The following is a 72,089-nucleotide window of genomic DNA, read 5'->3' as shown; positions in this document are numbered from 1 at the left end:
GGCGAGGAAATCAACAATTTATCATCATGTGGGTGTCTGAAACATGCTGTTCCCAACTCTGGACTGTGCAGCTTGTGTGTTTTAACTCCACTTTGGGGATCAAATGCTCATGTTACAGCTGGCAAAAACGTAAATGACAAATTAAATCACGATAAACAATTCTAATAGATAAGGAAATAGAAACTATGAAGATAGAGGAATTATTCTGCAGCATGCATGCGGTAAAAAGAAAAAACGTTTCAGTTTCTAACCATAGAAGAAGGGTTTTAAGGTGATAAACACCATAAGTGTCTGAGACTTCATACTGGCAACATTCAATCAGAATTTGCTGGAACCATGCCCATAATCTGATGCAGTCGGGAGGAAAAGAGGTGTGGCCAACAGTGTCGCAGCACAGACCGCCTCGTCCACACCTGTCAGATCACATCCAGAGTGTATGTAGACGACACAGACCACTGTCAGACTGCCATAAAAGGCACTGAAGACTGCCCGATCTCCAAACGTCTGGATGGCAAACACAGACTGGAGCGCTGTGTTCCTCACGCACATGTGCAGTGCGCGTGTGTGTGGCGCACGTGCATGTGGCGCATGTGCACTCCGCACACATGCGTGGGGCTGCGATTATCACTCAGCTGTGTGTGTGTGTGTGTGTGTATGTATAACGCTGCATGGGCCACTAAGCGCGTGCGCAGGGTGCACATGTGTGAGTCTACAACTGGACAGCTTCGCTCAAAGTTTGCTGGCATTGGGCCATGCAGTCCCTCAGACAGAGCATTTCCAGAGAACTTTCTTTTTTCTTGTTTGCCCACTTCAGGAGCACAATGCAACTCTGGACACTGTGATGGTTTGATTATCACATGGGATTAATATTTTGGGTGAGAGGATTCTAACCGCAGGTGGCTGTCCCACCTTCACATCCATGTTCGCGCTGCGAAACACTCCTGGACCGCTGTTGGAGGTGAGATTCATGTTTATTAATGCTGTCACAGCCTGGCACAAGTTCCATGTTATATCTCCTACAGAGTTAGAAGGTGAACGTTTATTACAGCATGAGATCCGTTCAGCTCTGAGCCTCACACATGCAATTACGTGTTACTGCACACCACAGAGAGGCAGCTGCCTGTGTTATGATCTAGGCAAAAGTTCACATTATTTACCTTGCCCAGGGGAAGGAATTGACAAATATCTGTACTGTAAGGTCTATTGTGGATATAACAACCTGTTTAGATTTACGACGGCGTGCGCACAGTAGCGCACGGAGCTTTCGGTTTGATAGTCGCTGTTCACATTCACTGTACATGATAATGATTCATAATTATTATCATGATTATGCATGCCATATACAGTACATGTCAACAGTTCCTTAGCGCTCGAGGGGTGGACATTATTATACGTGGCACAGCTCATACCGGCAGGCTTTGTGGCACCAGATCTAAAGGTTCCCTCATATGCACTCATTCGTTTCAGATCCCGTTTTGCTACCATCGGAATATGTAAATTGCAACAGGTGGTCCTCAGATAACACATGAACTGCCGTCGGATAGGTATTCCATCTTGACCGAGCCCGGGGAGTTTTGAACATGTGTATCACACTCGGGACTGCCGGCTGATTTTGAACGGCTGTGTGGACTCTCACAGATGGCTGTCAGAATGTTTTGGAACTGAAACCCTACACTTTTCGGATGCACGTTCATTCATAAGTCCGACGCCACTCTGCTATGTGTGAGGGGGGTATTAGGGTCTTCCTTTCTTCTTTGCAAAACAGTAGCTTAACTTCTCCCAGCACCTTATTGGATCACGGCACCAGGGGTGGTCGGTGTAAACCCTGAACAATCAGAAATTTCTGACCTGTTAAAGGCTGTGCACATAGGTCATAGGTCAGATATTTTGCAAGCAATGGGGAAGTAGGGTGGCCAAGTGGTTAGTGTGCTTAGTTTCAGTGAGGAAGGTTCCCGGTTCAAACCCCACCCCTGCCACACTTCTCCATGTAATATAGAGTTGCATAAAACGTCTGGCATCCAGCGTAAATTTTGTGCCAAATCAACATGCAGACCCATCTTGGATCTGATGTGGGGAGCCTGAGTGATAACAAGGGAACATCCGAATTGGAAGGTAGAGTTAGGGTTAGAAAGCTGGCTCTCTTCCCCGTGGCCCACTGTGTGCACACACCCAGTTGCCCTCGTATGACAGTCAGTTAGCTACGCAACCAAGCCAGGTATTTTGCAGACAATGACCTGTCCCTCACCACCTGGGCTTACACATGTGTGTGATCAGATATTTCAAAGCAGTCAGAAATTTGGCTTGGGACTGGCACACCGAATGCACTCGCTTTTGTTGCTGAGACGTGACAAAGTTTACCGTGTTACACTCTTTTGCCTTCTACCTTCGTTACTGACCCAGGTTTGTGACCAGCACTGGCTGTGCACCCCATGTGGTTGAGTTACTGGATGCTATTGACTAAATTTCAGACTTCATTTTGGCCACATAGTCCTGCTTCCAAAATGAAAAATATATATAATAACTGAATGTCACAGCGCAGAATGGTTGGTTTACTTCAGTCAGTCTTGCAAAAGGCAACCGACACGATGTAGTGCACCTCAGGTCAGTGGTGATAACAAGCAGCAGTCAGGTGTGTCTGTGAGCAGCCACAAAATATTATCTAGGGTCTCAGGGCAAACAGAAAACTCTCAACGTACAATAGCAAGGGCAGACTCAAACACATGCACACATACATGCACGCACAGGTACATTTATTTTATTAAGGCCAATTACAGATTATTATTCTTCAGAAAAACAAAGCTGCATACTGACTCACTGATGCTGTTTTAACTATTTTATGCTGCATTTACACATAACAACGGCACGTCACAAATGCCATGAAGTATACATTCTTGGCCGCTGATCACGAATGTGATGATTTGAGGCAGAGGCATCAGGTGTTCTCAGGAACTGCTGCAACCAGTTACCATGCATTACGATTAATGGCACATGTTGCTGGTGAATTATCAGGAACCATTACGCACAATCAAGAATAATGCACCCTTAAGTTCTGTCATGCTGTGAATGAGGCGAATTGTCTCCACACACACCCCAATATTCATCCAATCGTCAGATGCTGAACAATTCAGATGGCTCCAGTTTGCTCCTCAAAATCCACAGCAGAAGAACTTTGTGACTACACACTTAGTTGGGCTCTGTGCCACTCCATGGCACAGAGAGGAGGAGCAGGAGACGGAGAGAGCCAGATGTGTGGCTCCACGTGGCTTTTGTCTCGTGCATTTTCCAAACATCAGGTGCAGCAGCAGCAGGTGGGGCACCTGCAGGAGCGCGCTGATGAGCATTGAAATGAGACTTTTTGTTGTGTGGGCCGCCAGAAGAGGAGGTACTGCTGGCCCACCACCAGAGGGTGCCCTGCCTGAAGTGCGGGCTTCAGGCATGAGAGGGCGCTGTTGCCACGGACACAGCCGGGGGTGACAGCTGTCACTCATTATCTCATGACAGCTGTCACCCATCTACACTTCATCACACTACTCCATAAAACCCGGACGTCATCTCCACCTCATTGCCGAGATATCATCTACCTGTGAAGGTAATATTCTCTGCTGTGTCTGAACTTAACACTGACTTTATAGCCTGAACTTCTTTGCAGCCGTTTTCCTGTGGGTGTTGCCTTATCTGTGGGATTGGCATTTTGGTGTGATCAGTGACGGCTTCGCTTCACACCGCAACCAGATAAGTGGTCAGACAGGAGCTGCACGAGTGTGTGATTAGAGGTGGAGGTGACTTTCCACCTTCTGACTGTTTTTGTTACTGGGTGTGCACACACCCACATCTCACTGTTTTTTGCTCCTCGCCAGCAGTACCAGATCCGACAGTCGGGGACGGTGATCACCTGGGAATTTGGGACTTGGCAGCTCCAGTATTCACCAGGTTCGGTGGCGGCGGAAATCGTGTGGTTCCGGCTCTTCTCAGGACAGACGTCTTCTATCCTCGAGCCTGCCCACACATCACCTTTGTGTATTGACTGCTATCAGATTCTGAGATTGTCTGTACACTTTCCCCAACACTTTTAGCCGGCTTGGCGACACTGTCTTTCTTCAGCATACTGCAGCAATGAAACTGAATGCAGTGCAGCAGGGTTTAATTGTGCACACGTCAGAGAAGAATGCTGTCACGCTCTATTAAGGATCACCACTAATCAAGACGAATCAACACGATCAGTTGCGGCCTCCATGACATGAGGTGAAATGAGGGTGGTGCATGACATTTGTGGAAGATTTTTTGACAGCCAAAAACATGCTCCACGAAAATCACGAATATCATGCACCAACACGCACTTATTAATAAGAAACCTATTCAGACATGTTGTCACGTTAAGAATGTCAGGAATGTGCCAAGAATGACGCAAATATGACATTCATAACGCACCCTGCCTATGTGTAAACGTACCATTACACACAGAGGAGAATGCCTACACATTCCTATAGAAAGTTACATTATTGCAATAATGTTCCTGGGAGTATGTACAACCTCTGGCAATAATTATGGAATCACCGGCCTCGGAGGATGTTCATTCAGTTGTTTAATTTTGTAGAAAAAAAAGCAGATCACAGTCATGACACAAAACTAAAGTCATTTCAAATGGCAACTTTCTGGCTTTAAGAAACACTATAAGAAATCAGGAAAAAAAATTGTGGCAGTCAGTAACGGTTACTTTTTTAGACCAAGCAGAGGGAAAAAAATAAGGACTCACTCAATTCTGAGGAATAAATTGTGGAATCACCCTGTAAATTTTCATCCCAAAAACTAACACATCTGCTCAGATCTGCTCATTAGTCTGCATCTAAAAAGGAGTGATCACACCTTGGAGAGCTGTTGCACCAAGTGGACTGACATGAATCATGGCTCCAACACGAGAGATGTCAATTGAAACAAAGGAGAGGATTATCAAACTCTTAAAAGGGTAAATCATCACGCAATGTTGCAAAAGATGTTGGTTGTTCATAGTCAGCTGTGTCTAAACTCTGGACCAAATCCAAACAACATGGGAAGGTTGTTAAAGGCAAACATACTGGTAGACCAAGGAAGACATCAAAGCGTCAAGACAGAAAACTTAAAGCAATATGTCTCGAAAATCGAAAATGCACAACAAAACAAATGAGGAATGAATGGGAGGAAACTGGAGTCAACGTCTGTGACCGAACTGTAAGAAATCGCCTAAAGGAAATGGGATTTACATACAGAAAAGCTCAATGAAAGCCATCATTAACACCTAAACAGAAAAAAACAAGGTTACAATGGGCTAAGGAAAAACCATCGTGGACTGTGGATGACTGGATGAAAGTCATATTCAGTGATGAATCTCGAATCTGCATTGGGCAAGGTGATGATGCTGGAACTTTTGTTTGGTGCCGTTCCAATGAGATTTATAAATATGACTGCCTGAAGAGAACATGTAAATTTCCACAGTCATTGATGATATGGGGCTGCATGTCAGGTAAAGGCACTGGGGAGATGGCTGTCATTACATGATCAATAAATGACACTTTTCTTATCCCATCAATTGAAAGGATGTTTGGGGATGATGAAATCATTTTTCAAGATGATAATGCATCTTGCCATAGAGCAAAAACTGTGAAAACATTCCTTGCAAAAAGCCACATAGGGTCAATGTCATGGCCTGCAAATAGTCCGGATCTTAATCCAATTGAAAATCTTTGGTCGAAGTTGAACAAAATGGTCCATGACAAGGCTCCAACCAGAGGTGGTGCAACAAAATACTAGTGATGTGTTGGAGCGTTCTTTTTTTTTCATGATTCCATAATTTTTTCCTCAGAATTGAGTGATTCCATATTTTTTCCCTCTGCTTGGTCTAAAAAAGTAACTGTTACTGACTGCCACAATTTTTTTTCCTGATTTCTTATAGTGTTTCTTAAAGCTAGAAAGTTGCCATTTGAAATGACTTTAGTTTTGTGTCATGTCTGTGATCTGCTTTTTTTCTACAAAATTAAACAATTGAATGAACATCCTCCGAGGCTGGTGATTCCATAATTTTTGCCAGGGGTTGTATCTTAATTTCATAAGCTCTAAAATATTATTTGCATCTCCTACCACACAGGGCTGGAATTCACTGTATATTTCTGTGAAAACATCTGTTTTACAAAGGAATTTAGGTTGTATCAGTGATGTTTTAATTTTCTGATTTTGGTTTCATGCAATTATTTGCTCTTTGCTTTTTATTATTTATTCGCTTTGCTTTTTAACACTCACAAAGCAATTAAGCAATTAGCATTAAGTGGTAAAAAACACAGAACTGACTGATCATAACTTCTAAGAGTAGTGACATAAATTATAGAATCACAGTGTAATTTGAGGGGATTTGTTTTGGCAAGGGTCAACATTATTGGGGTTAAAGTTCAAAATATTGGTTTATCTGTCTGTTTTTTTCCATAACTCCTCCCAGGTCCTTTGGTCAATTTCCACCAACAGTTAATCACAGAATTGGCCTTAAAGGATGTATGTTTTTACAAAGGTTGAGGCCACTGGAGCAAAGATCAAAAATGGTGATTTTCACTCTGACGTCCACCAACCCTGGCACACATATGTAGATGGGTGGTGGAAATGCCCAGGCGACATTCAATTTCTGAAAAATCAAAGAGTAGAGAGTAAATAAGTAAGGTACAACTTTTTTTTAAAAGTAACATGTAATCCATAACTTGTCTGAGTGATGATGCATCACTGTATACCACACAGTGATACAACACACGACAGGTGTGTGAGCATGCGCTGGTGCTGTACTTTGCATCATCCACACCACGGAACTGCCTTGGGTCCTGGATAGTAACCACCCAGGCATACTACCAACTACCCATTCCAACTTCTCTAAAATAACCGTCTATCTGCCACAACCAGGTGAAACATGGGCATCCCCTTAACCTTCTCCTGCTGCTGGAGTCCTCAACGCTCAGGCACCGGTGTGCTGGATCACGCACAGACAAACATGGTCTAAATGCTGAAGCTGATACTCCCTCACAACACAAGTGATGCTCCTCATCCTACACTCTCCTAGTAACTGTTCTTTATATATGAAATCATTACAGCGGTACCCTTCAAATACACCCAGTACCAAAGACATCCATCACCTTAGGTCACTGGTTAGTGTCCAGTATTACAACCATAGATCAAGACAGGCAGCATCACGACCCGAAAGATTTGGAGCTTTGTTCTCCTGCAAAGATATCAGCATCGCCAAACACCTCTGTCCAGCGGCCTCATGACTCCACAAGCTTTTCCATACAATCAGCGATACAATGTGTTTGTGCCTTATTCATGTGATGCAGTACTATAACAAAAAAAACACAACAAAAAAAAAAACCCAGAGGTTTGTTTTAGATGAACCACTGAGCACAGCACACACATTATGGTGTGCACTTCTGCTTGGTAAATGTGGAACAGGAGTTGCCCAGTGCTGAGCAGGTAGCCTCATCAGTATCTGATGCAGAGATGAAGTGAGAGAAATAAATATCCTAATGAGGCCATATTTTATAGAACACTAAAAATTCTATTACGTGCACACAAGAGATATAAGATTATTTCCCTCATTTCATTGCTGCACACATTTCTCCCAATGGTGCTGGTGCTTAAGCCTTGGATACTAACAGAGATCCAAAGTGTGCATATATTCTGTACAGAAACGGTATAATGGTAAATATAATAAATAATAATAATAAATATAAATAATAAATAAATATAAATATAATAAATATAATATAAATATAATAAATAAATATAAAAATGGTATATTTCTGCGTGTTGACTGTGGAACACGGTACAGATAATATACCATGGATAAAGGGTAAACATGATATTTTTTCAAATCTCCCGCTGCCTCAGCACAGACAGGTCACCTGATACGCACACCTGATGTGACACAAACACACAGATGCCTGCTGCTAACAATAAGCAGCCACGCAGCTTCACAAAGCGCAGCAGACACCAGAGGAGTGTGTCCGTTTGAACCGCCATGACCCCTGTTGTTTACAAGACAATGAGTCATCAGAGGAAGAAAGGATTCCTGTAAGGAATCCAGCCACGCCTGCAAGAAAAAAATATAAATCTGTTACAGATGGGAGACAAGGGGTTAACGGAAAAGACTGCCTCAGCAGGGCAACAAGAAAAGCCCAGTAACAACCGAAAAACAGAAAGTGAAACTTAATATTTCAAAATACTGTACATTTAAAAAAATACAGATAGGTAAATCCACTTTTTTTAAAGTTCATATCATTGTTTTCATTTTTCATTATGATTCCTTAACACATGCAAAGTACACATTTTTAATGTTTTCCTGTAAGTTCATATAAATTCATGGCTTTTTCTGTGTCTTTTCTCCTATTAAGATATTGAGGTGATAATTTGACATGCTTTGACCTTTTGTTCTTGCCCATAACCCCTGTCAGGGGATTTTATTCTGGAGCCCAACCAATATACCGATTGTCTGATAATGTCGATCGATATGAGCCTTTCACCAACATAATATTTTGGTGTTATTTTTGCCATAATTAAAAAAATGAAAACTTTTATTTTACTGAATAAACATTGCTGACAACACTTTGGCTGTTGGAAATAATGTCATTATGTAGGTTTTTAAGCAGGGTCCAGTACAGTCCAGCATGGCTGGGACCCCCATCAACCCTTGGTCACATTAGCTGCAAGAGAGAGACAAAAAAGCAACCAACTGCCATTTATTACAATTAGAGTGGGCATTTAACAATGACAAGAGACAAATTGTTGCTATCCCAGAAGCTAGGCAGTGCCAGAAAAAACATTCTATTCTAAACAAACACTGAGTGAAGTTGGCATGGTGATTTCCAATTCAAGCGAAGGTAGTGTGACCAAAAGGTGACATACGTTGTTTGGTGGTTGGTTATAAATATATTCGTAGTAATTTATAATAATGTTCATGTTTTAACTGTAAAACATTAAACCTCAGTTATATTTCTTTGTCATAAGAGTTTGATAACAAAATGTTTGAAATCATTGCCATTTTTTAAGTTCCGTACACTCCCAGTCAAAAATTTGGACACAGTTTCCCATTCAAATTGTGTCCAAACTTTTGGCTATATCAGGAGATATATCGGTATCATAAACTTTTTGCTCCCTGGTGATACTGTATTAGCCTACAAATTATCCATACCAGTCAGGCTCTATTGTATGCCAACTGAATAATTTAAAACAAATTTACTAAATGAATAATGTATCTAGATGTTTACTTACACTCCTCGTTGAGAATGAATGCTATTGGGTATTCAATTATTTAGGAATTTGGTGGACAAATGTTATTTTTGTAATTTTTTTTAAATCAACATGGTTAAAAACATATAAACATCCACTTATATTATTAAGTGAGTGGTGCTGAAAGTTCCAAAATGCTCTTTGTACATGCCATGGCCCCCAAAGTTTGTATTAGTGATGATAGTTGACAAACACTGGTAAGGTTTGTTTGAGATAATACTTTATTAATGTTCAAAGGGAATTAGGTGTTCCAGCAGCTTACAGGCAAAATTAAAAACAAGGCAAAATACACATCAGGAAAACAACAACTTGATTAATAGCCACTTGTAATAAAAAATCAAATAAATGAAGCAGAATAAAATACATTAAGTAAAAATCTGTTGAGGGGTATATGCAAATATAAACAGAGAGACTGAACAACATAACAGATAAATAAATTACAATGCAGTTTTATACAGTCAGATGGCTGCAGGAAGGAAAGATCTATGGTAGCATTCCATCCTGCAGCAGGGCAAGAGTAGCGTGCTGCTCAGGGCACTCCCCTGCCTCAGGTGTGATTTATGGAGTTGGTGGGAGAGGTTCTTTATGGTTCCTGACACCTTTCCCAGTGTTGGTGTCCTTGGCTGTGATAAGACTGTCCCAGTACACCATGGCATAAAAGACAGCACTAGACACCACAGAGTCATATACTCAACAAAAATATAAACGCAACACTTTTGGTTTTGCTCCCATTTTGTATGAGATGAACTCAAAGATCTAAAACTTTTTCCACATACACAATATCACCATTTCCCTCAAATATTGTTCACAAACCAGTCTAAATCTGTGATAGTGAGCACTTCTCCTTTGCTGAGATAATCCATCCCACCTCACAGGTGTGCCATATCAAGATGCTGATTAGACACCATGATTAGTGCACAGGTGTGCCTTAGACTGTCCACAATAAAAGGCCACTCTGAAAGGTGCAGTTTTGTTTTATTGGGGGAGGATACCAGTCAGTATCTGGTGTGACCACCATTTGCCTCATGCAGTGCAACACATCTCCTTTGCATCATCCGTGAAGAGTGCACCTCTCCAACGTGCCAAACGCCAGCGAATGTGAGCATTTGCCCACTCAAGTCGGTTACGACGACGAACTGGAGTCAGGTCGAGACCCTGATGAGGACGACGAGCATGCAGATGAGCTTCCCTGAGATGGTTTCTGACAGTTTGTGCAGAAATTCTTTGGTTATGCAAACCGATTGTTTCAGCAGCTGTCCGAGTGGCTGGTCTCATACGATCTTGGAGGTGAACATGCTGGATGCGGAGGTCCTGGGCTGGTGTGGTTACACGTGGTCTGCGGTTGTGAGGCTGGTTGGATGTACTGCCAAATTCTCTGAAACGCCTTTGGAGACGGCTTGTGGTAGAGAAATGAACATTCAATACACGAGCAACAGCTCTGGTTGACATTCCTGCTGTCAGCATGCCAACTGCACGCTCCCTCAAATCTTGCGACATCTGTGACATTGTGCTGTGTGATAAAACTGCACCTTTCAGAGTGGACTTTTATTGTGGGCAGTCTAAGGCACACCTGTGCACTAATCATGGTGTCTAATCAGCATCTTGATATGGCACACCTGTGAGGTGGGATGGATTATCTCAGCCAAGGAGAAGTGCTCACTATCACAGATTTAGACTGGTTTGTGAACATTATTTGAGGGAAATGGTGATATTGTGTATGTGGAAAAAGTTTTAGATCTTTGAGTTCATCTCATACAAAATGGGAGCAAAACCAAAAGTGTTGCGTTTATATTTTTGTTGAGTATCAGAACAAACTAAGACTCAAATGACTAAAGTAAAGACAAAGACAGAGGATCAAAGTGCGAAGCGGACGCAGACAGGGGTCAGAATGTGACAAAGACCTAACCAGGAGAGGACAAGGGACCAGACAGGGACAGACCTGAAAACAATTAGCAACATAAGATTAACTGCAAAGGACAAAGGCTTATCATTACATAATAATCTTGCAATGATATCCTCCAAACCAACTACGATGGTATGTCCAGTTCTCTCATAGATATACTTTTTAAAGATCTCCCCAAAACGTAGATGACACAGGGCAAATACAAAATAAATGTAAAACTGTCTCTGATTCAATTCCACAAAAGGTGCATTTATCATCCAAGTCAGTGAACCTGGAAATTGTGTTATTACAAAGATAAATGATTCCCCGGACAATAAGTCATGTGTCATAAGTGAGATAACTTCAGTTGTACTCTGTACAACCCCTGGCAAAAATTATGGAATCACCGGCCTCGGAGGATGTTCATTCAGTTGTTTAATTTTGTAGAAAAAAAGCAGATCACAGACATGACACAAAACTAAAGTCATTTCAAATGGCAACTCAGGAAAAAAAATTGTGGCAGTCAGTAACGGTTACTTTTTTAGACCAAGCAGAGGGAAAAAAATATGGACTCACTCAATTCTGAGGAATAAATTATGGAATCACCCTGTAAATTTTCATCCCCAAAACTAACACCTGCATCAAATCAGATCTGCTCATTAGTCTGCATCTAAAAAGGAGTGATCACACCTTGGAGAGCTGTTGCACCAAGTGGACTGACATGAATCATGGCTCCAACACGAGAGATGTCAATTGAAACAAAGGAGAGGATTATCAAACTCTTAAAATAGGGTAAATCATCACGCAGTGTTGCAAAAGATGTTGGTTGTTCACAGTCAGCTGTGTATAAACTCTGGACCAAATACAAACAACATGGGAAGGTTGTTAAAGGCAAACATACTGGTAGACCAAGGAAGACATCAAAGCATCAAGACAGAAAACTTAAAGCAATATGTCTCAAAAATCGAAAATGCACAACAAAACAAATGAGGAACGAATGGGAGGAAACTGGAGTCAACGTCTGTGACCGAACTGTAAGAAACCACCTAAAGGAAATGGGATTTACATACAGAAAAGCTAAACGAAAGCCATCATTAACACCTAAACAGAAAAAAACAAGGTTACAATGGGCTAAGGAAAAGCCATCGTGGACTGTGGATGACTGGATGAAAGTCATATTCAGTGATGAATCTCGAATCTGCATTGGGCAAGGTGATGATGCTGGAACTTTTGTTTGGTGCCATTCCAATGAGATTTATAAAGATGACTGTCTGAAGAGAACATGTAAATTTCCACAGTCATTGATGATATGGGGCTGCATGTCAGGTAAAGGCACTGGGGAGATGGCTGTCATTACATCATCAATAAATGCACAAGTTTACGTTGATACTTTGGACACTTTTTTATCCCATCAATTGAAAGGATGTTTGGGGATGATGAAATCATTTTTTCAAGATGGTAATGCATCTTGCCATAGAGCAAAAACTGTGAAAACATTCCTTGCAAAAAGACACATAGGGTCAATGTCATGGCCTGCAAATAGTCTGGATCTTAATCCAATTGAAAATCTTTGGTGGAAGTTGAAGAAAATGGTCCATGACAAGGCTCCAACCGGCAAAGCTGATCTGGCAACAGCAATCAGAGAAAGTTGGAGCCAGATTGATGAAGAGTACTGTTTGTCACTCAGTAAGTCCATGCCTCAGAGACTGCAAGCTGTTATTAAAGCCAGAGGTGGTGCAACAAAATACTAGTGATGTGTTGGAGTGTTCTTTTGTTTTTCATGATTCCATAATTTTTTCCTCAGAATTGAGTGATTCCATATTTTTTTTCCCTCTGCTTGGTCTAAAAAAAGTAACCGTTACTGAATGCCACATTTTTTTTCCCTGATTTCTTATAGTGTTTCTTAAAGCCAGAAAGTTGCCATTTGAAATGACTTTAGTTTTGTGTCATGTCTGTGATCTGCTTTTTTTCTACAAAATTAAACAACTGAATGAACATCCTCAGAGGCCGGTGATTCCATAATTTTTGCCAGGGGTTGTATATGCAGTAGAAGTGTGTGTGAGCATGTGCAAAAAAACAAACATCTCAGATACTCTTTTTTATATATATATATATATATATATAATTTTATTTTATACAGTCTACAGTTTTCTTACTCAGTCTTGGATTTTTGCTTAACATGTTACAAATTTTGCTGTCAAGAAACCAATGACAGCACAGGCTCCCCCAGCAACGTAAATCCAAGAGCGTCGTGTTTTGGATTCCATCTCTTTTTTAAAGCTGGCTTCCTGGGCTTCCAGCTTTTGTCGGAATTGGATTTCTTGATCTTTCAATTCCTTTCTGGCCTCGATCTTCTGAGCTTCCAGCTGCTGTTGGAAGTACGCCTCCTTTTCTTGGAGGTCTTTCTTGTGGGCTTCCTTTATTACATCCAGCTCTTTTTGGGCATAAAGTAAAAGACCGTCCATTGACCGTTGATATTGAGCTGCTTGTTCTTTCAGCTCTTTTCCAGCGCTGTTCTTCTGCTCTTCCAGCTTCTTCAAATATTTCTCCTCCTGAGCTTGCAGCTGTGTTAAGTGTTTTTCTTTCTGGGCTGCCAGCTCTTGCTTGAAATGAGCTTTCAGACTTTCCAGTTCCTTCATCAGACATTGCTTGTCTTCCTTCATTTTCATTAACTCCTTCTGATGAGCATCTGGCAGGTTTTGAGTGGTCGTCATCACTGTGCTGACCTGGATCTTTGCAGGTTTCACATGCTGCACAGGTCGACGTTGCTCATCCAGATGCTCCTTTCGTGGTGTTTCTGCCACCAGTCTCCTCCTGCTGTGCGTCACTTCATATTGCTGTGCAGAAGAAAGAAAGAAAAACATCACAAAGTGTTTTCTTTTCATCTGACTTGTCAGTTGCACTGAAATAAATACAAATAATTGGGGTGATTGCCCTTCTCAAGCACTTTGCAGTGATTTTTGTTGTGATTTGGCCCTAAGTAAATAAATTAAATTGTATATTTTGAAGATGCCGTGTCGAACCTGAGGTCCACTGGAACTTAGAACTGCAGAGTCAAAGTTCTACACACAGTCATATAGCTGCTGTCAGAATTCTTATCTAATCAGAATGTTGCAGTGACAACCGAGTGGAAAATGTCAGCAGTTAAGCCTTGTGAGCCAGAAATATCCAGGTGGTTAAACTTGTCAATAAATATAACTCCATGTGTGTGCACCCGTCTCTCAAACAGGTGCACAAACTAACTGAGGGACTACGAGGGCCCAAAATATAAACCCACCTCCCAGTGTTTAAATGGACAATAATATCTTGATTAAGATGTTGAGGCTCAAAACATGTAAAGTCATTTGACTCACCCTGTCCCCACAGGCAGGAAGATTGAATTTTGCTTGAGCGTCTTTATCAATGTAATCTTGGAGAATCAAATTCCTCTTCTGTCTGACCGGTGCCTCTGAATCACAACCATGCAGCCTTGAAGCACCGTTCCTCCTCTTCTTTGTCTCCATAGAGGGTTGAACTGGCTTCACCTGCAGGATGAAGGTGGGCTCTTCATCATCCGACCATGTCTCCTGTGAAGTAGGAAGAAGGAAGAAGAGCTTTTGTTGTCATTGCACATACATTGATACATAAATCAAAAATCCTAATCACAGTCCCAAACCCACCACTGGGGGCAGTGGACAGCCATGGTCTCAGTGCCTTGGGACCAACTCCAGATGATCAAAGGAAGAGAAAGAAGTATGACCCTAATGTACATGTTTTTGTTGGTGGGAGGAAACCCACTCAGACACGGGGAGAACATCCAGACTCCACAAAGAAAGGAACCTGGCATGGGTGGACTCAATCTGTAGACTTTCTTGCCGTGAGACCACAGTGCTAACCACTGAGCCACAGTGATTTATTTGTTTAAATAGAAATACAGCAGGTTAGAATCGAACCAGGAATCAGATGGTGAAATTCGGAAAAAATTTACCTTTGTTGGTGCTGTGTGAGACATTCTGGCTGTCTGATAATCAGCTTCCATAAAAAAATTACTGTTGTGTAATAGCTGGCTGGTAATGATCTACTTCTACTAAAATTAGTGATGTTAACAGCACACTGGTTATGATCAACTATGAAAATTTCTCTTGTTAATAACTGCTAAAGAAGGATTAAAGATTAAAGCATAATCAACAACATGATTTACTCATTACCATGGTAATGCCCCACATCACGCTTCACAAAGCATCATCAAAGAATTCCATACTGTGACATAACACTATGACACCACAAAGACATTGGTAATGAAAACATAATCATAACACAGCGTTGCTAAGCATGAATAATAATCATCATCATCATCATAATAGTAATAGTAATAATAATAATTATAGTAATAATAATAATCAATTGTTTTAACATATCACTTTTCTAAGCAGTTAGAGGTGAAGTTGGTGGCCAAGCGGTTAATTGTGCTTGTTTTTAGTGTGGAAGATTCCTGGTTCAAGACCAATCCTGCCCATTTGCCATATAATGTGGAAATGCATCAGGAAGCACATCCTGTGCCAAATTAACATGCGGAGATCCACCATGGATCTGATGTGGTGAAGCCAAAGGGGACTGACTTCCTTTTATTTTTCTTAATAACCTGATTTACAAAGTAAAGATAAAAAAAAAAAAACACAGCCATCTGTGGCCCTGGATGCCCAGGATTTATTTGTAAGCATCCCCAAAATATGGACAGTTGAAAAAAAAAAAAAAAAAAAAACCAGGTTGAAATCAAACGGAATCAAATGATGAATTTAGAGAAGCTTACCTTTGTTGGTTCTGTATGAGACATTCTGGCTGTCTGATAATCGGCTTCTATTAAAGTTAGTGTTGTTTAATAGGTTGCTGGTTATGATCAACTATGAAAATTAGTGCTGTTTAATAGCTCACTGGTAATGATCAGCTTCTATTAAAATTAGTGTTGTTAACAGCTCACTGGTTGTGATCAACTATGACAGTTTGTCTTGTTAGTGGCAGCTAAAGAAGAGCTGAAGATGTCTTTAGTCATGTCTTTAGTCTTTACTCACATGCATCATAAAGCGATTCTGTGCTCTTTGTGACATATCATTGTTATGACATCATAAAGAGATTATTATTCAGACACGTTGTAGTTCAGAGCAACACCACTGGGTGTCACTGCAAAAAACAAATAGATCCATAAACCGGAACAGAAGAAGAGTGAACTTTCTCTTTTTGTTTTGTAGCAACGATGTCTTCAGCAAAACCGGGTGCTGGCAGAACAGGTGGAAACATTCTGTCGAATTTGGGAAAGTGACAAACACTGGGAGGCCAAGAGGGAGTTTATTCTGCAGAACATTAGCCAGTTTGACGACCTGCACCGAGACCATCTGCTTTCTTTCTCCATGGTTTGGGCCAACCACGTGTTCATTCGCCCTATTGACGTATCCCATAATCCCTTGCATGACCGAGAGTCGCTGCAGTCAAACAACATAGAGAATCCACATGATGATAATTGTAAATGAATATGTAATGAATGTAAAATCAATATTTTGTACTACAAAAATGTAATTTTTTTATGCTTTTCATCACGTTAATAAGAGACTGCTGCATGATACCCTGAAAACTTGCTAAAACAATTATAATCAATCAATCAATCAATCAATTTTTTTATATAGCGCCAAATCACAACAAACACTTGCCCCAAGGCGCTTTATATTGTAAGGCAAGGCCATACAATAATTATGTAAAACCCCAACGGTCAAAACGACCCCCTGTGAGCAAGCACTTGGCTACAGTGGGAAGGAAAAACTCCCTTTTAACAGGAAGAAACCTCCAGCAGAACCAGGCTCAGGGAGGGGCAGTCTTCTGCTGGGACTGGTTGGGGCTGAGGGAGAGAACCAGGAAAAAGACATGCTGTGGAGGGGAGCAGAGATCGATCACTAATGATTAAATGCAGAGTGGTGCATACAGAGCAAAAAGAGAAAGAAACAGTGCATCATGGGAACCCCCCAGCAGTCTACGTCTATAGCAGCATAACTAAGGGATGGTTCAGGGATTATAACAAATAATCCGTGTCTGCTACATTTAATCTGCGTGGAATTTAATAAACGCAAACTGAATTTCAGACATATTATATACAGGGTGGTCTAAAAAAAAAAAAAGCGCCCTATTTTCTTTTTGATCTCATATTTTACTCAATTGAGATATTTTGAAAATTCTTTCACCAAACATTAGCAGAATGATGGGAGATTATGTCCTTCAAATCTGATAGAAATTGAAACATTTTTGGTGGTCTGTCCTTAATAGTTGATAATATGTTCTATCCAGGCTCCTCTTTGATGAATAACTGCAGCAACACGATCGTTGAAATTTTCGATGACTCGTCCAATCATGTCAACATAAGAGGGGAAATCAGGCACATATCAGCTGACATGATTGGACGAGTCACTGAAAATTTCAACGTGAAAATGAGATCAAAAAGAAAATAGGGCGTTTTTTTGGACCACCCTGTATATTAGTCTGGATCAAAGAGGACGGACAGTGTTGTAAAGAATGTTGTGTGGGCCGCCAGAAGAGGAGGTACTGCTGGCCCACCACCAAAGGGCGCCCTGCCTGAAGTGCGGGCTTCAGGCACGAGAGGGCGCTGCCGCCACGGACACAGCCGGGAGTGACAGCTGTCACTCATTAATTCCTGACAGCTGTCACACATTCTACATCATCGCACTCCATAAAACCCAGACGTCATCTCCACCTCATTGCTGAGATATCGTACTTAATTAGAGGTAATATCCTCAGCCTTTTTGTGGTATTTTGTAAATCAGTTTATTGTGAGTGTTTGCAGGAGTACCGGTCCTTTTTGTGGAGGCTGTGCAAGACGGCACTCTTTTTCCTCTGAGGGATCGCTGCAACGTATTGAGTGAGAGGTGGAGGTGGCATTCCCACCGTTGTTGTTACTGGGTGTACACACACCCACACTTGACTGTCTTTGTTCTCGCCAGCAGTACCAGATCCGACAGTCGGGGACGGTGATCACCTGGGAATTCGGGACTTGGCGGCTCCAGTATTCACCAGGTTCTGTGGCGGCGGAAATCGTGTGGTTCCGGCTCTTCTCAGGACAGACGTCTTCTATCCTTGAGCCTGCCCACACGTCACCTTTGTGGATTGACTGTAATTATATTCTGAGATTGTCTGTATGTTCGTTGTGCACATTTCACAACATTAAATTGTTACTTTTTGGCTCATCTATTGGCAGTTCATTTGCGCCCCCTGTTGTGGGTCCGTGTCACTACACTTTCACAACAAAGAACAATAATCAAGATGTTAAAGAGCAAACTTCACTTTCCCCCAGAACGGACCCGGTGCCACAAGGGGGCATTTGGGGGTGACGCCTCGCCACCTCAGATGTTAGAGTTATCAAAAAATAAAAATAAAAAAGAAAGAAAAAGAAATACTGGAAAATATAGCAAAATATTAGTTATTCAATAATATCACGTATTTAACAAATAAACCAAATTAATTAACTAAAGTAATTAATTTTAAAACAAACGGATATGGCGTGTGTCTGTGTTCAAGCGATTTGATAGGTTGAGGGTTGCGCTTGTCAGTGCAGCAGAGCAGTGTCAAGGGCCTTTCACACTGCAAGCTTCAGTGCGACGCTTTAACGCTTCGTAATGCCAGGCCGGTGCGTTTCAAATGCGTTGTGACGTCAGACGCATCGCTTCGGAAGCGGCAAGGGGGCAGAGATTGCGGCCACGTCACACTCTGGCTGTTTCCACAACCTGAAAAAGGTTCAGCGATCGCCTTCTTGAATTTGCATCACCTGAACCACAAAAAAGCTTTAAAAAACAGCAGTAGAACGATTCTCCCATCACCCTGCTGGCAGAAGCTTTTTTCAGCTACTTTTCTGAGTGACGCTGGCCGAGAGAGGACTGATGACTTGGTGGGATATCGATCGAACCACGACTGCGGGCCGACCCGCACAGAGAAGCCGGCCTTCAGGCATCATTCCTGGGCAGACCGAGGCAGGCAGCCGGGTGATGGAGCAAACCCACTCAGTCCGAAATCTCCCACTTTTTGGATATATGCGAAGTCCCAGTTTGGCCAACGGAGTTTAGTTCTGCAGCTTTATCGAGGTGAGAATAAAATAAAAGTAAAACGTGACATTTCTGCACTGCTGTGAAGGTTTATTGATCGGCTAACGTTAGCTTAGCTTTTTAGCACAGTTGATCTGAGTGAACACTTTAATTTGTAAATGGTTCAGTCTTTCTTATTTTTACCAAATAAAGCTACAGCTTTTTTCAGACACCACAAAAGCTCAACTTTAAATAACTTATTTTTTCGGGTGTTTTTTTCCATCGTTTATTCCCCCTTTTTTTATATATATAAACTGTTTAGTGTTTCTTTATATTTAAAGAAATACTTTTTATTTGTCCCAATCAGGAACATTTGCTGTGCAGCAACCAAACTTCCATTGATGAGATGAACACCATGAAGTCCAGTCGAAAGAAAACATCTCTGCTCTTCAAAATAGGACAAAAGTGTCTTCAGCAACACCAGCAGAGTTCAAAGCTGCAGAAGAGACCTTCATCTGGTCCTGAGAATCCAGCAGAACATCACCTGCTTCTAAATAAAAGGCTCTTCGAACAGCAACTATTTTATTATTTTTTAAAAAGCTGTTTCATTTTATATTTTAACAATAAATGAATGGATCATTAAAAATGTCCACGAATGAAAGTCCAAAGACATTTGCACAGGTAGAAGTTCTCCACTTATTGTGCTCAAATTCATATTTTACAAATGACTCTGTCCCGATAACAACATTAAAGGCAATTACATATTTTGATGAAATTACAAGTTTAAATGACTATATATAAAAAAACATCATCAGGTTTATGTCACACAAATCCTACTTTACAATCACACTGCAGTCATTGTTAAATTATTTCCTGTTGCATTTATAATAAACATTTGTATTTATTTAGTGTTTGTTTTTCTGGTTGAAATGAGATATACGTAAATAATCTACCAGACTTAAAAAAATGTACAAGTTTCCATGTTATTTTATTTGTCTAAAAATAAATGTCCAAGGTTCCTTATGTTAAACAAGAAATTATCTAATCTGAAATAACAGGTTGTTTTAATTTACAGATGAAGGTTTCTAAAGAACCATTCATTGATTTATTTAGCTCTTTTAATTACAAGTGTTCTAAACTTTTTTTTTAACAGTAATCAGAAATTTTGAGGTAACAAACAACAAAAAAAAAACCATTTCCAATGATTTTTCAATTCATTACGCACGCTCAGAGGCACGTCCCCTCTGGTGTGCACTTTTTTTGGCCGGGGGGGGGCGACCCTGCCCCCTGTGATAAACTCATCGACCCTTAATATTTTTTTTCTGGCGCCGGGTCTGCCCCAGAATGACATGATCAGGAAGCGAGTGCAGCTCACAGCAGCTCCCCTTGAAAATCATGGAGAGACAGCCTGTGATTCTCGCATGTTTACATAAAAAAACGCAATAACAACGTCTATAAACCCAGAGAATATATTCATAACAGTTTTAGGGACAATAGAAAAATACACTCAACAAAAATATAAACGCAACGCTTTTGGTTTTGCTCCCATTTTGTATAAGATGAACTCAAAGATCTAAAACTTTTTCCACATACGCAATATCACCATTTCCCTCAAATATTGTTCACAAACCAGTCTAAATCTGTGATAGTGAGCACTTCTCCTTGGCTGAGATAATCCATCCCACCTCACAGGTGTGCCATATCAAGATGCTGATTAGACACCATGATTAGTGCACAGGTGTGCCTTAGACTGCCCACAATAAAAGTCCACTCTGAAAGGTGCAGTTTTATCACACAGCACAATGTCACAGATGTCGCAAGATTTGAGGGAGCATGCAGTTGGCATGCTGACAGCAGGAATGTCAACCAGAGCTGTTGCTTGTGTATTGAATGTTCATTTCTCTACCATAAGCCGTCTGAGACCAGCCACTCGAACAGCTGCTGAAACAATCGGTTTGCATAACCAAAGAATTTCTGCACAAACTGTCAGAAACCGTCTCAGGGAAGCTCATCTGCATGCTCGTCGTCCTCATCGGGGTCTCGACCTGACTCCAGTTCGTCATTGTAACCGACTTCAGTGGGCAAATGCTCACATTCGCTGGCGTTTGGCACGTCGGAGAGGTGTTCTTTTCATGGATGAATCCCGGTTCACACTGTTCAGGGCAGATGGCAGACAGCGTGTGTGGCGTCGTGTGGGTGAGCGGTTTTCTGATGTCAGTGTTGTGAATCGAGTGGCCCATGGTGGCGGTGGGGTTATGGTATGGGCAGGCGTCTGTTATGGACGAAGAACACAGGTGCATTTTATTGATGGCATTTTGAATGCACAGAGATACCGTGACGAGATCCTGAGGCCCATTGTTGTGCCATCCAAGAACATCACCTCATGTTGCAGCAGGATAATGCACGGCCCCATGTTGCAAGGATCTGTACACAATTCTTGGAAGCTGAAAATGTCCCAGTTCTTACATGGCAGGCATACTCACCGGACATGTCACCCATTGAGCATGTTTGGGATGCTCTGGACCGGCGTATACGACAGCGTGTACCAGTTCCTGCCAATATCCAGCAACTTTGCACAGCCATTGAAGAGGAGTGGACCAACATTCCACAGGCCACAATTGACAACCTGATCAACTCTATGTGAAGGAGATGTGTTGCACTGCATGAGGCAAATGGTGGTCACACCAGATACTGACCAGTATCCCCCCCAATAAAACAAAACTGCATCTTTCAGAGTGGCCTTTTATTGTGGACAGTCTAAGGCACACCTGTGCACTAATCATGGTGTCTAATCAGCATCTTGATATGGCACACCTGTGAGGTGGGATGGATTATCTCAGCAAAGGAGAAGTGCTCACTATCACAGACTTAGACTGGTTTGTGAACAATATTTGAGGGAAATGGTGATATTGTGTATGTGGAAAAAGTTTTAGATCTTTGAGTTCATCTCATACAAAATGGGAGCAAAACCAAAAGTGTTGCGTTTATATTTTTGTTGAGTGTAGTTTGCGATGTTAATGGTGTTGTCCGTGTGCAGTGGTTAAAGTGCAGCTCGATCAGAGCATATCAGTGCAGTTCTCAATGTTACTGAGATCTCGCAGTAAGGTGACCTCTCCCTGGTTTTGCAGGATTTGAAATGTCAATAGGGCGAATGGGTTGTCGGTGAGTAAAACCATAAAAAACATGAATAACTTTAGTGATCCTGGGCTGTTGGTGAGCAGTGGTTTGCACAGCTAACCAAAAAGGTAGCTTCAATAACAGCTAATCAGCGAACTGAAAAGTTATCTTTTATAAAGCTAAACCCATAAGCCACTCAAAAATTTATCGGAAGCTACAGCTAACCGATAACCTTCAGTCTTGTTTCTGGTACACTTGCAACTACTAACAAGCTGATTTAGAGTATTAACACCACAATCACTTCTGGTACCATTAAAGGTGACCACAGACCCAAACAAGAAGTCAGTATTTCTGTGTGCTGCCCACTGCTGGAAGCTCCTATTTACTACATAGCTTGCAGCAGTGAAGCAACTGAGAGGAGCAGCAAAGCTCAACTTGACACACACAAAAAATATGTTATTATTCCTTTACAGAATATAGTAGTGTTGCTGTGACGCAGAGGTCTTGGAAAATAAAGCAGTTTTTACTTATGGTTTTGATTGAAAAGAATAATCTGGATAGAATTACTCCATTATTGTCAGTTCTGTCATTTGTACAAAGGTAATATATAACACATATCTTTCAGTTTTAAATAATGCACTAATTCTAAAATTTTGTAACAAACACAGACAGATGCCAAAGGGATTATGGGTAAATGAGCCTCCGCTAACACTGATTGGTTGACTCATTCATTCTACGTAAAAACCAACATGTTAATGTGACGTGTGTTGGTATTTATATATAAATGTGCTTTTCTAACATATACCATTTTATTCATATGTTAAAAAAAGCCATTTGCAAGCTAAAAGTCAAGTTGTGATTAGACATTAGTGATCAGATGCTCAGACCCTTACCCATAATCTTTTGCGTACCAGTTTAGGTTTTTTTTTCGAGTGCCAGAGGGTTGCTGTGGTTTAAACAACAGAATCCATGACGACAATTGTAAATGAACATTATACAACCAAAATGTACATTTTTTTCTAAAGCTGCTACAAGAGGCTGCGACAACTCCCAGGCACACAAAGGATTATGGGATATCTCAATACTTAGGGTGACTACTGCCATGAACACTACTGGCCAGTAGATGGCAGTAGAGACTGTGAAAACTTGCCAAAACAAATATTCCGTGTGCTACGTATAATCTGCGTGGAATTTAATAAACGCAAACTGAATTTCATACATCTTATACTGTATATATTACTCTGGAACAAAGGTGACAAACAATGTTGTAGGACAATAAGCGGGGCGTTACAGGAAACAGTAATCGATTGCAACTCACATTTTTACATAAAACAAACACAATAACAACATCTATAAACCCAGAGAGTTCTAGGCACAATTTAGAAAGAGTTTAATGCTGTTATCTTTGTGGAGCCTGATCAGAGTGTCTCAAATGCATTTCTCCTGTTGTGAGTGACTGTACTGAGATTACCCACACTAAAACCTTCAAAATTAGTGCAATACTTTAAAGCTAAAACATATAGCTGATGTTTTCACTTTATAAAACTTCAGAAGTGATGTTAATTTAAATAACATGTCCGAAATTGGTTTGGTTAAAATTTTAACCATAAATTAAAACTGTATGCCTCTGGATGACTTGGGTGATATTGCCGGGGAGTCAGTATGGTGTCAAGAGCAATTGTCTTGTAACCAGCGCTTCTTTGATTGAAGAGGATAGAGTGGTTTTGGAAAGTAATTAGTCCTATGACGGTTTTCAGAGTTATCTGAAAAGCTAATCCGATAATGAAAATATTAGCTTTGATAATTATCAGTTAGCGAATTAGCGGTACTGTGCCCACCACTGTTGGTGAGTTAAACATTAAGAGCTGATTTTTACCTGAGGCCATCAAATACAGCCATCGGGTATTGTGAAGGCGTTTCGTCTGTCTGTGCTCTGCATAAGTCCAGTCCTCTTTCTGCCAGAGAAATAGGACTGAATTTAGCATCTTCAAACATTCTTGGGACACAGACCATGGACAAGTTCAAAGATGGCTAACCTTGACTTTTTTAAAGGGTCAAAAGGTCACATTCTACACACTCTTTCATTGCATACATGCTCATATGACTGAGGGTATTTTAGCATTGTGTTATATTTAAAGTTGACATCATCAAAAGAACATAGAATATTCTGTGTTGATGAACTAGTCTGAAACAATGAATTAATTGAAACGTAATAGAACCTTCCTGTGTGTTATGACAGCTACATTTCTGAGCTCCTGGAAACCTCAATGCAATAGGTCATATATGGGACAAGTAATAATACAACCCATTGATGATGATGTAATGACAGCCATCTCCCCAGTGCCTTTACCTGACATGCAGCCCCATATCATCAATGACTGGAAATTTACATGTTCTCTTCAGGCAGTCATCTTTATAAATCTCATTGTAACGGCACCAAACAAAAGTTCCAGCATCATCACCTTGCCCAATGCAGATTCGAGATTCATCACTGAATATGACTTTCATCCAGTCATCCACAGTCCACGATTGCTTTTCCTTAGCCCATTGTAACCTTGTTTTTTTCTGTTTAGGTGTTAATGATGCCTTTTGTTTAGCTTTTCTGTATGTAAATCCCCTTTCCTTTAGGCGGTTTCTTACAGTTCGGTCACAGACGTTGACTCCAGTTTCCTCCCATTCGTTCCTCATTTGTTTTGTTGTGCATTTTCGATTTATGAGACATATTGCTTTAAGTTTTCTGTCTTGACGCTTTGATGTCTTCCTGGGTGTACCAGTATGTTTGCCTTTAACAACCTTCACATGTTGTTTGTATTTGGTCCAGAGTTTAGACACAGCTGACTGTGAACAACCAACATCTTTTGCAACATTGCATGATGATTTACCCTCTTTAAAGAGTTTGATAATCCTCTCCTTTGTTTCAATTGACATCTCTCGTGTTGGAGCCATGATTCATGTCAGTCCACTTGGTGCAACAGCTCTCCAAGGTGTGATCACTCCTTTTTAGATGCAGACTAACAAGCAGATCTGATATGATGCAGGTGTTAGTTTTGGGGATGAAAATTTACAGGGTGATTCGATAATTTATTCCTCAGAATTGAGTGAGTCCATATTTTTTTTCCCTCTGCTTGGTCTAAAAAAGTAACCGTTATTGACTGCCACAATTTTTTTCCTGATTTCTTATAGTGTTTCTTAAAGCCAGAAAGTTGCCATTTGAAATGACTTTAGTTTTGTGTCATGTCTGTGATCTACTTTTTTTCTACAAAATTAAACAACTGAATGAACATCCTCCGAGGCTGGTGATTCCATAATTTTTGCCAGGAGTTGTACAATAACATGCTTTTGGAGGGCGATATGCATTTTCAGAGGCCCGACGTTCACGCCCAGTCGTCCAAAATGACAGATATACACCCAAGTTAGATGAGGGCGAATATCTGTAATTGCGGGCAACTGGGCGTGAACGGAGGGACTCAGAAAATGCATACCGCATGACAACAGCATGTTATTTGCATTATTATCACTTTTTACTGAGATACACAACACGTAATGTGTAGATAAAAAGTTGGCTCACTTAACTTCTGTTGTGTCGTCTGGCGCGCGCGCTGCTCTCCAAATTCAGCAGTGCGTCCTCATCAAGCTGGCTGCTTTAACTGCTCTTCATTGTCATACTATCCATGAGAAAATCATCCAGAATATCCATATTGGGACCAAAACACACTTCTCGCCTTTTCATCTTTTCCTGTGCGGACAGTTTTTTTCCCCCCCTCTGCGGACAGTTTGTGGGCTGCACGCACGGTATGACGTCATTTGTTTACCCACAGCGGGCGGGTATAGCCAGGTAGCATCGACGTAAATCTACGATACTGGCCCACTAACACCCCGGTAAAGTGATAATAATGAATGATATAGCATAACTAATGAATGCTGGGAGAGGAAGTCTTGTGCTTTGTACAGAATTACGATGACTTTTGCGATTTAGCATAATTTCTCTGAGTTACTCCAAGAAATTTGGTTTTGGTTACAATTTCAACATCATTCAATAATAAATTTCTACTTAAGTTCCTGGGCTTATTTCCGAATATAATACACTTTGGTTTACTAAGATGAAGCGATAATTTGTTTGAATCAAACCATTGTTTTAAATTTAGTAGTTCCCTCTCCATTATGTCCAGAAGCTGTCCCAAATTATCCCCACTACAAAACACAGTCATATCATCAGAAAACAAAATACAACAACAATGTGCGAAGTTAAACCTCTCCTTTGAGTCTCCAGGTGATGCTGAAACGGATTTACCCGAAGAATTCAACCCTGGCACCATTGGACTGTACACTGCGGAGACATCACCCCCTTCCATCTGAGATAGAAAGAATAGGGTCTACGATTAGAATCTACATAAACTGATCTCACTTTGTTGCTAAAGCTATCACACGGTTACACTGTGTGCACGGACCCCTTAGAAATGTTTAATTATTTTTTATCTTATTTATATTATTTAATGTTTATTTCCACCATACGAGGTCTATTAGAAAAGTATCAGACCTTATCATTTTTTTCAAAAACCATATGGATTTGAATCACATGTGATTGCATCAGACAAGCTTGAACCCTCGTGTGCATGCGTGAGTTTTTCCACGCCTGTCGGTTGCGTCATTCACCTGTGAGCAAGCTTTGAGTGAGGAGTGGTCCACCCCCTCGGCGGATTTTCATTGTCAGGAAATGGCGGAATGATTTGGGCTTTTTTTCCATCAGAACTTTTTCAGAAACTGTTAGAGACTGGCAGCTGGAAACCATTCGAAAAATTTATTTGGCTTTCGGTGAAAATTTTACAGGCTTCACAGAGAATAAGGACTGTTACTACAGCTTTAAGGATGGCTTTAAGGATGGCTTTAAGGATGCCCGGCCGCCATCGAGAACCACAAACCACCGGATCATTGGCTCTGTGGATACGAGACCTTTGTGTGCTCTTTGTCTGGTTATCACAAGAGCTGGACATCAACCATTTTCCGGCAGATTTCACTTTTAACAAGAGATTTTGTCATGGAAAGCCGAGCGGAGGCTTCGCGCGTCACGACCAATTTGCTGATGGAGCAAGACAAAGGAACACCTCTGTTTTGGTCTCACAGGACAGCTTTGAGATGGTGTTCAGACAGCTGTCGGTGGTTTTTCCATCGAGCGATTATCCGAGAAATTGTGGATGTGCCTGGACATGCCAGAACATGTCCCGTGAGGCTTCATCACGGCGTTGCTGTGCGCCATGCGGCACCCCGCGACGCGCGAAGCCTCCGCTCCTCTTTCCATGACAAAAAACTCCTGTAACAGTGGAATGTGCCGTTCATTTCCAAACTGGACGCTGTGTTTTATCCTGGACGTCGTCTGACTACCACAGGAATTGTGAAAAGACATGGATATCAGCACTTTTTCAGCACATTGAGACAGACGTGCGGAGGAATTCCGCACGTCGCGGCGTTGCCGCATGGCGCAAGGCAACGCCGTGATGAAGCCTCACGGGACATGTTCTGGCATGTCCAGGCACATCACAATTTCTCAGATAATCACTCAATGGAAAAACCACCGACAGCTGTCTGAACGCCATCTCAAAGCCGTCCTGTGAGACCAAAACGGAGGTGGTTTTGTCTCGCTCCAGTAGCAAATCCATCATGACGCGCGAAGCCTCCGCTCGGCTTTCCATGACAAATCTCTTGTTAAAAGTGAAATCTGCCGGAAAATGGTTGATGTCCAGCTCTTGTGATAACAAGAGAAATGGCACACGACGGTCTCGGATCCACAGAGCCATCCGTTTAGAAATGATCCAGTGGTTTGTGGCTCTCGATTGCGGCATGGAGCGCGGCGCGCCGAGCGTCCTTAAAGCCGTCCTTAATGCCGTCCTTAAAGCTGTAGTAACAGTCCTTATTCTCTGTGAAGCCCGTAAAATTTTCACCAAAAGCCAGATAAATTTTTCGAATGGTTTCCAGCTGCCTGTCTCTAATAGTTTCTGAAAACATTCTGATGGAACAAAAGCCCAAATCATTCCGCCATTTCCTGACAATGAAAATATGCCGAGGGGGCTGGACCACTCCTCACTCAAAGCCTGCTCACAGGCGAATGACGCAAGCGACAGGTGTGGAAAAACACGCATGCGCACGAGAGTTCAAGCTTGTCTGACGCAATCACACGTGATTCAAATCCATATGGTTTTTGAAAAAAATAATAAGGTCTGATACTTTTCTAATAGACCTCGTATAGCCACACATTGTTAGAATTTTCACACTTTGTCTGTAGCATGGCCCAAGCAGTGGGTCACCCCTTTGAGTCTGGTCTGCTCAAGGTTTCTTCCTCAAAATCATTCATTCATTCACATCATTAGAGGGAATTTTCCTTGCCACTGTCGCCTCCTCCTGGCTTGCTCTGGAGGTAGATAAGGTTCGACCTTACCTTGTTTTTAGGTGTGATTTGGTGCTATATAAATGGAAAATAAATTGAAATTGAACTAATTAAAATTTAACTAAGTAGGGGCACATGTACCTTTGGGTGTTTTGTTATTTTCGTATTTTAATTGTAATTTTTTTTTCTCTTTTTCTTCTTTTCTCTTTTTTATTGAGTTTTTTTTTTGCACCTCACTTTTATTTATTTATTTAGTTCTTCTTCTTCTTCTTCTTCTTCTATCACTTCCTGTTCCGGAGCACAGCGGTGTATTGCTGTATCTGTTAGCTGTTTAATCTGTGCAGTTAGATTGATCTAGTTAACTAGATAATGATTTGTTTCACAGTCTAATCTTCACGTGCCTTAACTAAAGCACTCCCTCTGCTGAATCACCTCTAAATTATTTACACATTATTCACTTTGTGTGTTTTTAGGAATCCGCTAGCTTAGCGCAGCTACTAGCTCTTAGCCGGTTTAGCATGGCGGCTTCTCCTGTCTCTCCTGCCCTTTTCTGCTCTGGGTGTGAAATGTTTAGTTATTCCTCGGCCTCCTTTAGCAGTAATGGTACTTGTAATAAGTGTAGCTCATTCGTAGCTTTGGAGGCCAGGCTGGGCGAACTGGAGACTCGGCTCCGCACCGTGGAAAATTCTACAGCTAGCCAGGCCCCTGTAGTCGGTGCGGACCAAGGTAGCTTAGCCACCATTAGTTTCCCTCTGGCAGATCCCGAGCAGCCGGGAAAGCAGGCCGACTGGGTGACTGTGAGGAGGAAGCGTAGTTTTAAACAGAAGCCTTGTGTACACCGCCAACCCATTCACATTTCTAACCGTTTTTCCCCACTCGACGACACACCCGCCGAGGAACAAACTCTGGTTATTGGTGACTCTGTTTTGAGAAATGTGAAGTTAGCGACACCAGCAACCATAGTCAATTGTCTTCCGGGGGCCAGAGCAGGCGACATTGAAGGAAATTTGAAACTGCTGGCTAAGGCTAAGCGTAAATTTGGTAATTCACGTCGGCAGTAATGACACCCGGTTACGCCAATCGGAGGTCACCAAAATTAACATTGAATCGTGTGTAACTTTGCAAAAACAATGTCGGACTCTGTAGTTTTCTCTGGGCAGTGACATGTTTAGCCGCATGTTCTCCTTGAATTGCTGGCTGTCTGAGTGGTGTCCAAAAAATGAGGTGGGCTTCATAGATAATTGGCAAAGCTTCTGGGGAAAACCTGGTCTTGTTAGGAGAGACGGCATCCATCCCACTTTGGATGGAGCAGCTCTCATTTCTAGAAATCTGGCCAATTTTCTTAAATCCTCCAAACCGTGACTATCCAGGGTTGGGACCAGGAAGCAGAGTTGTAGTCTTACACACCTCTCTGCAGCTTCTCTCCCCCTGCCATCCCCTCATTACCCCATCCCCGTAGAGACGGTGCCTGCTCCCAGACCACCAATAACCAGCAAAAATCTATTTAAGCATAAAAATTCAAAAAGAAAAAATAATATAGCACCTTCAACTGCACAACAGACTAAAACAGTTAAATGAGGTCTATTAAACATTAGGTCTCTCTCTTCTAAGTCCCTGTTAGTAAATGATATAATAATTGATCAACATATTGATTTATTCTGCCTTACAGAAACCTGGTTACAGCAGGATGAATATGTTAGTTTAAATGAGTCAACACCCCCGAGTCACACTAACTGCCAGAATGCTCGTAGCACGGGCCGAGGCGGAGGATTAGCAGCAATCTTCCATTCCAGCTTATTAATTAATCAAAAACCCAGACAGAGCTTTAATTCATTTGAAAGCTTGACTCTTAGTCTTGTCCATCCAAATTGGAAGTCCCAAAAACCAGTTTTATTTGTTATTATCTATCATCCACCTGGTCGTTACTGTGAGTTTCTCTTCTCTTCTTTATGTTCTCTAATGCCATATACCAACACAGTGCAGAGTAGCTACCTAAACTCTGTAAGTGAGATAGAGTATCTCGTCAATAGTTTTACATCCTCATTGAAGACAACTTTGGATGCTGTAGCTCCTCTGAAAAAGAGAGCTTTAAATCAGAAGTGCCTGACTCCGTGGTATAACTCACAAACTCGCAACTTAAAGCAGATAACCCGTAAGTTGGAGAGGAAATGGCGTCTCACTAATTTAGAAGATCTTCACTTAGCCTGGAAAAAGAGTCTGTTGCTCTATAAAAAAGCCCTCCATAAAGTTAGGACATCTTACTACTCATCACTAATTGAAGAAAATAAGAACAACCCCAGGTTTCTTTTCAGCACTGTAGCCAGGCTGACAAAGAGTCAGAGCTCTATTGAGCCGAGTATTCCTTTAACTTTAACTAGTAATGACTTCATGACTTTCTTTGCTAATAAATTTTAACTATTAGAGAAAAAATTACTCATAACCATCCCAAAGACTTATCGTTATCTTTGGCTGCTTTCAGTGATGCCGGTATTTGGTTAGACTCTTTCTCTCCGATTGTTCTGTCTGAGTTATTTTCATTAGTTACTTCATCCAAACCATCAACATGTCTATTAGACCCCATTCCTACCAGGCTGCTCAAGGAAGCCCTACCATTATTTAATGCTTCGATCTTAAATATGATCAATCTATCTTTATTAGTTGGCTATGTACCACAGGCTTTTAAGGTGGCAGTAATTAAACCATTACTTAAAAAGCCATCACTTGACCCAGCTATCTTAGCTAATTATAGGCCAATCTCCAACCTTCCTTTTCTCTCAAAAATTCTTGAAAGGGTAGTTGTAAAACAGATAACTGATCTTCTGCAGAGGAATGGTCTATTTGAAGAGTTTCAGTCAGGTTTTAGAATTCATCATAGTACAGAAACAGCATTAGTGGTTACAAATGATCTTCTTATGGCCTCAGACAGTGGACTCATCTCTGTGCTTCTTCTGTTAGACCTCAGTGCTGCTTTTGATACTGTTGACCATAAAATTTTATTACAGAGATTAGAGCATGCCATAGGTATTAAAGGCACTGCGCTGTGGTGGTTTGAATCATATTTATCTAATAGATTACAATTTGTTCATGTAAATGGGGAATCTTGTTCACAGACTAAGGTTAATTATGGAGTTCCACAAGGTTCTGTGCTAGGACCAATGTTATTCACTTTATACATGCTTCCCTTAGGCAGTATTATTAGACAGCATTGCTTAAATTTTCATTGTTACGCAGATGATACCCAGCTTTATCCATCCATGCTGAAAAACTAATTCATGCATTTATTTCCTCTAGGCTGGACTATTGTAATTCATTATTATCAGGTTGTCCTAAAAGTTTCCTGAAAAGCCTTCAGTTAATTCAAAATGCTGCAGCTAGAGTACTAACGGGGACTAGAAGGAGAGAGCATATCTCACCCATATTGGCCTCTCTTCATTGGCTTCCTGTTAATTCTAGAATAGAATTTAAAATTCTTCTTCTTACTTATAAGGTTTTGAATAATCAGGTCCCATCTTATCTTAGGGACCTCATAGTACCATATCACCCCAATAGAGCACTTCGCTCTCAGACTGCAGGCTTACTTGTAGTTCCTAGGATTTGTAAGAGTAGAATGGGAGGCAGAGCCTTCAGCTTTCAGGCTCCTCTCCTGTGGAACCAGCTCCCAATTCAGATCAGGGAGACAGACACCCTCTCTACTTTTAAGATTAGGCTTAAAACTTTCCTTTTTGCTAAAGCTTATAGTTAGGGCTGGATCAGGTGACCCTGAACCATCCCTTAGTTATGCTGCTATAGACTTAGACTGCTGGGGGGTTCCCATGATGCACTGAGTGTTTCTTTCTCGTTTTGCTCTGTATGCACCACTCTGCATTTAATCATTAGTGATTGATCTCTGCTCCCCTCCACAGCATGTCTTTTTCCTGGTTCTCTCCCTCAGCCCCAGCAGAAGACTGCCCCTCCCTGAGCCTGGTTCTGCTGGAGGTTTCTTCCTGTTAAAAGGGAGTTTTTCCTTCCCACTGTCGCCAAGTGCTTGCTCACAGGGGGTCGTTTTGACCGTTGGGGTTTTTCCATAATTATTGTATGGCCTTGCCTTACAATATAAAGCTCCTTGGGGCAACTGTTTGTTGTGATTTGGCGCTATATAAATAAAATTGATTGATTGATTGATTGATTCTTCTTCTTTAGTGATGTGACTAAGGTCACGTCAACAGGGGGAGTTCTAAAATTGTTCCATAATGCATAACACAAAATGGGTGACGTGCATTCAAAATGTCCTTGTAACTACACTCAACAAAAATATAAACGCAACACTTTTGGTTTTGCTCCCATTTTGTATGAGATGAACTCAAAGATCTAAAACTTTTTCCACATACACAATATCATCATTTCCCTCAAATATTGTTCACAAACCAGTCTAAATCTGTGATAGTGAGCACTTCTCCTTTGCTGAGATAATCCATCCCACCTCACAGGTGTGCCATATCAAGATGCTGATTAGACACCATGATTACTGCACAGGTGTGCCTTAGACTGTCCACAATAAAAGGCCACTCTGAAAGGTGCAGTTTTATCACACAGCACAATGCCACAGATGTCGCAAGATTTGAGGGAGCATGCAATTTGCATGCTAACAGCAGGAATGTCAACCAGAGCTGTTGCTTGTGTATTGAATGTTCATTTCTCTACCATAAGCCGTCTCCAAAGGCGTTTCAGAGAATTTGGCAGTACATCCAACCAGCCTCACAACTGCAGACCACGTGTAACCACACCAGCCCAGGACCTCCACATCCAGCATGTTCACCTCCAAGATCGTCTGAGACCAGCCACTCAGACAGCTGCTGAAACAATCGGTTTCCATAACCAAAGAATTTCTGCACAAATTGTCAGAAACCGTCTCAGGGAAGCTCATCTGCATGCTCGTCGTCCTCATCGGGGTCTCGACCTGACTCCAGTTGTCGTCGTAACCGACTTGAGTGGGCAAATCCTCACATTCGCTGGCGTTTGGCACGTTGGAGAGGTGTTCTCTTCATGGATGAATCCCGGTTCACACTGTCCAGGGCAGATGGCAGACAGCGTGTGTGGCGTCGTGTGGGTGAGTGGTTTTCTGATGTCAATGTTGTGGATCGAGTGGCCCATGGTGGTGGTGGGGTTATGGTATGGGCAGCCCCATGTTGCAAAGATCTGAACACAATTCTTGGAAGCTGAAAATGTCCCAGTTCTTGCATGGCAGGCATACTCACCGGACATGTCACCCATTGAGCATGTTTGGGATGCTCTGGACCGGCGTATACGACAGCGTGTACCAGTTCCTGCCAATATCCAGCAACTTCACACAGCCATTGAAGAGGAGTGGACCAACATTCCACAGGCCACAATTGACAACCTGATCAACTCTATGTGAAGGAGATGTGTTGCACTGCATGAGGCAAATGGTGGTCACACCAGATACTGACTGTTATCCCGCCCCAATAAAACAAAACTGCACCTTTCAGAGTGGCCTTTTATTGTGGACAGTCTAAGGCACACCTGTGCACTAATCATGGTGTCTAATCAGCATCTTGATATGGCACACCTGTGAGGTGGGATGGATTATCTCAGCAAAGGAGAAGTGCTCACTATCACAGATTTAGACTGGTTTGTGAACAATATTTGAGGGAAATGGTGATATTGTGTATGTGGAAAAAGTTTTAGATCTTTGAGTTCATCTCATACAAAATGGGAGCAAAACCAAAAGTGTTGCGTTTATATTTTTGTTGAGTGTAGATGATGTAACCTAACTGCTTTTCAAAATGGCTGATGCACAAAATGTCCTTGTATTTGGTAAAACTATCTGATCTTTTTACAACTGTCTAATTGATAAAACCATTTGTTCTTTTTATAGATGTTTAATTTATAAAACCAATCAGCATGATGGTAGCCAGGTATTGATCCACTGATGCACTATACCACTTCATATATATATATATATATATATATATATATATATATATATATATATATATATATATATATATATATATATATATATATATATATATATATATATATATATATATATATATATATATAGTTTTCCTTTGAAAAATTTTATCTGAAATTTCAATATGCAAGTATATATAAATGCAGACAATTGACACAAAATAGAACACATAGAATAGAATATATCAAACCTTCCCAGTTAAAAACAAAACACAATCAAAACAAAGAATGAGATGTAAAAGCGTGCAAGGCACAGCAAACTCATCCAAGGTCTATTAGTGATAAGTCACCAAGGTAATGCAGTGTACTTTCACTTTTATTATATGTAAGCTCCAAAGTATTTGCATAACGATTAAATTCTGCCAGAAATACAGTTGTATGCAAAAGGAGCTGAGGTCAAAACATGGTCAGAGATCAATGGCTGAGACAAAAGCATGATCCAGAAAACAAATCAAGGTCAAAAAATGGCAAGGCAATCAGGACTAGAACAAGAGGCTGGGATGAAGCTTAGGGTTCGGGTTGCAGGCATCCATTTCAAAATGAGCAAATATATTATAAAACGTTTATCAGTTTGAACATTAAATATCTTGTCTTTGTGGTATATTCAATTGAATATAGGTTGAAGAGGTTTTGCAAACCAGTGTATTCTGTTTTTATTTACATTTTACACAGCGTCCCAACTTCATTGGAATTGGGGTTGTACACAGGAGCCACCAAGGCACAGACCTACCATGAACTAAAAGTTGCTGGTACAACAGTATCATTGAGAGGCTACCATGCAAGAAAGAAGCACCTGCTCTAAAAATGGACACCTTCAACCATAATTAAAGTTTGTAGATGACCATATGCACAAAGGAAAAGACTATCTGGAAGAAATATTTATGATTGGATGAAACAAAAATTGAATTGCTTTTCCACAAAGAACAGAGGTATGTTTGCAGGAGTAATGGTAAAGAATTCAACACCAACTACACTACCAACTGTAATGCATGATCTAGGGCTGTTTTTACTCCCAGTGGAACTGGCGCATTGTCCAAACTGAATGGAATCATGAAGGAAGACGACTGCTTCAGGCTCAGTGGTGACATGACTGATGTCTCGAAAATCATTACCAGAGTGTATGACCAAAAAGTAGCTCTTGATTTGTGTGTTTCTGTCAACACAACCACAAGGAGTCACCAGTTCAAGGTATTCCAACAAACAGTGAATAATCTGAAATTGCAGGACAGTGAGTGATTAGTACTGTTGCCTTACAGCAAGAAGGTCATGGGATCACTTCCCACTTGGTCCTTTCTGTGTGGAGTTTGCATGTTCTCCCTGTGTTCATGTTACCTCTGGCTTTTTCCCCACTTACGTTTGTTTACAGTTTGTCTGTGATCTTGGTTTGTGTGGTTTATCACTTTATGTTGTCTTTTGTTCCACTGCTGTCTTTGCATTTTGTGTATGTTTTGTTGTTTTTCAACAAGTATTTAAGTTCTTATTAAGTACTTTTTACAATGAGGTGTGTTCGCTCAATATATTTGATAATTACTGCCTTGGACATTTTTTCAGAATTGTTAAATCAGTAAAAATCACCCATGGTTTATATGGGGACACCTAGTAAAGTGTTATATTTGACTGTGAGGGTGTTAAATGTCTGAATTGAGATTTGCAGTATGAAAACAAAATCTGACTGGTTGAGGTGTCAATGTTGTAGATTTTTTTTCTTTGGATGAGTGAACCATTCTGCTTGGTTTCAATGTAAACAGATGAGTGAAAGTTTAACCAAGTTCAAGAAAAAAAAATAAATAATCCAGTTATACAATAACTGATTAATATCTTTTAAAAGTAAGTAGTTTATTATGTGTGTGCAGTGACACAAACATAATCAGTTCAGACAAGGACGTATGGTAGCTCGGACAGCCCCCGGCGTTGTAACACTTGTAGCTCAGTACGCTGACCTGCGGGTCTCATTGTTCTGCTCCCATCAGGACCAGCGGGGAGCTGACTGCAAGGGTCAAAGGTCAATATGGTCTATTAAACAAGGAACCTTATTTTCCAGATGACGCCATCATTTTGCAGAAAGAAATGTGAGCATATGAAAGTAATTAATGACTATCAATGTCTATTCAATTTAATTTCAATTTATTGAAATTATAGAGTGCCAAATCATGACAGCGTCGCCTCAAGGCACTTCACAAGAAACAACTCAACAATGAAAAACCAAAACAAATTAAATCACAGGATCAAAGAGCATAATTAAAAGATTAAAAGCATAATAAAAAGTTAAAAAGGAAAAAATAAAAGAATAAGAGAATAAAAAGCATACTAAACAACATGTTAATCATATTAAATAGAAAACAAATGCGTCTTCAATTGCGACTTAAAAGTCTCTACAGAGTCCGACTGCCTCACTAACGCAGGGAGCTCAATCTCTGATAGTAATCTGTATTTATTTAGAGGTTTTATTGACAGTACCTTGAAAAAGAGATCAGTATATAATGCTTAGGTTATTATTTTATTATTATTTTTATTATTATTATTATGCCAGGTTTTTCCACAGATGCACTCTGGTGTAAATGAACTGCACTGAAAAGTTCACAGCTTTCACAGTCATTTTAAATGAACATAATAATAATAATAATAAGAATAATAATAACTGTTGTGGTCCACCCCTTGTCCCTGTCTGGTGCCATGTTTGTTAAAGGTTTTATTGCCACTTTACCTCTGTGTTTTATACTTTTGCCATTTTTTGAGTTCTGCTTTATACCCCCATCACACATACGTCGATTGAGGCCGAACTGCATCAGAATGACAACTCCAGCCACAATCGGGAACTATTGACTTGTGGTCCAAAGACCAATGGACACCAGTCTGTGAGCATCTACATATTTGGTCCCATTCACTCGGCTCTCCCAAGTGTGTTGCACATGTTCAAGACACTCTTGGTGCCATTGAGATGAGAAGCACATCTGACGGCAGTCTATATGCAGTTTTTGCATCATCTGATCGTAGTCTACATATTCTGATGGCATCAAAACAGCATCTGAAATGATCTGATCACACTGTACATTCATCATGTACAGTGAATGTGAACAGTGCACAATCAAAGCGAAAGTACCGTGTGCCGCTGCGCCTCTCCATGGTCTCATGCACATAGTAGAGCAGCTTGAATCTTCGACTGGACTGGGTTGCTTGACGCGAGGACGTTTTGCTTCAAATCGCAGAAGCTTCCTCAGCTAAAATTCTTGCTCTGGTAGTCTGACTTCTGTCTTGACTCTTGTAGAGAAGAATAAACAGAAGCCACAAAAGCTGGAGTTTTAAACCTAACCAGACCCCTCCTACCGAGAGGCAGACTGCTATAGACTAGTGACTAAACAATAGCTCTAATTAGCACCTATTGTGCTCTAGTTAGCACTCTCCTAATGACAGGGCAGCTGTCCCTCCTAATGATGGGACGGACGCCTCTCCTGATGGCTCCCTTGATGACTCTCCTGATGACGTGAATGACTCATTACCATGAACAAAAGACTGAAACTGCTTTGACCTGAGTACCCCATTGTAAACAGGGGACAAAGCATGTCTCAGACCCCCTCCCTGGTTAAGGCTGGGTTTCAACTGTTTCACATAGAATGCCTCCTTGACCCAGTTTTCCTGACATCTGATAGAATACACTACATTGCTCTGTTTGTAACTAGGGATCCTGTCCTTAGGGTGAACTAATTTCTGTCTCAAGGTGTTAACCAGTTTAAAGTAAACAGGGATTTTGTGCTGTCTGAAGATCCTCTGTAGTTTTTCCCCTACTCCTGCTAAATAAGGGAGAGACACTCCTCTTCTTCTTGTCTCTGTCTCCTGTCTATCTGGTCTCTTTGTTCTCTGGGACTTCTGCACTTTGTCCAGGGACCATCGTGGGTACCCACATACTGTGAGGGCTTTCCGGACAAGTTGTTGTTCTTTAGCCCTTCCCTCTGCAGTTGTGGGCACCTGTAGGGCTCTGTGTTGAAGAGTCCTGATCTCATGAGTCCTGTCTCATGCACAGTAATGTGTCATAGCGCATGTCACGCACAGAGCTGAATGGATCTCACCACTGTAATATGCACCTGATCATCATCTAAACTCTGTAGGAGATGTGATGTGGAACTGTATCGCAGGCCGTGACAAAATTATTAAACATGAAACTCACCTCCAGCATGGAACCATGATCCTTTCACAGCGCAGAGCGCACAAGAACCAAACCACAGCCTGTGGTGAAAAGACTCACACCAGCTGCAAAAATTAAATCCCATGTGATAATCCAACTGACATCACAGTGTACAGTGCTGTGTTGTGCTCCTGAAGTGAGCAAAAAAGAAAAAAGAAATTAAAGTTCACTGGAAAGGCTGCGTCTGACACATGGTGTGACTGCTTGGCTCACTGCCAGCAAATTTTCAGCAAAGGTGTCCAGTGGCACACACACACACAAACACACACACACACACACAGAGTAAGCACAGAGGACTGGGTATATATATATATATATATATATATATATATATATATATACACATAGCTAAGTGATAATTTCAGCCCCACGCATGTGCGTACACATGTGCACATGCGCATGAGAAACACAGCGCTGCCTCCCACTCCAGTCCCGTGTTTGCCATCCAGACGTTTGGACATCCGACAGTCTTCAGTGCCTTTGATGGCCGCCGGATGGCAGTCTGTGTCATCTAACTGTTGTCTACGTGCACTTTGGATGCCATCATGCAGGTGTGGATGAGGTAATCTGGATGCGTTCTCCCACTGCTGACCGTGCCTCTTTTCCTCCCAACTGCGTCCGATGATAGGAGTCTTTGCCGTTTCGGCCTGGTTCCTGCACATTCTTGCTATGTGTGATGGGGGCTTTAGTTTTCTGGCACTGATCTTTGGTTCATTTGTTTAATGCACAGGTTTCTGAGTACCTTCTTTAGGATTTAAGTTATACTCACTCTGGGTTCCTTGTAGATTGGTGTTTCCCTTTGTTTGTCAGTCTGTGTTTGTAGGTGTGGCCCTGTCACTCTGTGTTCTTCACAGATGTTTCACATGTTACAACATTTTACTATTTAAGTTAATCACTGTTGTTTCTTTGTTTGCTGGATTATTTTGGTTCCCATGTGTTCTGGTTACTGTTGTTTGGTTTCCTTGTGTTCTAGTATATTTCCTCATCTATTTCCTCACTCCATTTCCTCTGTTGATTCTCTGCCCATGTCCCTGACAGTTTGAATGCTCCTTGCATTTGGACTGGACTGCTATTTTTTGGTTTAAAAAGAAACAACAAAAAACACATAACTTTAGATTCTGTGTTTTCAGTCTCCACATTTTGGGTTCAGTTTATACAAATCATGACTAATAATAACTATAACAACAACAATAACAATAATAATAATAATAATAACTTTCAAATCCTTACATAGTCCACTTCTGACCTGCTACATTATGAAATCTGGACAGTCATCATTGTTTCATTGTTTTTGTGGACACTTTAAAAATACATATTAAAATTTTCCTTTTTTTAGGTGGCATTTGTGGTGTTGTTTTATTATTTGATCTTAAGATTACATTTTGTTTGGTTCACTTTTACCGTGAAATGGGCTCCATCTGTACCTGTGTGGTTACTCAACACTGAATCATTGTAGACTCAAGATATTTCAGATATAAGTCCATATCTCAGCACCTCTTATGTGAGTTCAGATGGTGTCCACCTTGACCTTATTTTTCTGGGTGGAATCAGGGAAGATTCAAGATAAGTGAATGTTAAAGCCTCTGTTCTTCTGCAGTACCAACTCAGCCAGAGCTGCCAGTCTTTCAGGACAAAATTGTTGTTACCTTTATTGATGAAACACTTTATGACCACTTATCTGTTCATCATTCTCTATAGCCAGACTTTATTTGCTTTCTTATAATGGTTCCTCTATGCAATAAAGTAAGTTGAAAACCATACTGTTAAAGATTTTGTATATATGTTATCACTGTTAAACATTTGTACATTTGTCTTCTTTCTCATGAGAACGGTGTTGTGCTGTTTTGCACCTGTCTTAACCAAGCCTGAGAATTCAATTTTGTTTTAGCACTCTGGGGTCAATCTGAGCTGGGAATGAAGGGCTGGATGTACTTATTATTATAATATAACTTTGTTTTCGCAGCCTCTAACGACTGGGAGTAAGAGAACGTTTTGACTGTTGTGATGTGGTGCTTAGTGTGAAGGAGTGTGAAGGACAGGACACTTCAGGCAGATGCAGAACAGCTGATTACTGCAACAGACGAACGAGATGTGCTGACCTGTGTAAAAGAAAGTGTTCTTCCTTACAGCTGCACTTATTGACGTATGCGTTTATGTTACGGGAAGAAACTTGTCTTGCGTCATCACCCCCACCCTTAGGACAAGTTTTTTGTTTATGTGATGAGGGCGTCTCTTAATAAAAAGAGCGGAAAAGCAGGCCAGACTTTAGTGTAGCCTTGGTGTACAGCCTGGCCGCACTCCACGCGTAAATTTGACTTTCTGTCTCACTGGTGTTTCTTGACTCTGTTTGTCTTGTTAAAGGTTTTAAAAATGTTTGGAGGAGAAAATACCCAACATTGACTGGGGGCTCGTCCGGGATCTCAACAACACCGGAGGTGTCCAGCGGAGGTCGTCAAGTCCAGACGTAAATCCTTGGCCAAGGTCCGATCGATCGATTGATCGTGTCTGCAATTGTCGACCACCGTTGGCATCGTCTGGTTGACGAGATTTTCCCGAAGAAGACAGACAGGAAGTCGAGTCAGTGAGTAAAATTTCTTTGTAAACAGTACTGAGTGAGTGGTGATCAGATCACATAAAACAGTTAAATTCCGCAAGCGATGATACAGAATCGCCTGTTAATGCAAAGCAGTTAAACTCTGTAAGGAGGGTGCGGACTCCTCTGTTTATATACGCGTACCGGTAGGGGATAAAAGTGATCACATAAAACAGTTAAACTCCGTAAGCGATGATACAGAATCGTCTGTTAATGGAACACAGTTAAACTCTGTAAGGAGGGCGGACTCCTCTACGGTTGCGAGGGACGCACGTAGTTAAATTCCGGAAGGAGGATACGGACTCCTCTGTTTTAATACGTAAAGGAAATCCCGGGTAGAAATACGTGCACTGTAAAAAAGCAGTTAAATTTGGCAGGGACGGCGGAGTCCCCTAATGCAGGACATTAGTTAAATTCACGGGAGGGCGAGCTCCCCTGGCATAAGAATACGCGTACGATTATTAAAAGTGTTTCTATGTGTACATAGTGTATTGTGTAAGTGTAAATAACTGTGTGAAAGTGTAATACTTTGGACAACGTTAGTGACAACCGTGCGTGTGGAAGCAGCAGGCAAGTGATTCCGCTTCCTACGGGGAGGTGAAAGGAATCAACCACACGACGGCAAATTAATTGTCACGTCCAAAGAAAGTGTGAAAACTTCAGATTTAGAACACCCTAGGTGTGCCCCCGTCTGAAGTCCAAATTATAACAAGGGATAAAAAATATAATAAAAATGGGGGGTAAGACGTCTAAAAATAAGGAAAACTTATCAACTGACGACTGGAAATTTATGGAGGCAAAAAATCCAAAAGCAACAAAGAAATTGGAGACCTGGGTAAATAAACATGACTTTGACGGACGACTGAACCTGATCAGCATACAAAAGCTGAAGAAGGAGTTAGAACGGGAACATAAAGGTGATGAGAAAAAGATGCAGAAAGTAGGGGCAGATTTAGTGGCATTTTGGGAGGAAGAAGCAGAGAACAGACAGAAAGGAGCAGAGAAGCGACGATTAGAGAAAGCAGGGAAAAGAAAGCTGTAGGTAAGGCAGAAGAAGATGTGGTAATTCAGCACAGAGAGCCAGAACAGCCTCAACAATCACCGCCGGCTGGATCGTCGGTGACAAAGAGACCTTTATCTCCTCTACCAGAGGATGACAATGTACCGCCACCACAGTATGATTTGGCGGTAAAACCTAAGGTAAAAAGAGAAAAACCAGAAAAACCACAAACACGCAGTCAAGCGAAAGTGCCTACAGCCCCTCCCATGGTGGAACATAGTGATCAGGGAGGTGCCTATCCTATGATAGAAGTACCAAATCCTCGTGCAGGAACAGCAGGACAGCTACCAACCATGCTCGTTTATCGGACATGGAATGCTGATGATATCAAAGCAGCAGTCGACATGATACCATCGCCACATGTCGATATCGAGGGCTTTCTGCAGGATATAGAAAACATTAGAACATCTTACCACCTTAATGGACCTGAAGTCCAACAGGTGTGGATGAAAGCATGTGGCCCTAAATGGAGTCAGGTACGCGGAGACTGGAATCCTGCAGATCAACAAGGCGTACCACTGACACATGATGATCTAGTCTTAGACACAAGAGTGGAAGCTATGATTACACGTGCAAAAGGAGTGTTAGGACCAAAGATAAATTATACTGAAATTACCAGGACAACTCAGAAAGAAGGAGAGCCATGGACAGAGTTTAGGTGCAGATTTGAGAATGTATTTAGGGTCCATAGTGGCATATTGCCAGGAACACCTGTGTATGAACAACAATTGAAAAACGCTCTGATCCAACATTCCAATAAGGATATAAAAGCTTGGATACAGAAACATTGGATTGGATTGCCTACAGGCACATTGGAAGAAACACATACACACTGCTGTCATGCAGAAGAAGTCTTAAAGCAGAAAAAGACAAGAAACAGCGACAAAGGAGTGTATGTAGCACATGGAGATGATGAAATATATTACCAGCAGGGTAACTTAAGACAGCAGAAGCAGTGCAAACGCCCCAAAAAGCCATGGCAAAATAGACAAGGTGGACAGCCACAACATCAAGGACCCTGGCAACCACAACAGCAGCACAGACAGGGAGGGCCACCACGTGGTCCCCTGATTTGTTGGAACTGTGGAAGAGAGGGACATATGTATAGAAATTGTCCGAATCCACCTACTGAGGGAGCAGCAGGGAGAATTCCACAACGGAATAATCCTCCGCAGCCACAGTATCCACAATGACTAGAATCCATAATCCATGATTCCACATCAGATAGGCAGTCTGATTGTGATATGGATCTGTGTGCCTTGCTGGGAAATCCGGTACCAAAACCAGAAGTGACTTTGTTGGTAAATGGACGACCAGTGACATTCCTTTGTGATACAGGAGCATGTAGAACCACATGTAATGACAACATACCTGTCCATCAATTAAGCAACGAAATCTTTAGGGTTCGCTCTGCAAATGGACAAACATCAGACGTCCCTATCACCAAACCCATAACGTTGACAGATCCATTTGGCCTGACGTGTACTATGTCAGTGTTGAGCATGCCACAATGTCCAGTTAACCTCCTAGGACGAGACGGATTGACTGCATTGGGCTTGTCCATAATTGTGGAACAAGGGAAATTAGTTGTTGAACACACAGGAGGCGTTAACATGGTAAGAGAAGAAAGCGATGACCCCACATTCCACTATTACTATACATTTGACATTTCAGAAGAAGATGCTGCAGGATGGGGTAAAGATGTCGTCTTGCAAGCGACAGCCCTACTAAAAAATCCTGAACAACAGATGTCACCACCTGACCTGCATGTCACAATGTGGCATAAAGATCCTCCAGGTCCGGATGGTGACTATGAAACTAAATTGAAAAATGTTTCACCTGTGAAACTGACAATGACCGATTTGATTCATGATGGCAACTCAACAGCTGTCATAACAGTAACAGGCGCCACTGAAGATGTATCAAAATTGAGATTCACAGGTATGCCATTACATATGTCACTTTGTAAGCCATATTTGACAGAATGGCAAGAATTGGGACTGACAGTCATAACAGCTTTGTCAGCCTCTGATTGGAGTAGAGTTGGCCCACGAACGGAGTTCAGTCCATCAACCAAGTTGTATAAAGTGCCAGTTAATGTCTCATTGGTGCTGACAGCTGGAACACACATTGATGTGTCCACTTCACAGTCCTGAGTGTTTCAGCTGAGTCCTGAAGAAGATGCACTTCTCTCTTCAGTACCGTCAGGATTGTGGACAACAGGTCCTTCAGACGTAGGACTGATTAAAAATGCACAACCTGTAGTTATAAGGCCAAAAACAGAATACAGACCATGTGTAAGACAGTATCCATTGAAACCTGATGCAATTGACGGAATCAGGCCAGTAATAGAGGATTTATTAACAGCAGGAGTAATAGTGCCATGTCCAGATTCACCATGTAACACACCCATATTTCCTGTAAAAAAGGCTCCGCCCTCAGTGGGGTGGAGAATGATTCAAGATCTGCAGGCAGTAAATGCTGCTGTGATTAAAAGAGCACCATGTGTCCCAGATCCACATACCTTGTTAAATTCGCTGAGACCAAATTCTAATAGTTTCTCAGTAATTGACATAAGTAATGCATTTTTCTCTGTGCCAGTACATCCAGATAGTCAATTCTGGTTTGCTTTTACCTTTAAAGGACAACGATATACATTCACCAGATTACCGCAGGGTTATGCAGAGAGCCCAACTATTTATTCTCAAGTCATGTCAGCATGTTTAGCCAATTTCGTTCCACCGGCAGATAGCCAACTGTTAGTGTATGTTGATGACATTTTGATTGCCTCTGACACACGAGAAAACTGCATAACTGACACAGTAGCATTATTATGTTTCTTATTTGACAATGGCCACAGAGTGAGTAGAAACAAAGTTCAGTTGTGTAGGGATAAAGTAAAATATTTAGGACATGAGTTATCAGCCACAGGGCGCACGATCCTGTCTGACAGGAAGGAAGCAATTTTGCACGCTCCAAAACCACAAACCAAAAAGCAGATGATGTCATTTCTTGGATTGACAAATTATTGCAGGGCATGGATTCCTTGCTATGCAGAGTTGACTAGTCCACTTTCTGATTTGATGTACAAAGATGATATTTCAATGTCAACCGTGTTGGAATGGAACAAAGATGCTGAGGAAGCCTTTGTAAAAGTAAAACAAACATTAGTGTCATCCACAGTTTTGGCACTACCAGATTATAGTAAACCATTCATTCAAACAGTTGATTGTAAGAATAAGTTCATGACTAGTGTTTTGGTTCAAGTGTATGGCTCAAAATTGAGGCCAGTTGCCTACTACTCATCTAAATTGGATGCAGTAGCAAGTGCTTTACCACCATGCGTACAGGCTGTTGTTGCAGCCTCTATGGCTGTTCAAAGTAGCAGTAATGTTGTTCTATTCCATCAGCTGACATTGAAAGTTCCACATGCAGTCTCTGCACTTCTGTTGCAGACAAACATGAGCCTTTTGTCCCCAGCAAGACATATTTCGTGCATGTCCTTGCTATTATCACAGCCACACCTTACGATAGAGCGATGTACAACATTGAATCCCTCCACATTGATACCTTTACCTAAGGATGGTGAGCCGCACAATTGTCTTGATGTAGCAACAGTCTGTACGAAAGCACGCCCAGACCTCCGGGACACACCCATCCCAAACAGTACAATCGTGTATGTGGATGGTTCTTCCACTAAAAATGCTTATGGACAAACGCAATCTGGATATGCTGTCGTCACAAATTCAGAAGTATTAGATTCTGCTTCATTGCCATCGTCATTTTCAGCACAAGCAGCTGAATTAGTTGCTTTAACTGCAGCTTGCTATCTGTTTCAAGGTACGGCCGTATCAATTTATACAGACAGCCAGTACGCTTTCAGCACAGTGCATGTGTTTGCAAAACTGTGGGAGGAGCGTGGAATGGTGACATCATCTGGAAAGCCAGTGACTCATGCCACTCTCCTAACTGCCCTACTGCAAGCTGTGAAGTTGCCTCAACAAATTGCTATATGCAAATGTGCGGCTCACACCAATGGCTCTGACAGTGTTTCAAAAGGAAATGATTTTGCTGACAGAGCAGCAAAAGAGGCAGCAGCAGCTTCTTCTATTTTTGTTGTACAGGAAACTACTCCAGATTTGCATTTAGGTCATACACTGCTTGCTGACATGCAACAGCAGGCAACAGACAGAGAAAAACAAATGTGGATAGCTAAAGGAGCTACGTATGCAAATGACTTGTACGTATGACCACAAAAGAAACCCATATTGCCAAAAAATATGTTTAAATGGGCAGCTATTATGAGCCATGGCGTGACGCATGTCTCATCAGGGGGTATGATATCGCAATTGCAATCTATTTTTTGTCTTTATGGGTTCGATGCATATGCAAAACAGCATTGTAGAGCATGCATGATATGTGCAAAACACAACTCACAAGGCAATTTGAGACCCCAAAGAGGTAAATTTCCAACACCACAATATCCCTTTCAAGTGATTCATATGGATTATATACAGCTGAGTAAACATGAAGGGAAGGAATTTTGTTTAGTCATAATTGATGCCTTCTCAAAATGGGTAGAATTGTTCCCTACAAAACATGCAGATTCACTTACAGTGGCTAAAGCATTATGCAAAGACATCATCCCACGATTTGGAATACCAGAAACAGTCTATTCAGATAATGGAGCGCATTTTGTTAATGCAATAGTGCAATACGTAGGAGAAGCACTACAGGTTAATCTCAAAAATCATTGTGCTTATCATCCACAAAGCGCCGGATTAGTGGAAAGGATGAATGGAACAGTAAAAAACAGACTTAGAAAGATAGTGAAAGTGGTACCTGGAGACTGGGTGTTGATAAGAAGCATCAAGAGAAAACACTGGCATTCACCTAAATGGGAAGGGCCCTATCAAGTACTACTCACAACGCCCACAGCTTTGAAAATTGGGGAAAGAAGTACATGGATTCATTTAACTCACTGTAAGAAAGTAATTTCTGCAGACACAGACAAACAGTAAGAACAGTAGGACAAGACTAGTAATAGTGTGTGAGCTTGGTGTTAAGATCCAGGTTAGACACGAAAGCTAGCAGAAGACATTAAGAAGCCACTGTTCTGAACATAGGTGTGCTGTAGTGTGCAGAAATGGCGAAAGAAAAAAATAAAAAGAACGAGGGTTTCTGGACCCCACGGACAGTCCTTGTTATGCTACTTTTCTTTTTTGAATTGGGATTATTATTAAAAGCCATGAGCACGGGACATGATAATAAGGATCACATCCGCAGATTGCAGAGACCAAAAAGAAGTAACGAAGACCCCAGTCCGATAATAAATGCCACAGTACATAGCTGTAATGGGAATAATGCGTACCGATTTGGTGTACAAGCCTGCATTCCTAGAAATACTTCTGTGATCATCTCTGTACCATATAGTGGTCTTACCCATTGAATGCCGGATGGTGACAGAGGGACTAATTACGGAAACAGTTTCTCCTGGTATATGACCAACGATCAACAAGATAGGAGATGGGAAACGTTGGTAGCCGATGAATGGAGTAGATGGACACCAAGATGGGCACAAACCGAGTGGGCTAAGTACCAGAGTCAAATTCTCAAAATGTATCAAACAGATGATAAGCTGTCTATAGTGGTGAATACCACAGAAAAAGGAACCATATTCCCACCTGATATAGAGGGAGACTGTTGGTTGTTCCTCCTTTGGGTATACAAACAAGGAAAAGATCCGTATTTCCATTTCTTCCTCCGTGAAACAGATAGAGTACAGCAACCAATATTGACCGAATTAAGTACGTCAAAGGGGGTGTCCATACAAGCAAAGGGGGTGCCCATACAAGCAAAGGGGGTGTCTGTACAAGGCACAAAAGACATGAAGGCAGATGACTGGTTCCTAGTAACTACAGGAATTAGTGGACAAAATAACAATTGGCTTTTAATGGCAGAACAAGCAGGACTAGCAGCAAAGAAGGACTGTGTTGTGTGTATGGGACCCAGACCTATATTACAGGTAATACCGGCAGCATTACCCAAAGACTGTCTACTGACTGCTATGACACAGACATACATTGCGGCAAACAACAATTGTTCTAAGTGGGACAAGATCTATCCAGTGACCAAATTGACTAAGATTAAACCTTTATTCTCAAGCAAAGTTGGGCATGCTAACCATACATGTGTACACTTGACAGGGACAAGTAAGACTTTGGGTAGCTTAAACCACACCGCCTGGTGTAAGAATGTGGTCCATAGTACTCCCACATTCAAACCTGTCGGGAGGAGTGACGTATGGTGGTGGTGTGGGGATAACAGAATCTTTGACAGACTGCCACGGAATGTGTCAGGTTATTGTGCATTAACATCATTATTGTTACCAGTTGAAGCCATACCCATGACCCCTGAAGACGTTACGACATATGCAGCCTCTCTTATTCCTGAAGATTGGCAGAAAGGCATAGCCAGACATAGAGTGAAAAGAGATTGGAAAGGAGTGGGAAATCCAACATATATTGACGCAATAGGAGTCCCCAGGGGAGTGCCTGACGAGTATAAACTGGTTGATCAAATAGCAGCTGGATTCGAATCTTCCATCTGTTGGTGGTGTTCAATTAATAAAAACGTGGACAGAATAAACTACATCCACTACAATGTACAGAAATTAGGAAATTGGACTGAGGAAGGATTTAAGGCTGTCCATTCACAGTTAGAAGCCACGTCCCTTATGGCCTTCCAGAATCGTATTGCTCTGGATATGTTGTTGGCAGAGAAAGGAGGTGTTTGTGCCATGTTCGGAGAACAATGCTGCACATTCATTCCCAACAACACGGCTGCAGACGGCAGTCTCACTCAAGCCATTGACGGGCTGAGGATGTTGAACAGGAAGATGAAAGAGCACAGTGGAGTAAACACCGAAGGCTGGGATTGGTGGCTGGAAGGGATGGGAAAATGGAGGTCTTTGATTTCTTCACTATTAGTGTCTATAGCAGTATTTACTGCAATTCTAACATTGTGTGGATGTTGTTGTATTCCATGTCTCCAAGGCCTTGTAAATAGAATGATAACCACAGCAATAAGTCCAGGACCAGGAGGGGGTCCGGCATCATATCCACTTCTGGGGACAGACGACGACGAGGAGGACGATGGCTCTCCTGACCTGTACCCAGACCAATGGAAGTATGATGACCCAGACACCGATGATGGTGACAATGATGACATCACCTCTGGGGTGTAAGCCTATAGAGAAAACATACCATGATGAACCTCTTAGTGAAAATCTCAAAAAGAAGTGCTAAGCTGAGTGATGCCTACTGTATGTTTAACAGGCGATAAACAGGAGGGGAATGTTAAAGATTTTGTATATATGTTATCACTGTTAAACATTTGTACATTTGTCTTCTTTCTCATGAGAATGGTGTTGTGCTGTTTTGCACTTCACCCTGAGAATGTACGTGTTATTCAACCGTGTTTTAGCTTTGTCTTCTTTCTCATGAGAACGGTGTTGTGCTGTTTTGCACCTGTCTTAACCAAGCCTGAGAATTCAATTTTGTTTTAGCACTCTGGGGTCAATCTGAGCTGGGAATGAAGGGCTGGATGTACTTATTATTATAATATAACTTTGTTTTCGCAGCCTCTAACGACTGGGAGTAAGAGAACGTTTTGACTGTTGTGATGTGGTGCTTAGTGTGAAGGAGTGTGAAGGACAGGACACTTCAGGTAGATGCAGAACAGCTGATAACTGCAACAGACGAACGAGATGTGCTGACCTGTGTAAAAGAAAGTGTTCTTCCTTACAGCTGCACTTATTGACGTATGCGTTTATGTTACGGGAAGAAACTTGTCTTGCGTCATCACCCCCACCCTTAGGACAAGTTTTTTGTTTATGTGATGAGGGCGTCTCTTAATAAAAAGAGCGGAAAAGCAGGCCAGACTTTAGTGTAGCCTTGGTGTACAGCCTGGCCGCACTCCGCGCGTAAATTTGACTTTCTGTCTCACTGGTGTTTCTTGACTCTGTTTGTCTTGTTAAAGGTTTTAAAAATGTTTGGAGGAGAAAATACCCAACACATACCCATATTAAAAACTGGCACACTACACTGCTATACCTACGTGCCATGAATTTGTGCTTGTTTGATGAGCCTGAACTCCACATGAAAGGCAGACACTATCAAACAAGTTTGTCACCACAACCTTTCTGTTTTGTTTGTACCCATGTCGGCTTGATGCCATAATGTTAGAGTGTAAGTGGTGTTGTCCCCTATGCATAGACAGTGCATATATTGGTAGTTTAATTACCTCTGCCAAGGAGTCCGACCGTGCGTCCCTCCTGACAGCAGGCAGAATGTTCTGTGGATCCTCATTTTGTTTTTAGTTTGCGTGTTTTTTTTTTTTTCAGTTTCTGCGTCTTTCGTGATACGTGTGAAGGGGCCTTATGTAACATATGGCTTCTTTTTTGTAGCCACAAAAATTATTCACTAAAGTGAAACACCTGACTGCACATCTCTCCCCAAATGAAAAACTGAGGACCAAGGAAACTTGTCTTCAAGCTCCGCTCACTGGCCCTGTGATTGTCCTGCTCAAATTTGGGTTGGACTGTGATTAGCCTGACTAATTTCAACAAGCTCAGCTCATCAGAAACAAAGACATCACGCATCAGACAAAAAAGAGATAAAAATAAAATATATAAATAAACAAATAAATAAACTGCTTGCAGCAGATAAGAATAAGAAATGACTTTATTAATCCCGAAGGAAATTATTTTGATGGGACATCACAGACAGTGTGTGGAGGCTTATTGAATGTGACAATGTGCAGATGTAGATCCCAAATGTTGCTTTTGTGATAAAGAAGAAGAGTCAGTAATATATTGATTCTATGAGTGGAAGTTCACAAGAGATATGTTGTGTGGGCCGCTGAAGAGGAGGTACTGCTGGCCCACCACCACCAGAGGGCGCCCTGCTTGGAATGCGGGCTCCAAGCACGAGAGGGCGCCAGACCCAGAGGAAGTGACGGCTGTCACTCATCACACCAGCTGTCACTCATCTACACCAGTACTTAAGCCGGACTGCAACTCCACCTCCCCGCCGAGAAATCGACTACCGAGAGGTATTTTCTCTGCTATCTGACACTTTGTGTGTACTAAACCAGATCTCTCTTGCAGCCTTATTCTTGTGGATGTTGCCTTATCCGGGACTTCGGCGTGTGGCGTGACGACGACGACTGCGCCACACTCTCTGAACAGATAAGTGGTTAGACAAGAGCTGCACGAGTGTGTGATTCGGAGGTGGAGGTTCTCCTCCTGACTGTGTACAGACTGTGGACCACTGAGTGTAAGGACTTACACTCATTCATCTTGTCTCTGCTTTTTGCCAGCAGTACCAGGGTCGACAGCCGAAGACAGAGGTCACCTGGGGACTCGGGACTTGGCGGCTCCAGTGTTCTTCAGACCGTTGGTGGTGGAGGCCGTGTGGGACGTGGCCTCTCTCTCGTCGGGGTCTTCTATCTTCGAGCCTGCCCACACGTCACCTGGTGTTAACTGACTTTACAAATTCTGTGTGTTACGTTGTGTGTTGTCACAACATTAAATTGTTACCTTTTGGCTTACTCATTGTCTGTTCATTTGCGCCCCCTGTTGTGGGTCCGTGCTACGACACCTTCCCAACAGGATTTCTCGGCCAATCGTCATGGATTCCGAGGGGCGTCAGCTCGAGCATGAACGGCCAATGGAAGAGCCGGGAGCACAGGCATCAGCGGGAGGCGTGTTGAGTGAGGTGCAGCAGATCTTAACCGCCTTCACGGCTCGGTTGGATTTAGTGACCGAGCAGAATGTCCTCCTTAATCGGAGAGTGGAGGCTCTCGCCGCCAGGGTGGAAGCGCACGATCAGGGCGCTGCTGCAGCTCCTCCTCTGGCTGGTCCTGGGCCTGTATCAGACGTACCACTGGTCGTTCAACGAACCCCCCCACCGTCCCCTGAAGCATACATAAGCCCTCCGGAACCGTACAAGGGCTGTGTCGAGACGTGCGCGGACTTCCTCATGCAGTGTTCGCTCGTCTTTTCACAGCGCCCTGTCATGTACGCATCAGACGCTAGCCGGGTAGCTTATGTTATTAATCTGCTTCGAGGAGAGGCACGCGCATGGGCTACGGCGCTTTGGGAGCAGAACTCACGGCTCCTAACGTCTTATACTGGGTTTGTACGGGAGTTCAAACAAGTGTTGGATCATCCCAACAGAGGCGAGACCGCTTCAAACGTGCTGCTGTTGATGAGACAGGGGCGCCGTAGCGCAGCCGAGTATGCAGTCGACTTCCGCATCGCGGCAGCGAGGTCCGGCTGGAATAACGTTGCGCTCCGCGCCGCCTTTATAAGTGGGCTGTCCCCAGTCCTTAAGGAGCACCTACTGGCTAAGGAGGAACCGCGGGATTTTGACGGGCTTGTCGATTTGGTTATACGCTTAGACAACCGTTTGAATGAGCATCGTCGGGAGCAGGCCGGGGGGCGTGACCGGGCACGAGCCGTCCCTCCCCCTTCCGGTTCCGACAAGGTGACGTCGTCCCCACGCTTCACTGCCAGAGAGCCCCGTGTGGCTACAGCTCCCCCTGCTGAGGAGGCTATGGACACGAGCAGGGCCAAAGTAAGATCAAATGTCAGACAAAGGAGACTGGGCCGCGGGGAGTGTTTTGTCTGCGGCTCTTGTGAGCACATGCAGAGGGACTGCCCTGAACGGTCAAACTACAACGCCCGTCCTTAGAAACTGGGCTAAGGGTGGGCCATAACACACACGCGGAAAGACCCCGCAGATCGGCACGAATCCCAGTAACAATCCTTTGTGAGGAGTTAACCCTTCACGCCCCAGCACTGATAGACACGGGGTCAGAAGGGAATCTGCTGGACAGCAGATGGGCAAAGGAAGTAGGGCTCCCTCTGGTGGCTCTGCCGGCACCAGTGCAGGTGCGAGCACTAGATGGCACCCTGCTTCCATTAATCACACATCAGACACAACCAGTGACCTTGGTTGTGTCTGGGAATCACAGGGAGGAGATAGTGTTCCATGTAACACCGTCTACCTCCCGAGTGATTCTGGGTTTTCCATGGATGGTGAAGCACAATCCCCGGGTCGATTGGCCGTCCGGGGTTGTGACGCAGTGGAGCGAAACCTGCCACCGGGAGTGTTTAGGATCCTCGGTTCCCCCCGGCACTACAGCTAATGAGGAGGTCAAAGTCCCCCTCAATCTATCGGCGGTGCCTAAGGAGTACCATGGTCTTGCTGACGTTTTCAGCAAAGATCTGGCGCTCACTCTTCCTCCGCACTGACCGTATGATTGTGCCATCGATTTAGTCCCGGGCGTTGAGTACCCGTCCAGTAGGTTGTACAACCTCTCACGTCCGGAACGCGAATCAATGGAGACCTACATCCGGGACTCCTTAGCTGCCGGGCTGATCCGGAACTCCACCTCCCCGATGGGTGCTGGTTTCTTTTTTGTGGGCAAGAAGGACGGCGGACTCCGTCCATGCATTGATTACAGAGGGCTGAACGAGATCACGGTTCGCAACCGATACCTGTTACCTCTGTTGGATTCAGTGTTCACTCCCCTGCATGGAGCCCAAATCTTTACGAAATTGGATCTTAGAAACGCGTACCACCTGGTTCGGATCCGGAAGGGAGACGAATGGAAGACGGCATTCAACACCCCGTTAGGTCATTTTGAGTACCTGGTCATGCCGTTCGGCCTCACTAACGCCCCCGCGACGTTCCAAGCTTTGGTAAATGACGTCTTGCGGGACTTCCTGCATCAGTTCGTCTTCGTATATCTGGACGATATACTCATCTTTTCCCCGGACCCTGAGACCCATGTCCAGCATGTACGTCAGGTCCTACAGCGGTTGTTGGAGAACCGGCTGTTTGTGAAGGGCGAGAAGTGCGAGTTCCACCGCACTTCTTTGTCCTTCCTGGGGTTCATCATCTCCTCCAACTCCGTCGCCCCTGATCCGGCTAAGGTTGCGGCGGTGAGAGATTGGCCCCAACCAACAAGCCGCAGGAAACTACAGCAGTTCCTCGGCTTTGCAAATTTTTACAGGAGGTTCATTAAAGGTTACAGTCAGGTAGTTAGCCCCCTGACTGCCCTGACCTCCACCAAGGTCCCCTTCACCTGGTCGGATCGGTGCAAAGCCGCGTTCCAGGAGTTGAAACGCCGGTTCTCGACTGCACCAGTTCTGGTGCAGCCTGATCCTGATCGCCAGTACGTAGTAGAAGTGGACGCCTCTGACTCAGGATAGGAGCCGTGCTGTCCCAGAGCGTAGAGGCTGATAAAGTTCTCCATCCTTGTGCCTTTTATTCCCGCAGGTTGACCCCAGCTGAACGGAACTATGACGTTGGCAATCGGGAACTTCTTGCGGTGAAGGAGGCTCTTGAAGAGTGGAGACACCTGCTGGAGGGGGCGTCGTTGCCCTTCACGGTTTTCACTGACCATCGGAACCTGGAGTACATCCGGGCCGCCAAGCGGCTGAACCCCAGGCAAGCCCGCTGGTCTCTGTTCTTCGGGCGCTTTGACTTCCGGATCACATATCGCCCCGGGACCAAGAACCAAAAATCAGATGCATTGTCCCGGGTGCACGAAGAAGAAGCCAAAGCGGGGCTGTCGAACCCCACCGAGACCATCATCCCCGAGTCCACTGTCGTGGCCACCCTTACCTGGGACGTGGAGAAGACCGTCCGGGAGGCCCTGACCAGGAGCCCGGACCCGGGGACTGGCCCCAAGGACAGACTGTACGTCCCACCAGAGGCAAGAGCTGCCGTATTGGACTTCTGTCACAGGTCCAAGCTCTCCTGTCATCCCGGAGTGCGTAGGACCGTGGCAGTAGTCCAGCAGCGCTTCTGGTGGGCGTCCCTGGAAACCGACGTCCGGGACTACATCCAGGCCTGTACCATCTGCGCCAGGGGCAAGGCAGACCATCGGAGGACGACGGGCCTCCTCCAACCCCTGCCAGTGCCTCATCGCCCCTGGTCTCACATTGGCCTGGATTTCATCACAGGTCTCCCGCCGTCCCAGGGCAACACCGTAATCCTCACGATAGTGGACCGGTTCTCCAAGGCGGCCCACTTCGTGGCCCTCCCGAAGCTCCCGACGGCCCAGGAGACAGCAGACCTCCTGGTCCATCACGTCTTGCGGCTGCATGGGATACCATCGGACATCGTCTCAGATCGTGGTCCCCAGTTCTCTTCACAGGTGTGGAGGAGTTTCTGCAAGGAGCTGGGGGCCACCGTGAGTCTCTCGTCCGGGTACCACCCCCAGACCAACGGCCAGGCAGAGCGGGCCAACCAGGAGTTGGAGCAGGCCCTTCGGTGTGTCACCTCCGCACATCCGGCGGCCTGGAGTCACCATCTGGCCTGGATCGAGTATGCCCACAACAGCCAAGTTTCGTCTGCTACCGGCCTCTCCCCTTTTGAGGTGTGTTTGGGGTACCAGCCCCCATTGTTCCCGCTGGTGGAGGGAGAGGTCGGTGTGCCCTCGGTCCAGGCCCACCTCAGGAGATGTCGCCGGGTGTGGCGGACCGCCCACTCTGCCCTGTTAAAGGCCCGGACGAGGGCCAAGTCCCATGCGGACCGTCGACGGTCCCCGGCCCCCACGTACCAGCCCGGGCAGGAGGTGTGGCTGTCAACAAAGGACATCCCCCTCTGTGTGGACTCACCCAAGTTAAAGGACAGATACATCGGACCATTCCCTATCCTCAAGATCATCAACCCGGCCGCAGTGAAGCTCCGTCTCCCGGCTTCGCTGCGGATCCACCCTGTCTTCAACGTGTCCCGTATCAAACCGCACCACACCTCGCCCCTCTGTACACCTGGACCCACGCCGCCTCCTGCCCGGCTCATCGACGGGGAGCCTGCTTGGACGGTCCGCAGGCTCCTGGACGTCCGTCGTAAGGGCCGGGGGTTCCAATATCTGGTGGACTGGGAGGGGTATGGACCTGAAGAACGCTCCTGGGTGAAGAGGAGCTTCATCCTGGACCCGGCCCTCCTGGCCAATTTCTACAGACGACACCCGAACAAGCCCGGTCGGGCGCCAGGAGGCGCCAGTTGAGGGGGGGGTCCTGTTGTGTGGGCCGCTGAAGAGGAGGTACTGCTGGCCCACCACCACCAGAGGGCGCCCTGCTTGGTGTGCGGGCTCCAAGCACGAGAGGGCGCCAGACCCAGAGGAAGTGACAGCTGTCACTCATCACACCAGCTGTCACTCATCTACACCAGTACTTAAGCCGGACTGCAACTCCACCTCCCCGCCGAGAAATCGACTACCGAGAGGTATTTTCTCTGCTATCTGACACTTTGTGTGTACTAAACCAGATCTCTCTTGCAGCCTTATTCTTGTGGACGTTGCCTTATCCGGGACTTCGGCGTGTGGCGTGACGATGACGACTGCGCCACACTCTCTGAACAGATAAGTGGTTAGACAAGAGCTGCACGAGTGTGTGATTCGGAGGTGGAGGTTCTCCTCCTGACTGTGTACAGACTGTGGACCACTGAGTGTAAGGACTTACACTCATTCATCTTGTCTCTGCTTTTTGCCAGCAGTACCAGGGTCGACAGCCGAAGACAGAGGTCACCTGGGGACTCGGGACTTGGCGGCTCCGGTGTTCTTCAGACCGTTGGTGGTGGAGGCCGTGTGGGACGCGGCCTCTCTCTCGTCGGGGTCTTCTATCTTCGAGCCTGCCCACACGTCACCTGGTGTTAATTGACTTTACAAATTCTGTGTGTTACGTTGTGTGTTGTCACAACATTAAATTGTTACCTTTTGGCTTACTAATTGTCCGTTCATTTGCGCCCCCTGTTGTGGGTCCGTGCTACGACACCTTCCCAACAAGATATTTGGCTTAATCTGGAGTTACTCATTTATAATAAAACCAATCATAGAATTAAAATAGCCACTCATAATGTAATAATCTCCTTTGAATATAAAAATGAAAATATAAATATACAATATTTAATAAACATGTATATATATATATATATATATATATATATATATATATATATATACAGTGAGGAAAATAAGTATTTGAAAACCCTGCGATTTTGCAAGTTCTCCCACTTAGAAACCATGGAGGGGTCTGAAATTTTCATCTTAGGTGCATGTCCACTGTGAGAGACATAATCTAAAAAAAAAAAAAGAAAATCCGGAAATCACAATGTATGATTTTTTGTAAAATACTTTATTTGTATGTTACTGCTGCAAATAAGTATTTGAACACCTGTGAAAATCAGTGTTAATATTTGGTACAGTAGCCTTTGTTTGCAATTACAGAAGTCAACGTGTCCTGTGGTTTTTCACCAGGTTTGCACACACTGCAGCAGGGATTTTGGTCCACTCCTCCATACAGATCTTCTCTAGATCTTTCAGGTTTGGGGTTTCAGCTCCCTCCAAAGATTTTCTATTGAGTTCAGGTCTGGAGACTGGCTAGGCCACTCCAGGACCTTGAAATGCTTCTTATGGAGCCCCTCCTTAGTTGCCCTGGCTGTGTGTTTGGGGTCATTGTCATGCTGGAAGACCCAGCCATGACCCATCTTCAGTGCTCTTACTGAGGGAAGGAGGTTGTTTGCCAAAATCTTGCAATACATGACCCCATCCGTCCTCCCTTCAATACGGTGCAGTTGTCCTGTCCCCTTTGCAGAAGAGCATCCCAGAGTATGATGTTTCCACCCCCATGCTTCACGGTTGGGATGGTTTTCTTGGGGTTGTTCTCATCCTCTAAACATGGTAAGTGGAGTTGATTCCAAAAAGCTCTATTATGGTCTCATCTGACCACATGACCTTCTCTCATGCCTCCTCTGGATCATCCAGATGGTCACTGCTGAACTTCAAACGGGCCTGGACATGTGCTGGTTTGAGCAGGGGGACCTTGCTGCCCTGCAGGATTTTAAACCATGACAGCATCATGTCTTACTAATGTAATCTTTGTGACTGTGATCCCAGCTCTCTTCAGGTCATTGACCAGGTCCTCCTGTGTAGTTCTGAGCTTTCTCAGAATCATCCTTACCCCACAAAGTGAGATCTTACATGGAATCCCAGACTGAGGGAGACTGTCATCTTGTGTTTCTTCCACTTTCTAATAAATAATCATAACAGTTGTTGTCTTCTGCCAAGCTGCTTGCCTGTTGTCCTGTAGTCCATCCCAGCCTTGTGCAGGTCTACAGTTTTGTCCCTGGTGTCCTTAAGACAGCTCTTTGGTCTTGGCCATGGTGGACAGTTTGGAGTGTGACTGACCGAGTGTGTGAACAGGTGTCTTTTATACAGGTAACAAGTTCAAACAGGTGCAATTAATACAGGTAAAGAGTGCAGAATAAGAGGGCTTCTTAAAGAAAAATTAACAGGTCTGTGTGAGCCAGAATTCTTGCTGGTTGTTAGGGGATCAAATACTTATTTGCAGCAGTAAATACAAATAAATTATTAAAAAATCATACTTTGTGATTTCCAGATTTTTATTTATTTTTTTAGATTATGTCTCTCACAGTGGACATGCACCGCAGGTTGTTCAAATACTTATTTTCCTCACTGTATTACTTGGCAAATATCATATACACAAAGCTAAAGTCAGTCAATCTAAACCTCTTCTCAAACTATGGATAATTGAAATCAACACCTTCCATAAAACTTTAAATATCATACCAAACAAAAAAGCAATAAAGACAATAAACCTAGTAAAGAACTTCAGTTTACAATAAACCCTCTCGTACTCCTCGGGTCAAGCTTTGCTTATGCTGATGTCTATATGTCTTTTGTTATGTTAACTGTTTTGGATGATGCCTGTTTGTTAGCCATGTGTATGTTCGCCATATTGCTGTCTGCCTGTGCCTCTTATGCTTTTGCTCTCTTGTTAATTAAAAAAGAAAATGTGAGAATGTGTAATGACCAAGAGACATTCATTATAGACCACATACATCATTTATTAATCTATGTGTGTGTGTGTGTGTGTGTGTGTGTGTATGTAAATGTGTGCACACAAACAAACACACACATACACACACGTAACTGTGATTGGTTTTGGTCATTTATGCAAGTTTACATGTTTGGGTGTGAGCAAGTATTACATCAGAGGGCCACGTTGTTGTCATTGTCATGTTATGTACATTTCTTCAACAGCTTCTGTGAGAGTAAAGTTCTTTTCTTAACATACTGTAAAATGGAAGATGGAGCAAATTTGACTTTTTTAAGGTTACATATTTCTACAGGACAAAATGCTGACAGTTTAATTCATTTCTGTGGAGTCACAGTAATTTCCACCTGGACACCAGCATTGATATGCTGTCAGGTCCTTAAGTATTTATTCCCATTCTCACCATGACTGACCTTCAAAATAAATTAATTATAAATCCAGCTTTGACTTCAAATATTCTGCCTCTGAAAACACAACGATCTGACTTTGGTCTCTAAGTTTGTGTTCATCCAGTATTTGTTCAGTGCTCTCCGCTCGTCTTAATGGCCCCTGAAATGCTGATATCCACAAAACGCTTTAATGCTCCTGTGAGTGAGACGGCTTGATGAGCACAGAGTGCAGATGATCTATGCATCAAATCTTAGGGAGTCTCTCCGATGGTAATTTGTTGTGTTTTGACATGTGAGACATCAATATGGTGCATTATGCCCATGCACTTCATTTCAGTCAAACACACCAGGGAATAAAGGATAAAATAAAATCATTCTAACAACAGAAGATTGTGAGCTAAGGGTTATTGGAATAAACACCCATATATTGAAGTGATTTTTCTGAAAGTTGCATTTTATTATTACGTCTGCATCAGTATTGTTTCCATGCTGAAAAGACATTATATCATTACTATGTTTTTCTTCTCTAAAATTACTGAAAAACAATCTGAAGAAAGAAAAAAAAAAAAACTATTTTCCTTCAGTGATTGGGACAGTGTACATTTTACTAAACATAATGTGCAGGTGTTCAGAATCACAGGCGTTGTGTGGTGCTACTTGAAACATCAAAGTTCAAATTAATGGCTACAGTGATGGGGGGGAGTCATACATGTGTTTTGCTAAGTTTGTGATGTTTATATTAAAATTGTTCATGTAAATTTTGTTTAATGTAATGAAATATGCTTTTTTTTGCAAAATAATTACCAAAATATTTATCTGGTTATTTAATTATATATGAAATACTTCAGTAAATACTAAACATTTTAAATATTTAGTTTAAAATTTGCTATGCATGTCAAACCAAATACAAAAATTCCAATATTTACATAATAGCTTTAAATACTGAGTTAAATATTTAATGGTGAATACTTAAACATTGAGCCTCACATTTAACAAATTAATTAGCTAAATGTCCATGTAAAACTGTAGCTTTTAGATAAGACTATAGGTGTTTTTTTTAAAACGCAAGTTGTAAACAATAAATTTTCTTACATTAAAATTTCAACATGAAATATTCCAATTAAACCAAAACATATAATGTGCTTTTTTACTTGACGCTAAACTTCAATACAGAAAAAGTAATCATTAATTGAAACAGATATTAGTTTACAAAAGATGCGCCACAAAATGTACCTATGACATCGTTCATTTTGGGGTGGACTGTATGTATGCCTCAGCTTTCCCATATTACATTTACATTAAGTGGAATTCAAGGCAAAAGAAAACCAAATTTTGTATTTTAGACCCTGAAGTAGCTCCATAAGTACAATACAGACAGTTGGTTATCAATGTAACATGCACTTTCTCAGATGGACCCATTTTTAAAATCATTAAATTTCGATTGAGTTTATGTATAAGTGCCAAATCACAACATAAGTAACCCCAAGGAGCTACACAGGAGTAAGGTTTAAACAACTTGAAAATCTGAAAATTGGTGAGCTACAGAGATGTGATAAATTAAACTTAAATAACAAATACAAACGAGAGGAGAAACATATCACCATCCACAGATCAGGTGGAATTGTAGAGTTTGGTCTGCGTGAAAATTATTTAATTCACATGCTGTGGCCAGATCTCAATGCAGTGGCATTCCTACGTGAGATTTTGGACCAAACTCTCCACCACCACCATTAAACACCAAAGGAGGCAATATCATGAATGGTGTTCCATTCTTCCAAATGAAAAATTTCCATCTTATCTATTTTATCTTTCAATAATGGGACTTGTGATGGACGATTGTAATTTAAGGAATCCTCTGCTGAATGACGGGGCTTGAAAAGTACCAAATGTAGATGTTTATGTGCTTGATGTCAGGTCAGAGACTTAGTACACCTCTAAGATGGGCTGGTAATTTGCTGTGTTTTGACATGTCGGATATCAATATGGTGCATTATACGCTTGCACTTCATTTCATCCATCTACGCAGGGGAATAAAGCAGAAAACCTGCTTAGAGTGCGTAGTATTAAATTGACCGTGAGCTTAAAGTTGAGTAGTGCAAAGTCATTTAGAATGCTTTTTTTTTTTTTTTTGCGTTGAATAGGCTTCAGCATGACAGTGCAACATATAGCAATCCCAATGACAACAACAACACAATGCATTATACACTATGGCATATTGGTGTGCATTAAAAAAATACACTATACAGTTATAATAACAGAGTCTTATAATAAGAAGTAAAGAAAGAAGAAGAAATCAGGAACTCAATTTTATGACATTAAATATTATTTTGCAGTCATTATCTTCAGTAGCATCAGCTAAATGCATACTTTTGTTAAATCCTATACTTCAGAGTTCAGTGACAAAGAAATGTGTTAATATCTTAGCTGTAATGTTTACACTTTAGTTGTGCAAAAACTTGAACTTTGTTAGAAGAATACAATGTACAATACTGCTGTTTTTCAAATGGAAGGCAGTGATCATCTTCAGGGGTTCTGGAGAAGTAGGTGAAATGCTTGTTTCAAGTTTCCAGCACAGTTCAGTGAAATATATTTATTTGACTTGACCAGTAGTGAATCTTGTATTTTTATTCTTAAATGTACATTTTTTAAAATATTGCTTCAATTTCACAGATATTGTTCTCATTAAATGGTCAGATTTTGTTCTGATATTATTATTATTATTATTATTATTATTATTAGGGTGTATCCCACCTCTCGCCCAATGACTGCTGTGATAGACTTAGTTTGTTACTGTTTGCAAGTCGCAGCCCTTCACACATTTGTACAAGAACTTCAAATTTGAACATTCATTGAGTATTGACCTTTTTCCTGTTCAAGGTTAAAATTTGAACAGGGTATCTGATGAATGCTTTGCACATTTGGTGCATTTGTTTATAATGGGTGAGGTGTGTTGTGCATTTCAGCGGTGCGTCTCCCCGAGGTCATCCACAGCTGCACTGCTTGTCTTTAATTGAAGATATACACATTATCCTGGGATGCAGAGTTGAGCTTGGTATCCAGCATGGCATTCATGATCAGCAGCTGTCAGTGACACAACGATGTGTGTGTCGCCACACTGTAACAGGATCTAACTCAGCAGTGCGTGCACCTGATCCCTTGGTGCATGTGCCATATGCTGCGTGCAGTTCCAGGTAGGGTTTAATCAGACAGGCTTCTGTATGTGGAGCAGGTTCTATTTCCAAAGTGACGCCGTTTTACCACAAAACACACACTGAAATCTATTTGGTCTATTTGATGGTAAAATTCTCTATTGTATTAATTATTTAATTATGTAAACTTATAAATGTTTTGTTTTTTTAAGTTAATTTTTTTCAAGTAAACTGACAGAAATACATCTTGAAACCTCTCAAATGGACTGTAAATCTATCTTAAAATCAACAAATCTTTGCGGAAAATAATTGAAAGTCTTTTTTTTTGAGAATTCATTGGATGATTATGAAATTCAATTAATAAGCTTAAAGTACACAATTTTTTTTTCAAGAAATTACTGAAACGGTTCATTTGTGGTAGATTGTTCCTATTTTTTGCCTTAAATGAATAAAATACGACAAGACATTTTACGTTAGAAATCTCATTTTAAATAATAAATGAAAATTTTAATAAATACGTTATCTAATTTCAAGAAACATATCTAACTTTGTCTTCGTAAGATGTAACAGTAACTACTGAGCAAGATTATACAGTTTAAGCTACAGTACAACTGTTTGCATGAAATCCCAGCAGAGAAACATTTTATATTTTAAGTGTGAGACCACTTGACACAACTTCTCAACTAAAGAATACGTGAAATGACACCAAATTAAATGTGAATGAATCTATTTTATTTACTGTCAGTAGGTTCACAGTTCACAAATAACAGAGCCATGCACTGATCTCCACAGCAGTACTAAAAAGTACAAAAATTCCATGGAACCACAATAAAGAAAAACAGAACACTTATTTTAAATAAAACCTTTCTTATACAAATGAGTTTTGTTGCTTGTAATAGTTTAAGACACATTATGGTCTAAACCTGGGTATATTTACTATAAGCAAATTTTAAGAATTCTAGCCAAGTAAAGTTTGCTTATTTCACTGGCAGTTTTCTCCCTCAAAAACAAGAAAACTGGACCAAATTTAAGTATATTGGTTACTTTTAGTAGGGCTGTTTTTGCTCTGTCTGTTGTCTCAAATCTTCCATAATGAGTATAAACATTTTAATACTCCCTAATATATAGAATGGAAATAGTAATTAAAACAAATTAAACAAAGGGTTTACTTGTAATAATTCCTAAGATACATTATGGTCTAAACCTGGGTACATTTATCAGCAAATTTTATGAATTCTAGCCAAGTAAAGTTTGTTTTTTAGTAGGGCTATTTTTTGCTCGTCTGTTGTCTTCAAATCTTCCATAATGAGTATAAACATTTTAATACTCCCTAATATATAGAATGGAAAATAGTAATTAAAACAATTTAAACAAAGGGTTTACTTGTAATAATTCTAAGATACATTATGGTCTAAACACTGGGTACATTTATCAGCAAATTTTATGAATTCTAGCCAAGTAAGTTGTTTTTTAGTAGGGCTATTTTTGCTCTGTCTGTTGTCTCAAATCTTCCATAATGAGTATAAACATTTTAATACTCCCTAATATATAGAATGAAAATACTAATTAAACAAATTAAACAAAGGGTTTACTTGTAATAATTCTAAGATACATTATGGTCTAAACCTGGGTACATTTATCAGCCAATTTTATGAATTCTAGCCAAGTAAAGTTTGTTTTTTAGTAGGGCTATTTTTGCTCTGTCTGTTGTCTCAAATCTTCCATAATGAGTATAAACATTTTAATACTCCTAATATATAGAATGAAAATACTAATTAAAACAAATTTAAACAAAGGGTTTACTTGTAATAATTCTAAGATACATTATGGTCTAAACCTGGGTACATTTATCAGCAAATTTTATGAATTCTAGCCAAGTGAAGTTTGTTTTTTAGTAGGGCTGTTTTTGCTCTGTCTGTTGTCTCATATCTTCCATAATGAGTATAAACATTTTAATACTCCCTTATATATAGAATGAAATACTAATTAAAACAAATTAAACAAAGGTGTTGGGAAAGTGTAGTGACACGGACCCACAACAGGGGGCGTAAATGACGGACAATGGAAGGAGTCAAATATAACACTTACTGTGTGAATGTCAAAACCAAACACAGCAGAATCAGAATGTGCACAGTCAATTAATAAAAGGTGTCGTGTGGGCAGGCTCGACGATAGGAGACGCCCGTCTGGAAATGAACCCGGAACCACCCGATTTCCACGCCACCTGAACCGAGGAATACTGGAGCCGCCAAGTCCCGGGTCCCCAGGTGGCACCCTTCCCGCCGTGTCGGATCTGGTAATGCTGGCAGAAAGCAAAAGACAGTCAAAGGGTGGGTGTGTGAACACCCAGTAACAATGGTGGGAATGCCACCTCCACCTCTCACTCAGCGCGTTGCAGCGGTCTCAGCTGAAAAGGAGCGCCGTCTTGCACAGCCTCCTCAAAAACGACCAATTCTCCTGCAAACACTCACAATAATAGATTTATCGATCTCACAAAAGGGGCTGAGAGTATTACCTCCAGATGAAGATGATATCTCAGCAGTTTGGTGGAGGTGTCTTCCTGCTTTTATACCAGATGTGTTGATTAGTGACAGCTGTCACGGATGATGGGTGACAGCTGTCACCACGGCTTGTTCCTGAGGCGGCAGCGCCCTCTCGTGCCTGAAGCCCACACTTCAGGCAGGGCGCCTTCTGGTGGTGGGCCAGCAGTACCTCCTCTTCTGGCAGCCCACACAACAGGACCCCCCCCTCAACCAGGCTTGTCCGGGTGGCGACGATAGAAATCGGCTAGGAGTGCCGGGTCCAGGATGAAGCTCCTCTTCACCCAGGAGCGTTCTTCGGGTCCATACCCCTCCCAGTCCACCAAATACTGGAAACCCCGGCCCATTCGACGGACGTCCAAAAGCCGGCGAACTGTCCAAGCCGGCTCCCCGTCGATAATACGGGCAGGAGGCGGCGCCGGACCGGGTGCACAGAGGGGTGAGGTGTGATGCGGTTTTACCCTGGAGACATGAAAGACCGGATGGATCCGCAGTGAGGCCGGGAGTTGGAGCCTCACTGCGGTAGGACTGAGGACCTTGAGGATGGGGAAGGGTCCAATGAAGCGGTCCTTCAATTTGGGGGACTTGACCTGGAGAGGAATGTCCTTGGTGGAAAGCCACACCTCCTGCCCGGGCTGGTAAGTAGGGGCCGGGGACCGTTGACGGTCTGCATGGGCTTTAGCCCTCGTCCGGGCCCTCAACAAGGCCGAACGGGCGGTGCGCCACACCCGACGGCATCTCCGCAGGTGGGCCTGGACCGAGGGCACACCGACCTCTCCCTCCACCACAGGAAACAAAGGGGGCTGGTACCCCAGACACACCTTGAATGGGGAGAGGCCGGGGGCAGAGGACACCTGGCTGTTATGAGCGTACTCGATCCAGGCCAGATGTTCACTCCAAGCCGTCGGGTGTGCGGAGGTCGTGCACCTGAGGGCCTGCTCCAACTCCTGGTTGGCCCGTTCGACCTGTCCGTTAGTCTGCGGGTGATACACAGACGAGAGGCTTACAGTGGCCCCCAGTTCCCGGCAGAAACTTCTCCACACCTGCGAGGAGAACTGGGGACCGCGATCCGAAACGATGTCTGTTGGTATCCCATGCAGCCGGACAACATGGTGGATGAGGAGATCCGCCATCTCCTGGGCCGACGGGAGCTTCGGGAGGGCCACGAAGTGGGCCGCCTTGGAGAACCGGTCCACTATCGTGAGGATGGTGGTGTGCCCCCGGGACGGCGGGAGGCCCGTGACAAAATCCAGACCGATGTGGGACCAGGGGCGGTGAGGCACAGGAAGTGGCTGTAGAAGTCCCTGTGCCTTCTGGTGGTCAGCCTTGCCCCTGGCGCAGGTGGTGCAGGCCTGGATGTAAGCCCGGACATCAGTCTCCAGGGACGCCACCAGAAGCGCTGCCGGACCACTGCCACGGTCCTACGCACCCTGGGTGGCAGGAGAGTTTGGACCCATGACAGAAGTCCAAGACGGCAGCCCTGGCCTCTGGTGGGATGTATAGTCTGTTCGTCGGTCCTGTTCCGGGATCCGGGCTCCGTGCCAGGGCCTCCCGGACGGTCTTCTCCACGTCCCAGGTCAGAGCAGTCACGATAGTGGACTCCGGGAGAATGGGTTCCGGTGGATCCGACAGCTCGGTCTTGACTTCCTGTTCATGCACCCGGGACAGGGCATCCGATCTTTGGTTTTTGGTCCCGGGGCGGTAGGTGATCCGGAAGTCAAAACGGCCGAAAAACAGTGACCAGCGGGCTTGCCTGGGGTTCAGTCGCTTGGCGGTCCTGATATACTCCAGGTTCCGGTGGTCAGTGAAAACCGTGAAAGGCACTGACGCTCCCTCCAGCAGGTGTCTCCACTCCTCAAGGGCCTCTTTCACCGTAAGGAGCTCTCGATTGCCCACGTCATAGTTCCGCTCTGCTGGGGTCAACCTGCGGGAAAAATAGGCACACGGGTGAAGAACCTTATCGGTTTCTCCGCTCTGGGATAGCACGGCTCCTATCCCTGAGTCAGAGGCATCCACTTCAACCACGAACTGGCGACCAGGATCGGGCTGCACCAAGACCGGTGCAGTCGAGAACCGGCATTTCAACTCCCTAAACGCGGCTTCGCACCGATCCGACCAGGTGAAGGGAACTTTTGGTGAGGTCAGGGCCGTCAGAGGGCTAACAACCTGACTATACCCCTTAATGAACCTCCTGTAGAAATTTGCGAAGCCGAGGAACTGTTGCAGCTTCCTACGGCTTGTCGGTTGGGGCCAGTCTCTCACCGCTGCGACCTTGGCCGGATCCGGGGCGACGGAGTTGGAGGAGATGATAAACCCCAGGAAGGACAAAGAAGTGCGGTGAAACTCACACTTCTTGCCCTTCACAAACAACCGGTTCTCCAACAACCGCTGCAGGACCTGACGTACATGCCGCACATGGGTCTCAGGGTCCGGAGAAAAGATGAGTATATCGTCCAGATATACGAAGACGAATCGGTGCAGGAAGTCCCGCAAGACGTCGTTAACCAAAGCTTGGAACGTCGCGGGGCGTTAGTGAGGCCGAACGGCATGACCAGGTACTCAAAATGACCTAACGGGGTGTTAAATGCCGTCTTCCATTCGTCTCCCTTCCGGATCCGAACTAGGTGGTATGCGTTCCTAAGATCCAACTTTGTGAAGATTTTGGCTCCATGCAGGGGGGTGAACACTGAATCCAACAAAGGCAATGGGTATCGGTTGCGAACCGTGATCTCGTTCAGCCCCCGATAATCAATGCATGGACGAAGACCGCCATCTTTTTTTCCCACGAAAAAGAAACCCGCTCCCATCGGAAAGGTGGAGTTACGGATCAGCCCGGCAGCTAAGGAGTCCCGGATGTAGGTCTCCATCGATTCGCGCTCAGGTCGGGAGAGGTTGTACAGCCTGCTGGACGGGAACTCCACGCCTGGCAACAAATCGATGGCACAATCATATGGACGGTGCGGGGGAAGAGTGAGTGCCCGATCCTTGCTAAAAATGTCAGCAAGATCGTGGTACTCAACCGGCACCACGGACAGATTGGGGGGTACTTGGACCTGCTCCTTCGCCTGGGAACCGGGAGGAACCGAGGATCCCAAACACCTCCGATGGCAGGTTTCGCTCCACTGTACCACCACCCCGAACGGCCAATCAATCCGGGGATTGTGTTTCAACATCCAGGGGAACCCCAGAATCACACGGGAGGTAGAAGGAGTCACAAAAAACTCAATCTCCTCCCTATGATTCCCTGACACTACCAGAGTTACTGGTGGTGTCTTGTGTGTGAGTAAAGGGAGTAGGGTGCCATCTAGTGCTCGCACCTGCAATGGTGTAGGTAGCGCCACCAGAGGGAGCCCTACCTCCCTGGCCCATCTGCTGTCTAACAGATTCCCTTCTGACCCTGTATCTACCAGTGCTGGGGCCTGAAGGGTTAAATCCCCACTAAGGATTGTAACTGGGAGTCGTGCGGCAATATGTGTGTGTCCCATGTGAAGTTTTTGGCCCACCCTAAACCCAGTCTCTAGGGGCGGGCGTTGGTGTTTAACCGTTCGGGGCAATCGCTCAATTGATGCTCCATTGAGCCACAAACAAAACACGCCCCACGTGGAAACCTCCTCTGTCTATTAGGTGGTCTAAATGTGGCCCTGCTCGTGTCCATAGCTTCGTCAGCAGGGGGAGCTGTCGCCCCACGGGACGTAGAGGCCAGGGAGCGTGGGAAGGGCGGACCCTTCTCGGACCCGGAAGGAAGAGGGACGGCGCACGCCCGGCCACGTCCTTCATCCCGTTCCCGACGGCGTTCCTCCAACCGATTGTCTAACCGTATAACGAGATCAATAAGCCCATCTAATTCCCGCGGTTCATCCTTGGCCACTAGGTGCTCCTTTAGGACTGACGACAGTCCGTTTACAAAGGCGGCGCGGAGCGCAGCGTTATTCCAGCTGGACCTCGCAGCCGCGATGCGGAAGTCGACTGCATAAGCGGCTGCACTCCGGCGTCCCTGTCTCATCGACAGCAGCACAGTTGAAGCGGTCTCTCCCCTGTTAGGGTGATCAAACACAGTTCTGAACTCCCTCACAAACCCAGTGTACGTGTGAAGGAGCCGTGAATTTTGCTCCCAAAGCGCTGTAGCCCAAGCGCGTGCCTCTCCCCGAAGCAGAGTGATCACATAAGCTATTTTGCTTGCGTCTGACGCGTACATGACGGGACGTTGTGCGAAGACGAGCGAACACTGCATAAGAAAGTCCGCGCACGTCTCCACACAACCTCCATACGGCTCAGGAGGGCTTATGTATGCTTCAGGGGATGGTGGGAGGGGTTGTTGGACCACCACTGGAACATTAATATCTAGCACAGGATCGACAGGAGGAGGAGCTGCAGCAGCGCCCTGAGCGCTCGCCACCACTTGCGCGGAGAGAGCCTCCACCCTGCGGTTCAGGAGGATGTTTTGCTCGGCTATTTGATCCATTCGAGCCGTAAAGGCGGTGAGAATTTGCTGTAGCTCACCAATCACGCCTCCTGCAGTTGCCTGCGCTCCCTGCTCTCCCATTGGTTGTTCAACAACCTGGTGACGCCCCTCGGAGTCCATGACGCTGGCCGAAAATCCTGTTGGGAAAGTGTAGTGACACGGACCCACAACAGGGGGCGTAAATGAACGGACAATGGAAGGAGTCAAATTATAACACTTTACTGGTGTGAATGTCACAACCAAACACAGCAGAATCAGAATGTGCAACAGTCAATTAATAAAAGGTGTCGTGTGGGCAGGCTCGACGATAGGAGACGCCCGTCTGGAAATGAATCGGAACCACACGATTTCCACCGCCACCTGAACCCGAGGAATACTGGAGCCGCCAAGTCCCGGAGTACCCAGGTGGCCACCTTCCCGGTGTGTCGGATCTGGTACTGCTGGCAGAAAGCAAAAGACAGTCAAAGGGTGGGTGTGTGAACACCCAGTAACAATGGTGGGAATGCCACCTCCACCTCTCACTCAGAGCGTTGCAGCGGTCTCAGCTGAAAAGGAGCGCCGTCTTGCACAGCCTCCTCAAAAACGACCGGTTCTCCTGCAAACACTCACAATAATAGATTTATCGATCTCACAAAAGGGGCTGAGAGTATTACCTCCAGATGAAGATGATATCTCGGCAGTTTGGTGGAGGTGTCTTCCTGCTTTTATACCAGATGTGTTGATTAGTGACAGCTGTCACGGATGATGGGTGACAGCTGTCACCACGGCTTGTTCCTGAGGCGGCGGCGCCCTCTCGTGCCTGAAGCCCGCACTTCAGGCAGGGCGCCTTCTGGTGGTGGGCCAGCAGTACCTCCTCTTCTGGCAGCCCACACAACACAAAGGGTTTACTTGTAATAATTCTAAGATACATTATGGTCTAAACCTGGGTACATTTATCAGCAAATTTTATGAATTCTAGCCAAGTAAAGTTTGTTTTTTAGTAGGGCTGTTTTTGCTCTGTCTGTTGTCTCAAATCTTCCATAATGAGTATAAACATTTTTATAATGCCTAATATATACAATGGAAATAATAATTAAAACAAAGTAAACAAACATTTTACTAATTTAATATTCACCATTGTTGTGCCACTTTTGTCACAAGATGGACACGGTCTGTTTTGTGTCACAGCTGATTTTTCCATTTTGAAACACTGCAACTTTTCAGATTCAGCTGTCTTATGTTACACCTGATTGGAGGCTGAAACAATGGCTACATTTACATGCTGTTAATATTCGGGATAAGGTCAATATTCCAGTTTCTGAATCATTAGGAATAACCCGTTTACATGCTTAAGCAGACAGAGTTACTCCTGTATACATGATCATTGGTATCATTTGGAATATCCCCATCTAAACAGCGATGCATGTCTTCCACTGGTGCTTGATTTGGTCTGGCGTTCGTGCAAATCCTGCTTTGCGTAACGTTTCAGCTACCTTCTTGTAAATGTTGCTATCTCTGTACTTTCTACCGTCAATAAAAGACGAAGCTGATGGCACAGCAAAAGCGCCTTCATATTGAAGTCTCACAGGACATGTTGTGACATGTCCACCTCTTCCACCGTTTGGAAGATTCAGACGGCTTTCGGTGGCTTTTCAGTTGTGTGACTATCCGAGAAATTGTGGAAGAGGTGAGCATGTCACAACATGTCCTGTGAGACTTCAACACATCAGCTTCGTGCCCAAGCCATCGGCATGAATTTCGCTGCAACTCTTTTCATGGCAAAATCTTCTGTCACAGTGCTGATGTCCACCTCTTCCACAATTTCTCGGATAGTCACACGATGGTCCCGCATCACCACAGCGTTCACTTTGGAAATGATCCCGTCATTTCAGCATGTTGATGGCCGCCCAGAGCGTGGCTCGCTCTCCACTGTTGTGCAGACGTCTTTAAACCGGTTGTACCGCTCCTTAATCTGTGTGATGCCCATAGCATCGTCACCGAAAGCTGTCTGAATAATCCGAATGGTTTCCACCTGGCTGTCGCCCAGTTTCTGGCAAAATTTGATGCAGTTGCGCTGCTCCAGTTGTTCCGCCATTTCCTTGCAA

General features: G+C 43.3%; 1 long non-coding RNA gene across 1 annotated transcript; it reads left to right on the top strand.

Moving 5' to 3' along the window:
- Positions 1 to 50,676: 50,676 nt before the first annotated feature.
- On the top strand, positions 50,677 to 51,229 carry LOC117517890. Its single transcript, XR_004562881.1, has 2 exons — positions 50,677 to 50,713; positions 51,141 to 51,229. It is a non-coding gene; the product is annotated as an uncharacterized LOC117517890 (long non-coding RNA).
- Positions 51,230 to 72,089: the final 20,860 nt, after the last annotated feature.

Source organism: Thalassophryne amazonica, chromosome 9 (assembly GCF_902500255.1).
Source record: "Thalassophryne amazonica chromosome 9, fThaAma1.1, whole genome shotgun sequence".
NCBI classification, from domain to species: domain Eukaryota; kingdom Metazoa; phylum Chordata; class Actinopteri; order Batrachoidiformes; family Batrachoididae; genus Thalassophryne; species Thalassophryne amazonica.
Note: the sequence above shows the minus strand (reverse complement) of the source record. Positions and strands in the feature narration are given on the sequence as shown.